Genomic DNA, 70171 nt, shown 5'->3' with positions numbered 1-70171 from the left:
AACGGAGGGTCTTGAAGGGCAACAAGCACTGGGGGGGAGAGCAAAGCAACCAAGGCATTAAAGAGAGAAAGAAACACATTCCAGCTACCCATGCAGTTGTGTTGAACGAGGGAGAAACAGCTAATGCTCTGCGGAGGAGTAGTAGAAACCAGGGAAGGAGGGGGGGTATCAGATGTCCCAAGACCTCACTATTTATACCAACACCTTATCCAATCCTAACCTTGTATAACTCATACCTTCACGTCACCATCTCTTATGACTCACAACCTTGAGTCATGTGAAATCTTCACTTGACCCGTATGAGTCAACTGCGTAATATACCTAAACCAATCATAAACCTCATAATAAGTCATATGCACTTAAAAAGCATCACATGCACAAAATTCAGGACTCATAATTATGAGTCATGCATGAAAATCATATTATATGACTCACAACTGTGAGTCATCACATAACAATAAACCCTTTTGACTCACAAGCAGGAGTCATGTGAAAACCCTTTGTTACTCCCTATCAATTTGCCTTGTCACAATCAGGTTTGTGATAGGGAGAGAGAATATAGAAAGCAAAAAAAGCATAGACTTTTCATAACAGTAAAATTCAAAAAACTCCATTATCCGTCTTTTAATAAACAATTCCCTAATATTTTGCCATTAAACATGTTCCTAAAACCTGTTGGAAGGGGAAAAGTCGAGACAAAACTGCGACACCTAGCTGGCGAAAGATTTTATGCAGGAGTGAAAAAAAAAGCCATTCTCCAAATAAAAGCCTCCTGTAACAAAACCGAAATGTGCACCTCTTCCAGTAGAAATGCTGTATAAATCATATTGTATTGGCTATAAGATCCATGTACTTTCATACTGGGCTACAGTGAGCATTCCAATTGGGCCAACATAGCTTTAAAGACAACCCCAACCAAAACTGCCAACCAATTTAAAGTATCAGTAAGAAATCTACACCTGTAGAAGAGGGAGGAAGGGGAAGGAAAGTTTACAAACCAGTCAAGCGAGCAGAGTCAAGTAAGGGGAAGAGGGTGGCCAAGAAAGTGGGAGAGGCTTGAGAGAGAACTCTATGATTGGTTTTGACATCGACTAGCTTCGGGGACTATAATTTGCCAGGAATGGTTCTGCCATATTAGCAAAGAGCTATATCAGGTATTATATACTAAAGAACCATATACCTGTTTCTCATTTTCAAATTAGTAGTTCCACTGTTTCCTGAGCTGTTACCAGATTTGTTTATAATTCATCATGAATAAAGCCAGCAAGCTGCCAAGTGACTTCAATACTACAATACTAGTCTGGATGCACTTTAATAGGAGAAACTGACAGCTTCATCCAGATAATAAGATGGGACTCAGAAATCAGCCTACTACCATTGGCTGTTACAGATTAAGTAATACTGCCAACATGGATCAGACACTATTACCATTTGAGTATTTAGAAGGGAGGACTTACTACCAAAAGGGAGAGAAGACAATTTGGATGCAAAGCTTACAATCTGGCTGGGATAAGAGTCAGGAGATGATCCAGCTTACTGAATTTGCAGATGGAATCCCAGGAGTCAAACAACTAATCTTCTTTCGGGAACTTAGAGTTGGGAGGGGAATACTTGCCAAAAGGAGGATCTATGATCCTCGTGTAGTGGTAAAATTTAATACTCAAGTATATGCATACTCTTCTAACATTGTTGAATAGTTAGGTAAGCAATTCGTCCCTATACTAGAAAATCAGCCAACTCTTCTTGCCCTAAATCTCTTCGGAGCTCACAAGACTGTCATGAATGTAGCTTGGCATGGAAAAGATTTTCACATGATGCATAATTATGAGTCATAGGTATGTTATTGTTTCGCGCATATGACTCATTCGAGTCATATGACTTGTTTATTCTGTTATGATTGGTTTATGAGTTTTTGTACATGACCATGCTACGAGGTCATGGGTTAAGAGCATGTGACCACTTTGGTCATATGATTAGTTTGTTATAATTTGGTTTCACGCATCTGACCACTTTGGGTCACATGACTATGGGCGGGAAGAACACTATATATGGAGGCCGGTATGGCCAAGGAGGATAGGTTCTTCTAAGTACTTTTTTGACTTCTTGCACTCCATGTTGGAAGTGAGCATAACCAATACTTTACCTTATTTCACTCACAATAAATACTTTATCTACTGTTTCTTGTTTGTGTTTTTTGTTTCGGGTGGTTGGTTAGAAGTTAGTTGTTCTTGATTAGAAAGCACTTCAGTGTGAGATATCTGTGGCCTGGTCCCAGTAATCACTGAGTGTAGTTTGGGCAAGGATGGCATCTTCGACAGCCTCCACTTCCACTGATTCTCCTCCCTCCTTCGAGGATATCATCTTCTGTTCAGTTTGACTCCAACTCCTTTTCCTTGCCTGAGACAACACGTGCCGCCTTGTCTCTTACGCCCGCTACTGAGGCTGGCCGTGGCCTTATCCCTACAACTACATGGTAATATGATGTGCCTAAAGGGAACTTTAGTTTCCTACAGTTTCACCACTGTCACGGGTGTCAGAATGCGGTGAACCTGCAGTTTGATAATTTGGTTCGGCAGAGGGTCGCTGACGTGACCGTTGCCACGTTGAAAGAAGTGGAGGTTTTGGTGAAAGGTTTCCTAATTGGGAGAGGCTGTTCAGCCACATGTAGCTGGAACAAGGACACCACCACAGGACTCTTCATTCGGTTCAACTCCGATCACGGCTCGGAATATTCCACAGCCCCCACACCCTCCACCCCCTAAGACTCTCAGGTAATCGTCCCTGAATCCTCTGTGCCTCTCGCTAAAAGCAACTTGACTATGGCTACCGTTGAGGTGAGTTCATGGTCTGCTACCCCTCCCCTCAATAGGGCCATCCAAAGTAAGATGTCCAGTTTCCTTTGCCAGGCCCCTGTATGTAAGGCTGTCTCATCCACTCCCTCCTTTTTGGCTAGGATGTCGTCTGGCGAAAGGGCTCTCTACAAGACCCCAAAGTTCAAATTGGATAACCCCGAGGATGAAGACTATAACCCCCCTACTGCTAAGACACGATGCCATACATAGTCGGTGTCCCACACCAAACAATCCACTGCCCCTATTCTAGGCCTACAATTTTTAATGGCCATTAACATTAATGAAGGACGAAAAAAGCAGATCGTTCCTACCCTCCCTAGCCTGCCCCTTGACATACATCACAGGCACCTGGCCATTCCCCCCCATGCGGCGCTCCCATCGACCATTGAGGCTACACGGCCCTCCCCATCCCCACTAGTAAACGAAGACATCCTGCTCACCTCTGAAGTGTTGGCTCAGGATACTCCCATAGATTTGGAAAAAGAGTGTAACTCTGAAGCGACTGGACTGTGCGATAGTATCTACTCCCTCTCCAGCAATGGCATCGTCACCACCGGCTTTTAATAAAGAGTGGACCTTGCTGGAAGTACAGCTGTTAGCCTCCCAGGAAGCCTCACATGACACGCAAACATTGTTGGAAGTTCAACTTCCCGATACCCAGCGCAGGGAAGCTGATGCCACGTGGCTTAGGCTGACTTAATCATGGCGGGAGTATGCAAGATGTTGGATGCAGGTAGGACCCTCTCCAGGACCCCACTCGGGTAGTATAATTGGATCCATATTGGAAGGGCTGGAGGATATCCGCTCTGGCAACACTCAGCTCCGCCTCTCCTCGGAGTCCAGGTCGATTGAGGACGACAAAGTACATGATGTCCAGGCTTTGATGAATGATGGCGCCGCATTTGGTAATGAAGGACCAGAGGGCGGGATGAATTACTGGAGCTAGATATACCTGTTAGAATGGGCAGTGAAGGTGCGGAGAGACATTGTTGGCAAGCAAGGGAAAGAGATAAAGACCGTGCAAGGTAAGTTGTCCCCCCACCGCCAATCCTCTTCAGTAGGGTCCGGCAATACCTCGTCTGTTTTGTTAGAGACGATACCACCTCATTTTCCCTCTAAGGGAAAGGAAAATGCTATGGCGGTTCCTACTGCTAAGGCCTTCTTCATGGAGGTAGTGAAATGGATGGCATATGTGCCTAAGCCTCCCACCTCTCAGGAAAAATGGGCACCCTCTATCTACCCTACGTCAGCAACCTCCTCCTACCAATCTAGCAGTGGAAGCTCCTCTAGCAAAGGGGGGGTAACTCTACGTGTGGCTCGTGGGGGTGAAGGCAAATCCATGCACTGGAAAAAAGAGGGGGAGGAAAAAAGGATAGAGGGAAGGAAACGTGGTAGATACCTAAGGAGTACTGCTAGAAGAAGAAGAAAAGCTGTCAGAGAATCTAGTAGCGAGAAGGAGACGGCGACCTTGGCCAAGACTCAGGAGAAGAACGGTAACAAGCAGGAACCAGCTCCCATGACTGCTGCACATACTGCTCTATCAGCTCAATCGGGGCCTGCAGCCATGGCCAGCATCAAGGTAACCACAGCCCCAGTATAACAGGAGTATCGACGAGTTCCAAGAGGGCTTCCGGATCCACTCAACTCAGTACCAGCACTACCACAATTACCACCAACCTCAGATGCCCATGGGAGGCATATTACTATGTGGTTCGCTACCTGCAAAAAGGTAGCCCTACCAGAGGGTGTGGGCATTGAGGTACTTAGGAACTAGATCAACATGACCTTTTCCAACCAAGGTAAGATTCGGGGCAGTACTCCCTACATCTGTACTGGGCACATCCGGCCTGAGATTGGTTGTATCTTTGACCCTGTCAGGATATTCTGTTACTGAATTAGGAAACGGGCTCGTCAAGGCAAGGCTTGACCTACTTAGAGAGTTGTCACTCCCAGAGTTTGAGTTCCAGAGAAATCTGGAAAATGTAAAAAATTTTGTTTCTCGTATCTCACTTGCTAACATAGGACGAAGATCAATATGGAGGGTTGAGGGATGGACTGGAAGTAGAGCTTTTGATGGCCTCCGCACTGATTTAGAGCAATTCAACACTGGTGTAGTTACGGTTTCTCAGCTAGATAATATGGGATCCATCCACGCCATGAGACAGGCCAATGCTATGACATGTGGTCTCTGCTTCGTAGTCGAAAAGAACAAGGCCATCAGGGAAAGGCTGGCTGAGGGGTGAATCTGGTTAAGAGGAGGAGCCCGTAACGTCTACGTATTTGAAGAACATAGACCCCTGAAGGTTTGTGGTAAGTGTTTAGATACTAGCTACTTTGAAGCTACATGTGGCAGCCCATCCCAGTATCAGTTTTATTTTGGATTGCATTTCTCCCGAGAATATATGTGCAGCAAGCTTGGATGCCCTGGAGGCGTAGGACAGGCCTGTAGACACACTAGGAGACAATGCTGGCTCTGCAACCAGATAGACCATTTTACTAGGTACGAGCAGTGCCCAGGAGTCAGGTCATCACCCCCAGCTACATCATCCTCGCCTCCAAAGCAGGGAACTGTCCCATCAATAGAACCTGCCGAGAAACAAGAGCAGCAGGGAAGTCAGGCAAGGAGGGTGTGAAGAAGACACCGCAGTTGTAGAAGATCCCCAACACCATAGTTGGTTGAAATCAGCAGTGATGAGAAAGACAATGGTCCCCATCATAAGTCAGATAAGGCCAAGGGTAAGGAACCGGAACATCCCTCCCCCTCCCCCTCCCTGGTACATGGGATTTTGAAAACCACTGCCACCATCAAACTCAGCCAGGAAGATACCTTTTAGACCGCCCAGGACCAGGATAGTGGTGCTCCCTATGTCTCAGGTCCTTGTGGCTCGAGTGGATCAGTTGAGGCACCCTTTTAATGCTTATTACGACAATGATATTAAATGTAGTGAGGAGTAGTCAGAATCCGGCGCTGGCGTTTAATTTGTTTTCTTTTGTTGATTTGTTTTTTATTATTGAACCACCGGTTAACCTGGAGGGGCTACATGTACCTATAGATATTGATGGGTGGGATTTGTTTTCCTTTGTTAAGAAGTCAGGTGTTGAGGTATTTATTAAGTCCCATATTTGTAAAATTTTTGAAATAGTAGGGTACGGGGAAAGTATTGCCAAAGTTGGTTATTGGGAGAAAGGAGTAAAGAGAGTACTCATTAGAGTCTACTTTCGATGCGGGTATACTAAGAGTCAATTTGTCGGGTGTTTGGGCGAACTTAGGGAACCGGACATTGCATTTGGGGACTTTAATGCTAGACACCAGGATTGGGACCCCAATGCAGACCATAACAATATGGGCGGGCAATGGCTGAAGCAGTGGTTCACAGTATGGACTTGTGACATGAACATAGTCCCCCCAACAGTATCAAGGTTCCGGGACGTGTCCAGAATCGACCTTTGCCTGCACCTGTCACGAATATGACTTGGCAAGGAAAAGGTTTTTACATGACATATGGTTATATATTACAGGAATGTTACTGTTTCATAAATAGGACGCATTCGAGTCATATGATTTAGTATGTTAAGGTTTTGTTATGTTTTGCACATGGCTCAAATATGAGTCATGGGACGTGCGCTGGGCGAGTATGCCTTGCAAGTGTGCCTTGCAGGTATGCCTTGCGCATATGATTTATGCTTAGCATATGACCTCATTAGGAGGTCATGGGTTTCACACATATGACTCATTCGAGTCATATGACTTGTTTATTGTATTATGATTGGTTTATGAGTTTTAGCATATGACCTCGCTATGAGGTCATGGGTTTTAAGCATGTGACCACTTTGATCATATGACTAGTTTGTTATGATGTGGTTTCGCACATGTGACCACTTTGGGTCACATGACTATGGGTGGAAAGAAAACTATATAAGGAGGCTGATGCAGCCGAGGAGGATAGGTTCTTCTTGCATTGTTCTAAGTACTTTTCCGCCTTCTTTCACCCCGTGTCGGATGTGAAGGTTCGGTCTCGATCCAATCAGAGACCTTGATTTCTATCTCACGATAGACTTCAAGTCTTTAACTTTGAACACCTTTTGTAGGCTTCGTTGTTATACCCCCTCCTATATTTGCTGGAAGTTCTTTCTTCCTTTTACTCATCTTTTTAGTTATTTATTACAGTTGCCTCCTCACGGTTGCAATGGCTAAGTGAACCTCCACCTCCTCTGCCACGTCCACTCTACATTCGTCAGTGGTTTTGTCTCATGACATTGAGAAGAACTTCGCCCTGGAGCACGAAGTCTCTGGCCTTTGGCATCACCTCTCCGTCCTTTCTCAGCGATTTCATCGCGCTGGGAAAGAGATATCTGCCTTGTCATCTACCCTGGAAAATGAACGTACTATCAATTGTGGTTATCTCACAATGTTGGTAGCTGAAGCTCCTACGGTTATCCCCTCTTTGCCTGTCCCATCAGTCGCTTCGGTTACTATTATGGTCATAGTTGGAGGGGGTGGACTAGAATTTGAGAGTTCTCAGGGTCCGGCGGAGGAGCTCCCTCAGGGGAATGTTGTGCTGCCAGTTATCCCAGCCCCTTCTGCAGCTACGATTGTAGGTAGTGGTGTGGGTTGACCGGTTCCTAATTTGTCGGGACTGGTTGAGGCGCTTGCTCCTGCTGTAGGTGGGGTGGATCGTAGTGTAGTGACACCAGCTGCGGTGTTATCACCTCCTTCGGGGGGGAAGGTACCTGAGTCCTCTGTGGCTGAGCCCGTGGCTAGTCAGGGTAACGCCTCTAGTAGCATCCCTCCTTTGGTGGTTGGTAGTGATGAGAGTAGCCCGTTCACTCCTGTTACTAGACCTGCACCTGGGGGTGGGAAGAGGAAGAAAAACAAGAAGTGTCAGGTCAAACAAGACCAGACCTCAGCTGTGCCACTTGTCCCCAACTCAGAAGGGTCATCGCCTTCACCGGTTCGCCGCCTGCGGAGTGAGCTGAAGAGTTAGCAGAGGAGCTGAATACCTGGGCCTGTTCGGTCAAGTGCCGGCGGTATGGGGACTATCTCATTCTGGCTGCTTCCATGGAGGTTTTTGGGCTGCGCTACCGATGTGGTGCCCCCTAGATTCTCTACGATAGTTCGTACCCCCTTGGCTCGGAAGCTCTCGCCCTGTAAATTGGCTTTCCTTCAGATTTACATGCTTGGGTATAGGGTGTTTCTTTTATTTAGAAATAGAGGTGGGTACCAGGGTAGTCAGTGGGATGTCTCAGGATCATTGAGTGGGAATGCTCGGGTGGGTTTCTATTATGGAGGAGGTTTTTGCGGGGTCACATTCAGGTGGCGGTAGTGGAACTTTTGTATTTTGTACAGGTAACTTGGCTGGCAGGTAGGCTGGGCTGAGGAGGAATTTTCATTACCGTTGATCACTTTGTATTTAGTATTCATGTTGGGGCATCACATGGGCATGTTTGAGGTACGGATTTGGAGGTTTAGTTAGTTAGTAGTTAGTGGTATCCAGGATGTGACAACCTGGGGACCTGGCCCTAGAGCTCGTCATATGCCAGTATTGGTAGTACAAGTTTAAATAAAATTAAATTGAATTCTAAGTACTTTTCCTTCTTCTTTCACCCCGTGTCAGACGTGAAGGTTCAGTGTCGATCCAATCAGAGCCCTTGATTTCTATCTCATGATAGGCTTCAAGTATTTAACTTCCAACACCTTTTGGGCACTTCATTGTTATTCCTTCTTCTATATTTGCTGGAAGTACTCTTTTCATTTGACTTATCTTTTGGGTTGTTCACTCCAGTCGCCTCCTCATGATTGCAATGACTAAGTGAGCCTCCGCCCCCTCCACCACGTCCGCTCTATATTCGTTGGTGGTTTTGTCTCATGCTGTCGAGAAAAACCTCGTCCTAAAGGCTGAAGTCTATCGTCTTCGGCATCACATCTCTGTTTTTTCTCAGTGATTTCATCACACTAGGAAAGAGATATCTACCTTGTCAGCTGTCCTCGAGAATGAACATACTATTAATTGTGGTTATCTTACAATCTTGGCAGCTGAAGTTCTTACAGTTATCCCCTCTTCGCCTGTCCCCTCGGTCGCTTCGGTTACTACGTTGGTCTTAGTTGGTGGGGGTGGGCTAGTCCATGAGAGTTCTCAGGGTCCAGAGGAGGAACTCCCTCGGGGAAATATTACACCGCCAGTTATCCTGACCCCTCCTGCAGCTGTAGGTATGGGTGGTAGTGTGGGTGGACCGGTTCCTAATTTGTTGGGGCCGGTTGAGGCGCTTACTCCTGGTGTGGGTGGGGTGGATCCTGGTATAGTGACACTTGCGGTGGTGGTATCACCCCCTTCAAGGGGGCAGGTGCCCGAGTCCTCTATGGTTGAGCCCGTGGCTGGTTAGGGTAACACCTCTGGTGGCATCCCTCCTGTGGCAGTGAGTGGTGATGAGGGTGGCCCACTCACTCCGGTTACTAGACCTGCACCTGGGGGTGGGAAGAGGAAGAAAAACAAGAAGCGCTGGGTCAAACAAGACCAAACCTCACCTGTACCACTTGTCCCTGGCTCAGAAGGATCATCGCCTTCACCAGTTTGCTATCTCTAGCTGGCTACTACAGAGTCTGCGGTGGGTTCACCGCCTACAGAGGGAGCTGGGGAGTTGGAGGAGGAGCTGAATACCTGTGCATGTTCGGTCAAGTGCCCTCGGTGTGGAGACTATCTTGTTCTAGCTGCTTCTGTCGAGGTTTTTGGGCTGCACTACCGGTATGGTGCTACTTTGATTCTCTATGACGGTTCATACCCCCTTGGCTAGGGAGCCCTCGCCCTGCAAGTCGGCTTTCCCTTAGGTCTACGCACTTAGTTATTGGGTGTTTCTTTTGATTGGAAATGGGAATAGGTGTCGGGGTGGTTGGTGGGGTGTCCCAGCATCATTGAGTGGAGGTGCTCATGTAGGCTTCTATTGTAGAGTAGGTTTTTGCGGGGTCACATTCAGATGGTGGTAGTGGAATCTTTGTATTTTGTACAGGTAACTTGGCTGACGGGTAGGCTGAGCTGAGAAGAACTTTTCTTTAACTTTAATAGCTTTGTATTTAGTGTTCATGTTAGGACATGGCATGGACATGTATAAGGTACGGGGTTGGAGGTTTAGTTAGTTCATAGTTAGTTGTATTTGGGATGCGACAACCTAGGGGCCCAGCCCTGGGGCTCGTCGGATGCAAGTATTGGCGGTACGAGTTTAAATAAAATTAGATTGAATTCTAAGTACTTTTTCTACTTATTACTTTAACCAATATAAAACATCTTTACAATCTTTATTGTTATTGCAAAATTTATTGTTACTCCAAGGAAAGCTCTTCACAAAGGGGAGTTAGAGAAAGCTTACCATTGACGTTCCCAATAGAAGACAAAGGTCTTGTACTATCAGTAATGTAGGCAGAGGCCTAGTGCTATCATAGGACTAAGGAAAGAAACAGAAGAAGAAGAGAAGTATTGTTCCCCATCGCTAAAAGCTAACTATCTGAGGTGGGATCGATACATTACAAAGCGTTACCTAGTATAACCTCAAACGATACAAGATGGGTTCATTCAACCCAGATATAGAAGGAGATATCGACATCGACGATCAAAATCTTAATCTTGGGGGATTTAGCAATGCCTTAGCTTATGTTTCAGTAGAGCCCTCGAGGGCAGCAAGTCCAGCAACACTAGAAAACGGATCACTCATCGATAGTTCTCTCGCAGGAACCCCAAGACCCAAGAGGATGTCAGGATCGGCAGTGCCAGTACCACCAGCCCTGGCCACTCTACTACCAGGAACCAGTATACTTGGAATGACAGAACCCCAGTTTCAGGCATTTCTAACCGCAACACGAAATGCAGGACAAGGAAATGTCCAACGACCAAAAGCAAAAGAACCTGATATGTACAAAGGAGCCGAAGACAAACTACGAATATTCCTAGCACAGTGTGAAGGATATTTCGCAGTCAAGGAATATGGAGAACACCACGATGAGATCAAGATTCCCTATGTGGAATCCCTACTGAGAGGACCTGCGGGACAATGGATTATGCCCTTCTAGGATAGAAGAAAGCAGAGGGGCTGAGTCACATACGAGAAATTCAAGGCGATACTCTTCCAACTATACAGAGATCCCAACGCTTAGGAGACTGCAAGACAAAAGTTAGAGAAACTCTAACAAGGAAAACAAACCTTTTCGGCATACTGGAACGAATGCTGACTATTGGAATACGAGGCAGAGTTTGACAATGCTACCCTCTACATTATCCTCCTAAGAAACTGTAGTGAGAGACTCGGTGAAGCATGGAGAATCTCTGACTCGCAATATACAACAGCAGAACGATTTGCAAGATGGGCGATCAATAAGGAAAGCAAACTAAACATGGTTCGAAACAACTCGGAAAACCCTATAGCACACAGGGTGGCCCAATCATCGAAGAACGTAGATGGAACCTTCAAACCACAAGAAGCTCAAAGTGAAAGCCAAGCCTTACCACCAAGTAAACCAATAGAGTTGGACAAATCAAGAACAGGAACCACCCTGAACTTGTCCAAGGAAGAATACACCTGAAGAATGATTGGAAAACTCTGCTTGAGGTACGGAAAAGCAGAATATCAGATACAAGAATACAGAAGCCGACCAGACAGCGCATACCAAGGGATCAAAGCTGCTGGAAACAATCGCTTCTAAGCTCAAAAGAGAAGCATCATCTACCAAATTATTGTAGAAGATTTACTGGCGGAAAGCAATGAGGGTCCCCAGTAAACGGTAGTCTGAGAGACCCAAAATGCGGACCTGGAAAACCCATCAAGTTAGCAAACTACTACACAGCATTACACACGTAACAGGGAGCAGAAGAGGGAGATCATGAGATGATCAAGACGAAGATATACAATGAAAAGCATAAAGGAACAACCATATATGCAATACTCGACTCAGGGGCCACCGAAGATTTCATCGCCAAGGGTATCGGCGATAAATACAGCCTCAACGCCAAGGAAACAATGAAAGCGAGACAAGTTTACTTAGCAGATGGGAAGCCAAGCGCAATGCGCCCCATAACCCATATGGCGGAAGTACCTATGAATATTGATAGCTATAAAGATATGGCGACCTTCCAGGTAGTGGATCTTAAGAACTATGAGATAGTCCTTGAAATGCCATGCTTACGAAAATACAATCTGATGATCGACTAGAACGAGAATAAAATGACCTTTACTAGCGAACTATGTGCAATACAAGGTCTCAACAGTTCACCAGTAGTCTACTCGATACCAATACAAGAAGCGGAAAAAGAAACATTGCATACAAAGTTTGCGGAGATGCGACAAGACAAGAGAGTCTGGATATAAAAACTGGACCAAGGGGCAAAAGTGCCTACCAAAGGGTCCAAAAAGGCCGTAGGACATGACCTGTATGCCAACAAGAGGACCAAGATACCTGCCAATAGGCAGGCAATAATAGGGACCAGAATAGCCATTGGACTACCAGATGGTACCTATGGACAGATAGCACCCCGTAGTGGTCTAGCAGTCAAACATCAACTCATAACCAATGCAGGGGTAATCGATGCCGACTATACAGATAAAATCAAGATAGTACAGGCCAACCTGGCCTAAGAAGACTATGAAGTGCAAAAAGGCAATCGAATCGCACAATTGATCATTGAAAAGATCAATGACCAAGGTCTACACGAAGTAGACCAACTGAAAGAAACTATAAGTAGAAACTAGGGGTTTGGAAGTACAGACCAAATCCAGCACAAGACAATCAGAAAAGCCAAGATCAAAGAGATCATGGCACAAGCCTTCAGAAGGTACTATCGAAGAGGAGACACTACAGGGATTCTCAAATGGAAATACGAAGACGAAAAAGTGGTCCTAGTAAAGATCAATATCAGCACAGAACTAGCAATCCAAGATAAGAAATATCAGAGCAAAAGGGGATGCAAAGAATTGATTCCAAAAGAATATCATCAATTCATGAATCTATTCCAAGAAGAGGAAGCCACTAGGCTACCACCCAGAAGACCAGGAATCTACCACGAGATTCAGTTAGACAAGAACGAAAAAACAGGAAAACTAAAGGAAATTTCCTACAAAAAGCTATACCCATTAGGAGAGGTAGAACTTGAAGAACCAAGAAAGTATATTGAACAAAATCTGAACCGAGAATAGATAAGAGACTCTTTATATCAGGAGGATCTCCTATGCTATTCGTCAAAAAGAAAGACGGAAAGATGAGACTCTGTGTTGACTACAGAGCTCTCAATTCGGTTACCAAGAAAAATTGGGACCCGCTACCCTTGATTGGAGAAGCATTAGACAGATTACGCTCAGCAAAATACTTCACCAAATTGGACATCAAAGACGCATATTACAATATACAGATCATAGCGGGAGAAGAATGGAAAACTACATTCGACTCAAGATATGGAATGTTCGAATACCTGGTTATGCTCTTTGGGTTAACCAAAACACCGACTTCATTCCAACAATGGATCAACATGGTACTAAACAAGTACCTTGACATATGTCACATAGTATACCTCGACAACATACTTATCTATTCAGAAAATATGCAACAATATCAGAGAGATATCAGCAATATCATGGCTGCAATACAGGGATCAGGAATGAAGATCAAACCAACAAAGTGCAACTTCCAAAACGAAGAAACCGAATACCTCAGGTTCATCATCAATTGAAGCCGAGTCAAGGTCAACGCCATCAAAACAGTAGCAATATGGGATTGGGCAAAAGCTAACAACAAAATGGATGTTCAATGCTTCATGGGATTTTGCAATTTTTATTGAAGGTTCATAGAAGGATTTAGCAAACTCGCAAAACCACTCTATAACCTAACTAAGAAAGACAAGAAATGGAAATGGGGAGAAATAGAATAAAAGGCATATGATGCAATCAGAATGCATCAGACATCAGTACCAATACTGGTCTATTTTAACTCAAATCGAAGGACGATGATTGAAACAGATGCCTCAAAGTATATATGCTCAGGTATACTGTCACAACAATGCAAAGACGGAAAATGAAGGCCAGTATCTTATCGCTCGAAAACTATGACTCCTGCAGAATGCAACTATGATATTGCAAACAAAGAACTATTAGCAATAGATCAGGCATTAAAGGAGTAGAGGAGATACGTCCTGAATAACAATCATCCAGTCTGAGTTCTCACTGATCACAAGAATCTGGTCCTGTTCATGATCACAAAGGAATTGAACGATCGTCAGATAAGATGGATGGAGCAACTCAGTAAATACAACTTCAAGATCAAATATCAACAAGGAAAAGAAAGCGGAAAACTGGATGCTCTCACATAAATCGCAAGCGACAAACTGCAAACTAAAGAAGACGAAAGGATCAAACAAAAAATAAGAACGCTATTACTAAAAGCTTACTTCGAAGTAATAGAGGTTATCGAATTTACCTCAGAAGAGGAAAAACGGATCAAGAAAGCAAACAAAGAAGACAAAACAATTCAAGCAATAAGGAAAGCATTACAGGAAGGAAAAAAGGAAATGAAAGGGATTGCCCTAGGGTTATGCCAATGGCAAGATGAAAACATGTGGTATGATGGAAAACAATAGATTCCAGAGGAAGAAAAGATAAGGACAAGCATCATGCGACAACATCACAATATTCCAATGTCGGGACATGGAGGAATGGCTAAAACCACAGAGTTCATCACGAGGTCATTCTATTGGCCAGGACTACGTGAAGATGTTAAGAGATATGTAAAAAGCTGCGACATATGCCAAAGGACCGAAACTACTAAACACATACCCTACAGATTACTGAAGTCAAACGAAGTTCCCGAATGACCTTGGAAAACAATTACTATGGATTTCATTACGGATTTACCTCCATCAGAAAAATGCAATAGTATCCTGATTGTGATGGATCGCCTGACCAAAATGAGTCATTTTATTCCAGTCAGAAAGGATATAGATACAAGGGATTTTATACAAATATTCTTTCCAGAAGTCTTCCAACTATATGGTCTCCCGAAGAATATCATTACAGATCAAGGAACATTATTCACATCGGAACTATGGAAAGAAGTAACAGGAGAGATGGGAATACAAAACTGGCAAAGCACCCCCATTCACCTGCAAACAGATAGGCAAATGGAATGGGTAAACGCAATACTGGAACAATATCTATGGGCCTACATCAATTATCAACAAGACGATTGGTATAAGCTGTTATCAATAGCAGAATTTACATAAAACAACAAAAGAGAAGAAACAATAGGGACCACACTATTCTTTGTAAATTATAGACAACATCCACGAAGTCAGGTCACGTATCATACAATTAATGGCATAATACCGGATAAAACAGACGTGGGAAAACTACACGAGACATTACAATACGAAATAAGTCAAGCACAGCAACAGCAAAAAGAATAATACGATAAGCACCACAGACCTGACACGAATATACAACTGGGAGATATGGTGTGACTATTACTATGCAATATCCATATAATGCAAGCATCAAAGAAATTAGACTACAAGAAAATCGGACAATTCTGGATACTGGAAAGAGTGGGCAACTGAGCTTATAAGCTTGACCTTCCCCCCTCAATGTGAATACAAAACACATTTCACATCTTCCTCTTCGAATTATATAACGACAATAAGTTTTCCTCACAAGCAATTCTTCCTGCTTCTCCGATCAAACTCGACGGAGAACCAGAATACAAACTAGACAAGATAATCGATTTCCGCTTCTTCCACAACCACCTCCAATACCAAGACAAGTGGACCGGTTATTCGCCTGAACACGATAAAACTTGGTACTACACATACAACTTCGAAAACACACAAGATGCCCTGTTAACCTTCCACCAACGATATCCAGACAAGCCCGGTCAAAGTAACGATCACATTCAACCAAGATAAAGGCGAGAGAAAGCCTCCCGTACCATTGCAACCACATCAGGACTGGGGTGATAGCCCCTGCCAAACCACACCAACTAGCCCCAAATACTCATTCATGGGACCAACTAACGAGGAACTCAAGGAGAGGAAAAAACACGCACAGAGTAACGCCATGTCATGAACGGTATGCTACGATGATGGATACCAAACATACTGTAGCGACAAAGAAGGCTTGGGATGATTCCCGAGAGAATACAAAAAGCGTGGTCCGCGCCCGGATCACGCTCTAAGGTACTGGCAACAGTGGTTTAAAAATGGGTACAGGATGTACAGGGCAAGAAAGGTCTTAGCGGGATACTACGTGCAGAAGGACAAAAGTAAGAAAGAGTTGAAAGAAGATGCCAGAATGGCTTGGGCCATGAGGACATGGCCCAGGAAGGGAGGAGCCCCAAACCCCTCTGCGGATACAGAACCGCATGTCAGGAGCCTACATAGGTAAATCTGAGGACTCCGAGAACAACTTGGCCAGGCCAAAGCCACAATTTCAACAAACAACAAAAAGATTGTGTAGTTAAGACAGCTGAATGATAGCCAGAGGCACATAATTGAGATGGCGAACCTGACCTTAAAATCAGTAAGGGTCAGATGGCGGACAGCAGATGAAAGGTTCCATAAGATGAGAAGGAACATGCGTTCAGTCAGACGGGACCTATTAAAGCTAGGAGAAAAAGCCTAATAGGACTCAGGCTTAGGGTAGAGGAGCTAATGTCATGAATATGACTTGGCAAGGTAAAGGTTTTCATGTGACACATAGTTATGTATCACAGGGATGTTATTATTTCACACATATGACGCATTCGAGTCATATGATGTGTTATGTTATGGTTTTGTTATGTTTCGCATATGGCTCAAATATGAGTCATAGGACGTGTGCCTGGCAAGTATGTCTTGCAAGTATACCTTATGGGTATGCCTTGCATATATGATTTATGTTTAACACATGACCTCATTATGAGGTCATGGGTTTCGCGCATATGACTCATTCGAGTCAAATGACTTGATTATTGCATTATGATTGGTTTATGAGTTTTAGCACATGACCTCGCTATGAGGTCATGGGTTTTAAGCATGTGACCACTTTGGTCATATGACTAGTTTGTTATGATTTGGTTTCGCACATGTGACTACTTTGGATCACATGACTACGGGCAGGACGAACACTATATAAGGAGGCCAATGCGGCCAAGGAGGATAGGTTCTTCATGCTTTGTTCTAAGTACCTTTCCTACATATTACTTTAACGAATATAAAATGCCTTCACGATTTTTATTGTTATTGCAATGTTTATTGTTACGCCAAGGAAAGTTCTTCACGAAGGAGAGTTAGAGAAAGCTTATGATAGGCATTCCCAATAGAAGACAAAGGTCATGTACTATCGGTAATGTAGGCAGAGGCCTAGTACTATCATAGGACTAAGGAAAGAAACAGAAGAAGAAGAGAGGTATCGTTCCCCATCGCTAAGAACTAACTATCAAAGGAGGGATCGTTACAGCACCGGTCACCATATGTCAGACATCGATACTTGAATGCTACTGGCTGTGAGCATAGTGCTCAAGCCCTTAAGTTGGCGGTTGACCTTCCTGACAACATCATGCACTGGAGGCCGGCCTAGAAGAAGCTGGTCTGGGAAAAGGTTGGGAAACAGTTGGACGCTCTGCAAGAGGTGGAAGATGGGAGATTGTGGGAAGGAGTGAGAGGTGTGGTGGACGCGCTCCGATGGGCCTCAGTTGGCAGAGGTCAGTGCAAGTGGTGAACACCGGAGTTGGAAAGGATGAGGTTAGATGTGGCCCAACTACATCGATACTCCAAAAGCAGGATGCAGTGGACGGAGGACTACAAATTAGCCCGATATGTTTACCGGGCATGCTTGCTGAGGACTAGATTCGAGCACATCAGAGAAAAGATAGCCAAGAGCTCAAACCCAGATATTTTTAAGTTGGAACGAAAGCTGGAAGCTAAGAGAACCCTTCCCTCTATGGCCCACCAAGATGGGTCATATGCTACTCCACATTCAGACATTAGCAACCTGCTTGCACAACAGTTATCCCCTGTTGACCCCACCCCTTGGGAGGATTCCGAGATCAATATAGACAGTGCTCCAGAAATGGAAATTGCCCTTGCAAGATCTCCTATGAACACTGGCCCAGGACAGGATGATATTGGCTATCCCTTCCTACGGTTTTGGAAACAAAGAGATAAAGCAACATTGAGACGCCTGGTGGACTATGGGTTATGGGACGATATTCCAGACTGGTACAAGGCTGAGGTAGTGCTCATACCCAAGCTGTACAAATCCAGGTAGGATGTCGTGAAGTCTTGGAGAATGATATATCTGCTGCCGACACCGGCAAAAGTCGCAGAATGCGTGGTCCTGTTGAGACTGGCTGCCTGCCTTGATCTGGGAGAAATACAGTTCGGGTCTCGTCAGAAGTGTGGGGTTCATGATACTATGGCATTAATCTTTGAATTCTTGCAGTACAATGAGGGATACAGAAGACTAATCCTGTCCATGGACGTAGAAGGAGGGTCTGACAACACTGATGTTAATCTCCTGTCAGACTTTCTGGTGGCCAAGGGGTGCCCCGTATACCTTTGCCAATGGATCCGGCAGTGGGCTTCCTGTCGGTCAGTTCAGTTTCACTTCAACAGTTGCATCTCTCAGCCATACCATATCAGTAAAGGGGTACCTCAGGGCTCGCCACTTTCCCCATTCCTTTTCGATGGGTACGTAGCAGATATATTCAGGCCGCGCATGCAATACTTTCCTGGTGTATGTCAGCTGGTGATTTCGTACATCAATGATGGGGTTATCATAGTAGCGGCGGAGTCAAGTAAGGCCGCCCAATACTATGCGGGAGAGATATTTACAGACTGTGACCGCATAATCAGAGCCAGGGGAATGGGGTTTAGCACCCTGAAGACTCTGTGGATTGGGTTTAGAGATAGGACAAGGGAAGGAATAGAACTATTAGGAGAAATAGTGTTGCCTTCGGAGGACTTACAGGTTCTTGGATATAGGTTCAATGTATTTCTTAACTTTTCCTCTCATGTAAAGTATTGGTTGGAAAGGGGGTTGGGTGTTAGGAGAAGGATTTTAGCGTTGGAGAGGAGGTTTGGAAGCATTGGTAGATTAGGAGCATGGGAGACTTACCGCTTGGTACAGGCAGCCTACCTTCTGACTGTCTACTACAGACTTGAATTCATAACTGACCACTCGTCATATGTGAAGCAAATTCAGGTTCATGTCAATGACTGCCTCCAGTCGGTGTTTTGAATGCCTACGAGATTGGCAAACAATATACTGCTAGCCGAGTTCGGAATGCCACCTGTTACTATTCAGGGAAGGTACCAACAACGGAGGAGTTACAGCCTGTTCATCAATTACCGATATTGGGACCAGCATCCCTGGTTTGGGGAAATACAGTTGGAATGGAAAGAGGAAGGCATGGTGGCACATCACCAGACTTCAGATAGGGAGTTCATCTGCCGACCAACAGTTTCAATTGGGAAATGCAAGGCATTGATGGCTGCATGCCATTGGGTACTGTACACGGACTTCTGTACATCTGCGGATGAAGTAATATACACGGATGGGTCCAAGTACTCTGAGAGAGCTGGTGTAGCCTGGGCAGTATTTGAGAGGAGGGTCCTGACCTGTGCTGATGGGTGCTCAGTTCTACCATCTTGGAGTATTGTGTAATGTGAGCTGTTTGCTATTATGTATGCCCTGCGGCATGCACAGGGTATAGCCAAGAGATGCCGAGTCTATGTGTTCTTGGACTGTATGCTGGCCCTCATCATGGTTGACAACATGTTTTCGGATGGTGACTCAGCTGAGTTGTGAGAGGTAATGGTACCCCTGTTGAATGCATTCTCACAAGTTAGTTTCAGTTGGGTCTCCGGTCACGTAGGCATTGATGGCAATGAAATAGTTGACCTGAAGGCTAAGACCTGTGTCGGACACCCCTTGTACCTCCTGCTTTGGGAAGAGGTGAGCTTCGGGATTGATCACATGATCCTGGCTCAGAAGCTCCGGAATGAGGAATGGGGGAACTGACACGAGAGAGAAGGATACGGGTACTATGTCCAGGAAACAAAGGCACCCTGACACCTCCGGGGCCTGACCCAAATGGACTCCTATATTTTATTAAGGATCCAGAGTGGGACAAGGATGATCAGCCATGACAGCTGTGATGGAAGGTAGGACAGACGCCACTAGACTAAGTGCCCCAGCTATGCAAGAGGACAACCTGCTAATGAAGACCTGTATAAGGACTCAGCAGTCTCAAGGTGGAAATGTTGGTAGATGGGTCATCAGTGGTTAGGCTTGGAAATCCCTCGTCATGTTAAGGTCACGAATAGGGAGTTAGTTATGACAGGTAACCCTTTTCATAGCACACCGATAGTGGAGAGAGACAGTAGCGCAGTGTTGATAAGAGATCCTACGACTTACACCCGGTGCAACAAGAAACACAACGGTAGTGGTTGCATCTTGTCAGGTGAGGTGACATTACCAAAGAAGTGGTTCTTTTTACCAGACCAGCAATGGTGTGAGTGTCCCTGTTGTGGTACAGCCATTTCCGCCATGGCTACCAAGAAACGTGCCACCTTCGCGGAGTACTTCAAAAAATGGCCTAAATGTTTACGAATATGTCACGATCGATTTTGGCATTCTCAGCACCAGCAGTGGGACAAGCTGAACTTGGCAACACGGATATTGGTGGTTTTGAGGTGGGCTAAGGTGAATAGATTGCTGAAGGAACCCTGCTGACCCTTTTGTGGACTGCTGTTGGCGGGAGGTTATTTGGATCTTGAGTTGCATTATAAGAAAATGGAGGGAGGTTGGGATAGACTGTATGTTTCCTTTGTTGAGTATGTAAGACAAATTGTATTGGAGGCGGATAGGGGTGAGAGCATGAGATGGTGGCTGGGTAGCAGGATAGGAAGACGAGTTAATCCAGGGCCTCGTTAGTTGATGCGAGCGCCCATGAGTCCACATAGGTAGTGATTTTTTGGATTTATATTTGGGAGAAGCGGTTGCAGGACGGAATAAGTCTGCGGTAGTGTATTTTAGATAGTTTATTTTTATGGGGTATGGGGAAGACTGGTCGTATACCAGTGTTGGCGGTACTAGTATAAATAAAATTAGATTGAATTCTAAGTACTTTTCCTACTTATTACTTTAACGAATATAAAATACCTTTACGATCTTTATCATTATCATGATGCTTTATTGTTACGCCAAGGAAGGCTCTTCACAAAGAAGAGTTAGAGAAAGCTTATGATAGGCATTCCTAATAGAAGACAAAGGTCTTGTACTATCGGTAACATAGGCAGAGAAGTAATGCTATTGTAAGACAAAGAAAAGAGAAGAAGAGAATGAGAGAAGTATCGTTCCCCATCGCCAAGAACTAACTATCCGGAGAAGGATCGTTACTAAGACAGAGAAAGTGCTCAATACATTTTATGCTAATAATATAACTGTTAGCATTATTTCTGGAGGGTGTACATCACTTGTGTTGCCACTAGACGTTTTGATCAACTATCCATTCAAAGATATTTTAAAAGTAAATTCCCACTTAACTTCAAAAAAAAAAACCCCCTCCAGCCACTTAGCTAACTCATAATAGAAGATTTTGGAGAAAGAATTAGATGTAGTCAAAGAGGCAGATGAGCAGATATTGTTAGCAGGCAGTAAGCTAACAGGGAGCATGGTGGGAATAAGGAGAGTACTTACCACATGGATAGTAGGGGAGGCATAGGAGTGCTTCTCGAATGAGTGCCAGGAGGTGGTAAGGAAAGTGTTTCGGCTTATCAGTTTGTCGCTACCTAGAGATAGTAGTTGTGATCAGAAACTATCTGTAAAGGGGATAGATAAGACATACTTGGTGGAGGAGTTAAAAAGGTTGTGGGTAAGGAGGAGGAAATTGTACTGAAAGTAGTGACTCAGAGGACAAAGAAGTACTTGACGAAGGAGAAAATAATCTCAATGTATCCAATGAAGAAAGTTAGCAAAATGTGAAACTGATATTGCACAATAAACCCTAGCAAGACATAGTTTAATTTGACCTCTTAACGCAAGTAACAATTATTCAAGTTCTTAATGTACCTTATTTTTGTTCTAGCTATTAAACTCTACTAAGTAACTCTCTCATATCATACGTATTGGTACTTATAAGTAAAGTAGAGTGCCAGTCAAGTGTAACATGAGTACTTTTTCAGAAATAATCATCCAAGTTTGATATCCTTCTACTCCACCAAAAAAAGAATTTTTTTCTTTTTAAGAGCGAAAACTGTTAGGTGGAGACAACCTGATAAACTTTAGTATTGTCTAGGCCAACCAAAATTCGTTTCTGTAGACGGAGATTGTCTAGAAAGGCTCGGACTTCACTCGTTTCGTTTATGACTACTAAGAGTGAAGTAAAATAGGTAAAGTAGAATTGAAATGTCAAGACAATATTATATTGTTAAGGTCTCTTCTCACTTGCTTGATAATGTTTAAAGCTTGTGAGGTACTTCGATATTTATATTCTGTATCTGAGTGTTCATAGACTACATCTATTTATTATACAACTATGTACCTCTCTGATTATAACTCACTACATCAGGTATTCTTAAATGATGGAACACTAGGAGACACTGAAAATTACCACACTCTCTTCGTCAATTACAATATAACTAACTGCAAACCATACTGTTCCCAGTAGTAATTATCCAATCATTAGAGTCTTTAGACTTATGGCCTAGTTCTCAAGTTGAACTGAGTTGGCCCTAATTGTCTTCGTCATTGATGAAATAGTCAGTTTCATCTGTGGGTTGTATCCGCGAAGGTAGTCGTAATTGTAATCTTTTTAGGTCGCTTGACTTCAAACCTTTAGAACTTCTTACTTAATGAATTGATATCTTCCAGAAAACTTCCTACTACTTCGCAGGAAGCTATTCTACCAGATTGGTAAATAATCCCTCGGTCAGCAACCCTTAGTTGCTCTGGGTGACAGGGTTGCAATTGCTGTTATAGTATTGGAAGTCATCCCCGCAGCTACAACATGTTCCGAAACCTAGTTGAAACACTCTGTGAAGTCCATTGGCTTCTATGGTATTGCCCCTCAGAGTTCTAGAATCTTCTGATTATTGTAGGGTAGATGCGAATGTATTGGTTTCTCATTAAGATCCTTTATCATTCAATACCATCTCTTCACGCAAATAGGTCCTGTTACTTATGGCCCATACCTAAGATATTACGTCTTTAAAGCCTAGTAGCTTTGTGAGTAGTTGATGGATTTACTCTTTTCTACTTCCCAGACTAAGCTGAAGGTCCCCTCTCACATATGCTGTGAACAGGATCCGGACAGATAGATGGCGGCAACATCTATGGTGTTATTCTGACACCTTCAATTCTGTGGCATTATAGTCACAGGATGCAACTGAGACTGATATATATGATAACGTGCGGGCCCATTAAGGGGGCTGGAGGGGGTGTGGGAGACTAGGGATTCTGATTCCAAGTGGAGTTATCCTACTTAGAATAATTCCTAGGTATTGGATCCCAGTATTCCTAACAAAAACATATACTCTTTGAGGTACTCTATCACAGGTCGCTCTTAAACCTGTGAAAGCTTTTCTGGTTGGAGACGGGTAAGAGTTTGAAGTTGGAGCAATTTGTATGGAAGACTAAATGAATGTTACAGAAAACAGAAGGGCATGAGAGGCTGAGATCGTAAAGTAAATCATGAGATATCACTCAAATCTGCTATCCGCATAGTAAATCCCCAGAAAATACCTAGAAAAATTAATCTGCCTGTAGTAAAGAAATATCCTACCTCTCTCTACATCCTTTTCCTTTACCTTACGGTGGCTTTTATATACATGATGTTGAAAGTCTTTTGTATCATAGATGTATCCATCACGATAGGCATCTATAGTATGAAGGCATTTTGCATAAAACCTCCAGATAGTTCAAATAGGAACATTAGCTAGTGCCTGAGGCACATTTTGTCATAGACCTTCCATCTTATAATCGCAATTTTCTCTTACCTCAGACTTCACATATCTCCAAAAATATTCTATAAAATTTAATTCACTATAAAAGCAGGGATAAAAGAGAACAATATGCTCCCGGAACTCAAGTTCTTCCTACAGCTTGCCTTTTTGCTCAAGAAAGTCCCTTTGTTGACTTAGAATGTGTTGACAGCAACAGTCTACCACTTCTGGCCTACAAATCTTCTTGCCTTTAGGATTCTTACAAACAGCTCTGAGCTTAGGGCGATAGAGTCTACTTTCTATGAGAATTTGTTTCATGCCTTTGGGAAGTCCTCTTGGAACTAGAGTACTATAAGTATCAGAAAAGGTCATTGGTTGTGGCCGGCCTTTACAGTGAATAAAGCCTTCTCTCATGACCAGCTGTTGTCCACCAGACTTAAAGTTCATCCCATTTGCCACTAGTGCATCATCTGTATAGGCCAAATGGTTGGTAGCATTGTCAAATCGCCAAACACCTTGACAATAAGGGTACGCCGCTTCAAAAATTGGTAGTGCAATCTCCAAAGTATAGCATACCATCTTGTCACCATCTCAGTCGTTGTCCTTTCTATACTCCAAGTACTCAGTAGCTTGACGGCAGGGTAGCTGTCGAAACTCTATTGCTTCATCAGTAATTGTATCAGAAAGGCAGAGACATCCAACCGGGTTTAGAAATTCAGATACCATAATCCCTCTTCCTCGGTTTTTTGGGCATAAAGGTTGCTTGTTTTCCCCCAACCACATGAATCGGCGCCCATCGTTGACATAGAAAGTTGATTCATTGTAAGTAATTAGAATTTTTCTTTTTGGCCGCGTAGGAGTACTGAAGGAACAATATTGGCCTCCTCTATCCACTGGCGAGATGAGTTCAATAGCTCCTGATACCAGGGCAGAAAAACAGTTGAACGGTATTCAACTACATCTGTATGCTTGTATCCATTGATGTATACTCCTTTCTTTGCTTCCCGGTATTTAAGTCCTATCTTTCTGAGCCATCACCATCCAGTCCATGCTCCAATTCCTTTTTTCTCTTTGCCTCCCAGTTCCCTCTCTGCTACCTCTATATCATCCTCCAATGCATCCACAAAGTCCTTCTATGCCTCAATAACTTCTATATAAGTAGTTATTGCCTTTGCAAGCCCCGAAGCTGAAATTCCTTCCCCTGCTTCTGACATATACTCTCTAACGGCAAGCTCAACTCCCTCATCATTTAGCCAACTAACAAAAAAAATTTTGCCCTGCATACCTTCGGGTATCCGCCGTTCAGAGATCCACATCCTTTCCCAGGTGACAATTTGGTTAGCTACCCATCGTCCTCGGTTAAAAGCATTTGCTACTGCAAGAGACAGGTCTTTGCGTGAAACACCTGGCCATTTTCGTTGAAGGTAAAAAAAGTGGAGAACAGCAAGATGGCAGGTATAGTCCTGCCCAATTGGTTTGAACTTAGACTCTAATAAATGTTTTAGACTTTGAACTGCACTATCAACTGTCCACTCACGAATTTCCTTCAAAGTCAATGGCGGTGAGTTTGAGGCAGATCGTATTTGAGTAGTGCTAATGGTTCTGAAAGCGAGCCAGGAATCAAGAGTGGATGAAGAGGCAGCGGCAACTACAAGCTCTTGCTCCTGTGTTCGTAGTCACCATTCTGTTAGTCTTGAGAAAGTTGCCCCCCGCTGGTATTGAAAGTGCTGATGCTTTTCTACCTCGTCCCAAATTCTTTTATTTTGCATCATTTCCTCTAATATACTTTCCTTTACTTCCATTTCTCCCTCATCCTCTTCATCAGCCCTCACTACACTGAACTGCCAGTAGTCCCTCCCGCACCAATAACACAAGACTCACTCCCAAGATGTCTACCTTCCTCCTCTTCACCCTGACTTTCCTCCCTCTCAGCCTCGTCTTGCTCATACATTTCCTCTGTGTCTTCAAAAAACCCGGCATGTAGCATAGACAGTTCCGCTGTCCACTCACTTCCTAAGCCACCTAGAGCAGCTTCTGCATCTTTACGGGCAGCATCCTCTCGCCTCCTCTTCTCTCTACTGGCCTCCGCTGCTGCTCTTGTAGCAGCCCGCTTGCATGTTGGTCTCGGCATGTTCAGGTTTATCTCTTGAGATTTCTTCAATAGAGAGTGGATTTTCTTGAGTTTGGCGGACTTTTTCTTCCGTCGGAGTGGCTTTTTCGGTGTTGATAGTCTATATAATTTTACTCTTCAAAGGATATCGCACTCTTCTCTACCCCGCAAAGTGCCAAGAAACATGATTATTAATCACAAAACCGAATGTTACAATACCCAGGTTACTCTTGACCGGCACTATACCTGCCTAACCCCAAGCTCCAACCCCCCTGTCCTGTGAAGTTAACCCAAACACACATTACCAACTAGCGTACAATACGCCAAAATGACGACTCGCTCGAACCCTTCCCTGCCGCCTTCCCCCGGGTTCCGCTACTCGAGTACTACTGTATTATAGTACACCCAACAGCTTTGAACACAAGTACCGTATGATACCTTAACCAGGAACTTAGCAAGGATTCTCCACATTTCGAATAATTCGCCGTCACAAGCACGAGTGCCGGGAGAGGGGAAGACCGGGAATTTTACTTGTGCGATGGCGTTCATGGAGAGTATTGTGAAGTTTTAGCTGCGATTTTATGATACCAGCACACATTTGGACACCGGTAATAGCCCATCGAGTATGGCAGATTGGACGGGTATCATAGATGAAGGGGCAGGGGAGATCTGTACAGTACCACGTTGGGAGGGAGGAAAAAAAGGAAAGGAGAGGTCGCATCAACACAGCGGCAGTCGAAAGAAGGAAAGGGGGGTGGGGAGGCTGGGTTGCTAATAGCACAATCCACACAATTCAATCCGGAAGTTATCTCTCCATCCACTACACACACCCACCCAGTCAAAATGCACGCAGCACACACACACCAAAGAACGAGAGAGAAAAAGAGACATTCTCCGCCGCCAAAAGCGTGACGCGCAACCATTCAGCTTCTACCCTCCCTTTCTGCCTTCAGTTTCCGCACGCACGCAGCCGAACCAAGGGGGGGAAGAAAGGAAGGGGGAGAGGGTTTTAAAGAAAGAGAATGACGATGAACACTCAGTTCATCTCCTCCCATCCTCACCTTCAAAAATGACATCCAGATTCTCAGCTTCGAGTGCTGCTACTGCGGCAACAGCAGCAGCAGCGCAGAGTCCGCTTGTTTATCGGTCCACGGCTGAAGGCGGAGGAGTGCTAGGAGGTGGCGGTGGGGGCGGGAATGGTATGCGCTCTCCACGAAACAACATGAACGGTGGAGCTTCAAGTGCTGGTACCCCGCGAAAGTGGCCTGCAGGCTCCCCACCGATGAATGCACCGCCAGAGTCACCGTTGCAGAGTACAAGTCGGAGGAATTCGCTGCTGCCAGAGAATCTCCAGGACGCTACAAAAGTGCTCGTTCCATTACCGACGGACGCGGACTCATCGCCCTGGCATAACGTCCCGCTCGCGTTTGCACTCTTACCTGCCCTTGGAGGTATACTCTTTACTGATGGAAGTTACTTTTTCACGGATGTTATTCTTATCTTCCTGGTGGCGGTGTTTTTGCATTGGCTGGTTAAATTTCCGTGGTTTGTTCTACTTGGGTCCACTCTGGGACGGGGAGAGAGGCTGCTAACTGAAAGCACGATGATAGGGAGTGGTATGGCAGCTCTCAAGCCTTACGGTACGAGCGAGATGCGTTTGAAGCCCTGGCGACGCCGGTGGAGTTCTTGAAGGATGGCGATGCACCGGATGCGACGCGGTCCGCACATGAAGAAAGGTTGAGGGCGGCTGCTGCTAGGGAATTGCGGATGAACGAGGTGTTAGCTCTTCTGGCTTGCTTTGTCGGTCCATGTGTAGGGGGTTCGTTACTGCATGCTATCAGGTCGCAGTTGTCTAGGCCTAGCGAGGGGCTTGTGTCAAATTTCAATCTCACGATATTTGTTCTTGCAGCGGAGCTCAGGCCTGCGGCTCAAGTGGTCAAGTTGATTCGGAATAGGAGTTTATATCTTCATTCGGTTGTGCATCACCCACCGATGACTAGGATAGATGCTTTGACAGCGAGGTTGGAAGAACTGAGTGCTGAAGTTCGAGATCTCACATTGATGACGACCAAGGCTGTAGATAGAGGTTCTCATTTGGATGCTTTGACGAGTTGAGCCTCCTGCTGATCGCACATGTCTGCCCTAGGGGAATGGATTGCTAATTCGGGCTCGTAGGAGCGGTGCGCCGTTACGAAAAACGAGAGACGGTTCACTCTGCCCAAACGGAGAATCGAATCCTTGAGATAGACAACCGTCTAAACGATGTTCTTACCCTTACTGCTGCTGCTTCTGCTAGGCAAAACCACACCACCTTCTCGATGATCCTGTTCGAGTGGGCCTGTGCTGCGATCGTCATCCCGTTCTCGCTGACCTGGAAACTTATCAGCCTGCCGGCCAAAGCTGTGGAAACTTTAGCGGGTTTCGGTAAAAACCAGAAATTGCTGAAGAGTGGGCGTCGTCAGCAGCCAAGATTGAAGGGTAGATCGAAAATGGGTAAATCTAAAGATGCGGGGGGTTGAGACAGATGTTTGCCGGCTTGGTAGGGAAGGCTTAATCATGGATTTTATGGCCTATATGGGTAATGAAGGAAACATCTGTCGCACGTGCTAATGAAGGAGATGTTATCAAGATCGTTAGCGGGGGACCGTTATTTATCCTGGGGCGTTTGTTTGCTTTTTCCCACTGTTCCTCCTATTTCATTCTTTTCGTTTCCATCACCACCTCCACTCACTAGGGTCACGAGAAAAATTGAGATGCGTAGCACAGCGCACTAGCATAGGGGCTGTTTAACGTCATAATATGAGATGATAATATTATTATCATGATGGGAGATTTATACTTCAAATAACCATTTGACCCCAAACCTAAAGTCGGTAAGAGGCACACTCGATTCAATGCAGGGTGAAAAGAGACAAGAGATGAATGACACTCATCTGCGAGGAACGATGCAACTGACCTCGAACGCTGGCTCGTATTGGGGAAAATCTCGGAGAAAAGTGCAGATTTGTAGGACCCCAGAATTCGGTCAGCCAATCCCGCAGACTAACTTAATCGATAACGTAAGAAGTGAAGCCAAGATCATAACACTGCGGGTTAGAGGATTGGGGGAGTTTTTTTTTTCTGAGGATTTTTTTCCTTCCGCAAGGATAAACCTACCTGCAAAGGAGGGGCAATCGTCAGTCATGAGCAAAATATTTTTTCCGGCCGGAGGAAGCGATATCATGCCCCTTGGGGGAATTACTGGTGCTGGTATGATACTGTGCTAGGACATACTCGAGTATGATACTATTAAGGAGGGAGGAAGAACTAAGGTGTAAAAAAGGGAACGAAGAGGATGAGAAAGGAGAGGATTCCTTTCGAGATTCAGAACCACTGCTATCCAGGGCTTAGAGACCCGACGGTGGAGAGCCGGAGGGTTGACCCATTGCCCGCTTGTTTGTCATAAACCGGGGAAACAACCATTATACAGTGCTCGTATGGAGCGAGAAAGAAACAATAACCTCGGTAGACAGTCGGAAAATGGAGGGTGGGGGGATAGAGGAGCTCTGGGCCCGCCAAACTGTCCCATACTGTACTCGAGTACGAGTAGAACCTCAAATAATCGAACCGCATGCTACCAGTATGTCGTTCGAGCTGTCCTATCCGGTAAGGTCTGGTATTATTATTATTTTGTCCTCATGTCCTTCAGAGGGGCTAAAGGACCCACCTTTCGCCGTGCTTTTCGCACCTTTTCCAGAGAAGGAAATTTTGGACTACCTACCATAGCACACGGTTCAATCATTTGGGCTTCCTTCCGTAAGTTAACCAACATAAAAAGAATGGGAGGGAAAAAATATTATTCGAACTCCCTTTTCTTCTTCTCACGTCTCCTCCTTTCTCAAATGTTTATAGAGTCTTCTCAGTCATTGACCGAGAGAACGAAATAAGAGAGTACCAGTTCCAAAAATTTACTCTGCCCTAGTGATCTTTCCCCCTTTCGATTCTGGTGGTTGCTTGTCAAGTTCTGCCCTGTCGAGCCTTGTCCCCTTCTTCGCCCCTCGCGCGCCTCCCCGCGCACTGCATCAAATTTTAAGCTTGTCGTCGACTCATAATTTCTCGACCCTCGCCCTTCCACCCGTCCGCTCCTTCTTCGCCCTTTTCTCCCTCTTCCCCATCTACCAATCTTCACAGACGCTAATAATCTACTCTTACGCCTTTTGTCTCAAGGCTAATTAACCTTTAACTAATATGTCTACCGCATTGCCCGTTAATGGTAATCACGAGCGTAGTGCTCCATCAACCGACTTTACTGTCAAGACTGGCCTTGCTCGTATGCTCAAAGGAGGTGTCATCATGGACGTTGTTAATGCAGAGCAGGTATGATTCGATGCCTGATAATATCTTTTCTTTGCAAATATTAACAGTTGACTAGGCGAGAATTGCTGAGGAAGCTGGTGCCTGCGCTGTTATGGCACTCGAACGTGTCCCCGCTGATATTAGAGTCCAAGGTGGTGTTGCCAGAATGTCCGACCCCAAGCTTATAAAGGAGATTATGGAGGCTGTCACCATTCCTGTCATGGCAAAGGCGAGAATTGGTCACTTTGTTGAGTGCCAGGTATGTTTTGGGGGCAGAGAGTTTCCAACACTCAAGGGCTGTTTTACTCATTTAACATCTAGATTCTGGAGGCTTTGGGTGTGGATTACATTGACGAATCTGAAGTTTTGACACCCGCCGATAATACCCACCATGTTGTTAAGCATGGCTTCAAGGTTCCCTTCGTCTGTGGGTGCAGGAACCTTGGCGAGGCCCTTCGTAGAATCAGCGAAGGCGCTGCTATGAGTGAGGATCTCTAAACCTTCAAATCTATTGGCTGAATGACTGACGGTCTTCAGTCCGTACCAAGGGTGAAGCAGGAACTGGCGATGTTGTTGAGGCAGTTAAGCACATGCGCACCGTCACTGCCGAGATTCGCAGAGCTGTTCTGATGTCCGACGATGAACTTTATGTTTACGCGAAGGAAATCGGTGCGCCATTCGATCTCCTCAAGGAAACTGCTAAACTCGGCCGTCTTCCCGTGGTTAACTTTGCTGCTGGAGGTGTCGCCACCCCTGCTGACGCCGCACTTATGATGCAATTGGGATGCGACGGTGTCTTTGTCGGCAGCGGAATTTTCAAGAGCGGAAACGCGGCTGTTAGAGCGCGGGCAATTGTTCAAGCTGTCACTCATTACAACGATCCTAAGGTTTTAGCTGAAGTTAGCTGTGACCTGGGTGAAGCAATGGTTGGCCTCAATGTCGACACTTTACCCGAATCTCAGAAGCTCGCGAAGAGGGGGTGGTAATGATGTTTTTTTCTTCGGGAAAAGGCGTAAAATGAATTTCTGATTTTTTCTGCTATGGTATTCTTTGAACTGATTTCATGTTCTAGTAAGATTTGGTGCCGGATGGGGGGTTAGCAAATGATTCCTAGATTATATAACAAGATTTCCTTCTCTATCTGTCAACTAGCAATGGTTTTCATGCTTGGTTCCGTGTTTGTTTATTGATTTTTTTACAAAAAAAAAGAGTACTTGACTACTTGCTATTCTTATTTACACTTCAAATTTTATTTATTTATTCTAATTATTGCGATAAATTGCTGCTGTGAGATTAAAATATGAAATCCGTATGACCCGTTCCAGTGCGTGGTTAAGAGCTTGGTACGAGTATGATATGATACAAGCCCCTCACATTGAAAGGAGATGGGACAGAGGGGAGAAATGTCAAGGAAAAAATTCCACCCCACCAAGCCCCACCTTCATATCCCGGCTACAGTAAGCCTTTCGAAAAAGAAATCCTGGAGCTGCATCAAACCGTTTCCAGTATCACTTCCGCCCCTAATCTCGCAACAATGCCTCCGAGCAACCCATCACATCTCAAAATGACCCCCTTAATCGCAACAACAAAAACAGAACTGACCTCTATCGAGCCCGAAGAACTTGACACCTCCAGCCCAGAACCCGAAGACCTAACCCAATACACCTTCACACTAACCCCAGACCTCCTATCAACAATCCGCCCAACTCACTCCTCCCTAAAAAACTCACTCCGCACGCAGACCCGCAGCCTAAGAAACCGCCTCACATCAATCACCGCAGACTCACAATTTGTCCTCAGCGTTGCGGCCGCATACGCCCTCCCGCTTATACCCAACGCCCGGGCGGGTGACTGGTACGTCCCGCCAGAGCACAGGGGAAGCAATACGAGTGCGTATTTCAAGAGCACCGACGGACACCCGGGGCAATGGGGTTTCAGTCTGCGGAGGCTGAACTTGCATATTTTGGAGCGCGTGGGGAGGTGCGGTGGCGTTGTCCTCGTGGACTCGACGAGACGGGGGAAGAGGTTCCCTGATGCGCTGAGTAGGACGGTGCCAATTTGGATCGCGGTCGTGAATTGGTGTTTGTTTGGTCGGGAGTTTGGTGGATTGTATGTCTCCGAAAAGATGGTTTCAGGGAGTGAGAGAGTACAGATCGAGCGGTTGGTGCCGGGGTTTGTGGAGAGATTTTTGGTAGAATTCTAATCTGAATATGATTGTAGATGGTCGGACTGATGGTTTGTGGAGTAACAGGAATTAGGTGTGAATTTGTCGACGTACAAACAAACTATCATAAAGCCCCTCCGCCCGATATGGGTATCCCCAGAGTCTACGCTCCCCGTATCACCTCCCGAATTCAAAGATTTTACCCCTATCATCCTCCTAACCGCATCGAAAATGACACGCGGGGAGGGTATGGAAGGAGAGTACATCCAAGGTGCCGGAGACGACCATGAGGGATGGGCTACTGTACTTACACCCCCTCATCCCTTAGGACTATCGCTGATAGCAAGCAGGAATCAGGCCTAACACCAGCTTTGTTCTGGCACCACCACACAAAAATAATGTCCACACCAGAACAAGACCTCCTAGAAGCAATCAAGAACATTCCACCACTATTAGATAACACGTTGGGTGATTCGAAAATCACCAGAATCGGCCGGACAAACATATCCATCGCCCCAACATCAGCTATACCAACCCTCCCTTTAACACCTACCTTCGACCACATAATCTGCACGTCACCTTCCCCCCTCCCCCCTACAGAGGGGATCACGCCCATGCCATCCCACCACCCCATCCCAAATAACTCCCCCGGCGCAAAACTCTTGATAAAACTCCTGCCGGAAATTACCTCCTCCATCGTTAATCCTGCAGGGAATATACTTATCACTTGCGATAGCGGGGAGCACGTATCGGCTTGCGTTGCGCTGGTGTTGTTGTGTATGTATTATGATGATGACGGGGAGTTTAGGAAGCTCGGGGAGGGGAAGGGGGTGGTTGATAAGACATACATCCGGAGGAGGCTGGCTTGGGTTACCATGGCTAGGGATGAGGTTAATCCTGCTAGGACGTTTCTGAATGGGGTTAATGCCTTCTTGATGGGCAGGGGGCGATAGACATTGCTGAGCACGATAATGTATCATAATATGATACCATATGATATTATGATGTACAGTATAAGATCCATAGGGTTAGGGTCAGGATCAGGATTTATGGTATACGGGAGTGGGTCGGTTCGCCTAGTTTGCCCTCGGTCTAATAGAGCAAATGATTGGCCTAACGATACGGAGGAATTAGAGCTAGCCCCCGTTTTCGGGAATTTATTAAGCATATTCCAATTCCTCCACCTCCTTTCCCTACAATCAGTTAAGCAGCGCCATCCTCTTCTCCCTCAGGATGTAATGCCAAAATCGGCGTAGCAGTCGTATCACCATCAAACACCAAAAAATTCTGCAACGGCTGCTCCCTCTTCCCGAGAACATTAATGACATCCTGCGCCAGGATCCCGCCCAGAACCGCCGCAACGGGGGCCACCTCCGACGTAGCGTTTTCCACAAATGGCGCGATAAAACACGACTTGACGATATCGTTCGGTAAGCCCATATCACGGTTAGCCTCCATGATCAATCTTGTCATCTCGGTAAAGTCCTCGCGTTTGGCTTCTGGCAAGCGATTGTGAGCTTGCTGGAATTTCCAGAGAGCTTTCACACCCGGGAGGACATTCGGGACCATGCGGCGGCGGCGGGGACGCCAGGTTGAGTCTACCTTGCTTGAGATGACGGAGCGGAGGGGGGAGTAGAGTTCTTGTTTTGTGACGAATTCGACTGTTTTCCCAGATTCCTTCTTCTCGCTGACGGCTATTACAGAGCGGGTTTTGGTTTCTTGTTTGAGTTCGGTTCTCATGTTGGATTTTTCGCGCTCGCTGGGATACACGGATACACATTAGCTTATGGTGCGGGGTTTGGGTGGGGGTATATACATGATGAAGTCGTGCCTTATCAGATCTGCAAAGATATACCCGTACATCCCGTATGATGCCGCGGCGTAGAAAGGACGATTACACTCACGGGTAATATCATTCACGTGTATCTTAGACTAAACGTTAGAATATACCAACTGGGGGGTCAAAGGAGGATAGAATACCAAACAGTCAAGGTCCAATTCCGTCGCAATAACAATGTCAAACTTGCCATAGAATTCAGCATCTTTACCCCTAGGGTCCGAAGTATCTATGTTAACCGCTACACGCGGATTCAATCGCTGCAACGCCGGTGCTGCCGCTTCCGCTCTCTACCCCTCAATCAGCTAATTCCCAGATGTTTTGGAAAGGGAACAGCAAACATTCAAGCCAACACTCTCCTCACTTATGAAGAACTGCGAGCCCAGATCCTCCCCGGTAACAATTCCGGGGTCTAGGACCGTTAAAGAGCCAATTCCAGCAAGAACCAGGTTTTTCGAAACTTCATTGGAGAGGGCTTTTATGGTTATTACTAAGATGTGGGCATTGCGCATTCTAAGCTGTTTGTCAGGTCTAACCGGAGGGGAAAAAAGGAGGTGAGAAGATATACCTAGCCTGAGCTTCCATTCCCCATAGTCGGATCTGGCGATCATAGAGAGCTACTTCGTCTGTTGTTCGTTAGTACAAACTGTGACTCCTGGATTGATTGATGGAGGGATCCAACCTGCGGAGATGGTTTGAGCTTCTGCGACAGATGCGACTGTGACCTCCGACGCAGAGCCGGCATCCGGGATGGAAAGGTTGTTGTCTGTGATTGAAGGGGCCATAACAATATTAGGTAGAGGGTGTTTCTGAGCACCGGTGGGTGGGCTTGGGGGTGATTAGGCTGGTGGTTTTCTAGAATTGGATTTGTTATTGCGCAGGGGTAAAGTAGTTACCGGTACTGTCCCTGCCCAGACGCAAGGTTTGGATCCAGATCATGGCTTGGCGGTGCGGGAGCAGCCAAACCTAACCCACAACAAATTGTTAGCCTTTGTCATAATACGATACAATAGGTATTGCTAATTAGTAGGAGAAAGGCTCTGCTCGAGATGGTAACCACTTGAAGATAGATGAAGTAATTGAGCAATTTTATTCTAAAACAGAAATAAAGAAAGTTTATTATGCGCTGGGCATCCAGACTCGAGAATCGGATAGTCGTCAGAGTCGATTACTACTGGCCTCAGGGCGAAGGGTACTGTACTTCCACCGTGATATTTTAGACTTAAGTATGTGCCCCAGAGCATAGACACGGGAATTGCCTTCCAATCCAGCCTTCATATCGGGTTTTCGCGAGCCCTGCTACTGACTTTGGGTCGACCAGGTGCTCAGAATACACCCTACAATGTCACAAGAGTCCTGGCCAATTATCGACCGTATCATATCTAGATTATCCGGATAACGACCTATGCAGAAGGAAAGGGATCCGGCAGGAGACCCTTCTATGATATCTCTATGTTCGAAAGCTAATGGTTCAGTAACAAAGTATGAGCTTCTACTCCAGTAAAACAAACATCCAGAACATCCCCAGGAAACAAATTGAGGAAAGGTGTGGCTATTCTGATATTAGATGGTGGCTGTGGGAAGAGAGAAAGGTGTTCGAGGTGTTCGAGGTGGAGGCCTCTATTACCTATCCACTGAGAGAAATATTTCAAAAATACCATGGAGCGGAAGGCAGTATCCGAGCCTAAGATGTCATTAGATTAGTGAACTCTTCCAAGCACAGCGCCATACCACCATACCGGTATTATAGATTGAGACTTAGTTCAAGCTTTTAGGTCTACTCACCAATTCGTGGGGTGTCTATGCAGAAAAATACCAAGAACTATGATACGGATAGTGCTGTTACACCCAAATTTCAAAAATATTGGCACTTATATTTCCCGATAATATCATTGAACCATTCCCATAAACCCCTTGACACAAGGATACCAAAAAATTGTACTCTTTCTATGCATGATATCACTCTCCCGCCAAAAAAAAAAAGCCCTCCCAATACCCACCCTCCTTCATTCGGCAAGGCCTAAGACTCTAAAGTTTTAAGATAGGCCACCTCAGGCCAAAGTACAGTGACACGAAACAAGTCATCGTTGTGTTTCGTTTCACTATCCTGGTTTACTCTTGGCTTGATAAGGTTGTTGGGGTTAAAGTACGAGTGATAGTATGTGAGGATGTAACTCGCGGTCACGTAGCTTCCTCTTTGCGGCTACACCACTGTATCAAAAACAGGTACTGTCATTATCTAGGTTTCAATGAGCATGATAACCCGAATGTTCACCGCTCGAGTATGATATCATACACAATTGAAACGCCGCCTTTATAGGGAAAAAACCCTACACCCGAGAGGACTGCTATCTGTATCTTGACTGTGAATGCCCGCCCCTGAGCGTTGCGTGACTCGACTCGATATCACTCATAACCCTGTCAGAGTTTAGGCGCTCTGTTATCACGTGCTCTCCGCTATTCTTGTGAGAAAAAGAAAAGAACAACCACCCAAACCAATCCTCACCGTCAGCCTCTTTGGGAATTTCTTCCCCCACCACCTCTTTAGGACCCTGTGTTCTCCATCTTTATTCTATCATTCCCCACTATCTCCTTCTCCAGATCCCTCTCTTCTTTATCTTCGAAACTAACCGCTTTGCCGTCCCTTAAAAACTGCGTAAGCACGGACCAGTTCGGAATTCATTACATTCCTCTACACCAGAACCTTCGCCGGAAAATTCCGAAAACAATAAAAATGACGAGTGCTTCAACGGAGGCGCTAGAGTTGAAAGCCAAGGGGAATGCTGCGATAGCTAGTAGAGATTGGAAGGTAACTATCTGAACAGTTTACTCTGTTTCCTTTCCTTAGTTTGGTGGAGAGCGAACGGAGCTGGGGAGATTTGTTCAGGCTGATGATGGCGATCGCAGACTGCGGTTGACTTCTACACTCAAGCCATAGAGCTCGATCCGAACCAAGCGTTATTCTACTCCAATAGGGCCCAAGTATATAGTCTTACCTTCTTATCGGGAAAGCTTGTTGTTCGGGGACTTATCGGCGACATAACTCTACCCTAGGCACATATAAGGATGGAAGCGTACGGATCCGCCATCGAGGACGCAGCAAAGGCGATTGAGATAGATCCGGCATCCGTTAAGGTCTGTGGAAACTGTTTTTGAGCTTAAGAACAAGAGATGCGGGCGAGGCTATAGTGTGGTTTTTGATTGCTGACGGTTGTTTGGTTTCGAAGGCCTACTACCGAAGGGCAATCTCCAACGTGGCACTCTTGAAGTACAAGGAGGCTCTTAAGGACTTCAGGACTGTTTGCAAAAAAGGTTCTATACTGCGATCTCTGGGGACCTGTTCTGGGAAACTCCGGTGATTCCTTCGGTCTTTTTCGATGGGGGGCTAATATTCTCGGGGGCGGATTGCTTCGGCGGTATTGTGCTTAGCTCCAAACGACAAAGATGCCCGACTAAAAATGAACGAATGCGAGAAGCTTATTCGGAAGATTGATTTCCTGAAGGCTATCGAGCAGAGTGATCCACCATCTGCTGCTGAGGGTCTAGATCTGGATTCTATAGGTGTGTTAGAGCCCGCCCGTGCTTCCCCACCCCGGAAGAGGAAACGCAAAAACCTTAGGTTGAAGGTTCTAAATTTTTTGAGCGTTTAGTGGTTGAGAATGAGTACGACGGCGTTCGCCTCGAAAAGGAGATGACACAGGAGTTCATCGACGATATGATCGAGAGGTTTAAGAACGGCAAGACAATTCATAAGAAATACGCATACCAGATTATCCTCAAGGCGAAGGAGATATTCTACGCCGAGCCAACCATGCCAGAAGTCACTATCCCAGACGGCAATAAGATGACAATTTGCGGGGACACCCATGGTATTTTGGCTCTTCAACATCACCCGAATCATGCTGATGAGTGACAGGTCAATATTTCGATCTGTTGGAGATCTTCCGTCGCAATGGATTCCCGGCAGAGACGCACGCATATTTATTTAACGGTGACTTTGTTGATCGGGGATCTTGGTCCACTGAGATTGCTTTCCTTTTGTTCTCCTATAAATGGCTCTTCCCCAACAACTTCTACATAAATCGTGGCAATCATGAGACGGATGACATGAACAGGGTTTACGGATTTGAGGGAGAGTGTAAAGCCAAGTACAATGAGCGCATGTTCAAATTGTTCTCGGAAGCATTCAGCGCTCTGCCTTTAGCTACGCTAGTTGGCTCCAAGTACCTGGTTCTTCATGGAGGGTTGTTCTCCGACGATAAGGTTAATCTAGATGACATCCGAAAGTTGAACCGTCACTTGAAGAAGCAACCTGGACAGGAAGGACTGTATGCTCCCTTTCTATTCGGGTTTGAGGATTTCGGTTACTAATCGGCTACCTTTAGAATGATGGAGATGCTGTGGACCGATCCACAGCCTGACCCTGGCCGCAGACCTAGCAAGCGTGGTGTTGGTCAGCAATTTGGTCCGGACGTTACGAAGTCTTTCTGCGAGCGCAATGGGTTAGAAGCCATTATCAGAAGTCACGAGGTCCGGATGGGAGGCTACGAGGTGGAGCACGATGGACGGTGTATCACCGGTACGGAACCTCTCCCGCCCCAAGCTTAACTGACTAGATACGTTCTAACAATCGCAGTCTTCTCTGCACCAAACTACGTCGATACCTCCGGAAATAAGGGTGCCTACATCAACGTAGGATCGGATTACAAACTGGAACACAATGTCTTTGACGCCGTCGAACATCCCCCGATCAAGGCCATGGCGTACGCGCAAAACTCACTCATGTCAATGTAAAAAGTAGTTACATGCATTCCACTGTTTTCTAAGTATGCTATCTATTTATTACATGGATGGGAGTAGAAGTTTTTATCATTGACTTTATCTCGCTACAACTCAAAAAAATAAAATATAAAAAAAATCCTATCCTTCTTCGACACGACAGATTTCGGAATCTCGGTTTGGGCGTTCTTGTGTTGCGAGAGCTTGATTTTCATTTTCATATTCGCGTTTACCAGTGGTTTCACATTTCCCCCTCTTTCTCTCTCTCTTTGCATCCCCTTCCTTTCTTGTGTTGTTTTTGTTCCAACGAAGTTAGCGCATTTCTTTCTTTTGGGCAGCTCACTTGCTTACCTGCTATGTATAGCAGGATGGAAATTGAGATGAGATGGGTGGGATGAGACAGGAAATTGAATGTATGGGTGCGTAGACCAAGCACTCGATAGAAATTCACGGTAATGTACAGCTCAGTGACATATCCAACCGTTGGCCGTCCATTTGCACCAAAAATGATATCTCCCATAGGTATACAACCAGGAGTTATTTATTCAATTTAATTTGGTGAGAATTCACGAACTGGTTTACACCGAACTTGAATGATTACTCATGCTGATATTTTTATTTTATTTTTATTACCATTCTGGCGCTGTTTTGCTCTGTTGAGACGAGGTACCATACAACACGACCTACGACCAACGACGATTCGCACCCCCCCCCGAATTTATGTACCGTACAGTATGATACCTTCAGAATAGAGCGGGAGGAGTGGGGGGGGGATCGTACAGTACTGCACAGCCCGATTCAGCAGCCTATCCAGCAAAGTTACAAAGCAACACACTCACAGCACCCCGAACCACACGATCGCCAAATGACCAAACACGTATGATATGTATCTTGGTTTCGGAAGGGGGGGAAACATCGGCTCCATCCATCCAGACACCGTCAAAATACCTACCGGAGCCGATCCGATCCGGCCCGGTCCAGTCCATCCAAACAGAGTGCATTTTTTCAGGTGTGTCACGCCATTGCTAGAGGAGGAGGAGGGAGTATCGTAATGGGAAGTCAAAGTTTGTCGAGTGAGAAGCGATGAATTTAGTTGACTACATCACCACCCCCCTCCCCCGCTAAGTTTGGGGGTAGAATTTGTGAAAGATATGGTATACCGGTGATAGATATGTTGTGCTCTGATGCGTAGCGGTTGAGGTGGGCACTGATTATGATCTGAAATGCCGGGTTGGATTGACGGTAGTATATAGCGGGTATATAAAAATTAAAACTGGACTGGTCAATGTCAATGGGTTGTGCTGCTATATTGTTTGTTTTTGTGGGTTAGTGATGGAGGTTTGTACGTTGTGAGTTTACGAGTATGATATCTGCAACCCCCCTAACCGGATACATATTTGAGTTCGGGATATCTACTTAGTGCTGGGAATTTGGGGGGGGGGGACTTTTTGACTATCAAGTTAGTATCTACGATCCAATCACTACTGTACGGAGAGCTATGATACCGTACCTACCTACCTAGCATCAATCCAGAAAACAGCAACACAATCACTAAGCTTCATACCAACCACCACAGTGCACAAAACCTCTGCGAAAATAGGATTAACAAATTGCAATTTCGTAAAAGCGTAAAGTGTTACAAAACGTGCATACTAACATTAAGACCCCGTCCTCATCCCACCCCGTCTCATTCCATTCCATCCAAATCGAACTCCTCGCGAAAGTGAACAAAAATCGGCACAACCTAGTACCGATATCTAGTACTATAATCCTTTGGGCTAACCACCAATCCACGACCCTTTCTCGCACCTTTGTAAATCGTTTCGATCTGGGGGGGGGGGGGGAAACCATCAGCATCTATCTCCACCATCCCCTCCCCTCACTTGGTTACTCACAATGTCAATCAACTCTTGCTTATCCTCCAGTACCCAATTCATCTTGTTGTTGTTCCCGGTACCAAAGTCGCACATCATATGCTTGTTGCGGAAGAAGAACATGATGGTGAGCGGGTCGTAGAGTTCGTACATCTTGTTGAAGTCGGGCACCTCGTCGATGTCGCAAAGGTAGACGACAGCAAAGTTCTTGACCTTGTCCGCGATGCGGTAGAGGATCTCGTCCTGGCGCATGCAGTCCGGGTCCCAGTCGCGCCCGAAGCGGATCACGACGAGTCGGTCGTCCTCTGACATTATGGCTTGGTCCACGTGCCAGCCGGTTTTGAGGTGCGGGAGGACGACGGAGCCCATATTTCGGTTGAGTGTTTATTTTCTTTTCGTGTGCTGGGGGTGAGTTGTGTGCTTGTGGGGCTTGGTGGAAAAGTTGGGGAGGAAAGAAGGAAAGAGGAAGTCGTGGTGCCCCAAGAAACTCACTGTCGGAAGGAGGGTAACCTTCGTGTAGTACTGAGGCTTGATATGACACAAGTACCGGTATCATACCTTAGGGTCCCGCCACTCCAAAACCTGCTACGAGTAGTCTATTCGAGTATTGTCATAAATTTCGGAACTGCTCAAACTAACGACGTATGATACCGGTACTATACGCGACCTAGGCTAACTATGCTTATTCTAAAGTCACAAAGACACTACAGTGATGGAAGATGATACCGTACTATACTTTAACCCTCCTACAAACGCTCCGCAGTTTTCCTTCAGGCCATCCCTAGTGTTTTTGTATAGCTACGAGTACTGTACTCGTAGGGTATACTCGAGTACCTATCATCTCATATAAATGTCCCAAGAGATTGTAAGTAGCTTCGCCCATCCATATAAGCCACACACGATGCCACGGCATCATACTCCAATTTCATAACTCGCGAGTGATCCAAGTATATGAGAGGAATTAAATTACCATTCACAGCCAAAATAATACACCTACTCTTAACCACCGCCAAACCGGGACACCTACCATAAACCAGTAGCACCAAACCAAGTCACCTGCGGGAAACCCCCCGACTTTTAATTTTTAATTTTTTTGGTGATAGGCGTTCTATCATTAGCAAGACCTTAACCACCCAGCCATTATCCCATCCCAAGAGAAAAGAGAAAAAGAAAAAAGAGAGAAGACAGAGGGAAAACATAATAACATAACTCAACCCTCACAAAAGAGCCCTCACACGTGAGAAACAGGTGCTCTTATTTTGTCTTTCTATATTAGAAGAAAAAGATATATCCCTCCCAGTGGTAATCCAGCAAGCAAACCGCCCGTAAACTCCGTGGACATGACAAGATCCCTAGCAAGAACAAAAGAAAAACAACCCGAGAAAAACAGATGGCGAACGCACGCCGCTGCCGCTGCCACTCCATAGTTGCACTTGAGTAGTGGTCACTGAATGATACACTCCCTCAAATCCTTATCTTTACTCCCCTTCCTCCTCACCGCCTCCTTGCCTTTGCCCTTATCCTTGCCTTTGCCTTTCTCCTTCTCCTTTTCTCTCCCTTCCTTTGACCCCTTCTTCTCCATAGCCTTAAACACAGCCTCTCTCAATCCCTGTTCTTTCCCCTTACTCTTCACACTATCCCTCTCATCCCCATCTACCACCACTGCCGCTTCTCCCAACGACGACGACGACTCAGACTCCCTTCTCTCCCCCTTAGTCCCACCTTCGCCCAACCAAGCCGGCGTTCCGATTCTCGCCCATTCCGAACTTTTACGGCCCTTTTCTTTGTCCTGGCTTCTGGCCCTGGTCATTAGGACCGATGCCCAGCTCGAGCGTTTATCCGACACTTCGCTTTTCGAGCGACGGCTGGAGGAGCGGGCCACGGGGGCGCCGTCTTTGGAGCCCGGGCGGTTGTTGGAACGGGAGGTCGGTCGGAGACCTGCTTCTGGATCTAGGAGGGATCTGTAGGGCACTGTTGGGACGGGCGTTGTCGGGGAGGACCTTGTTGGGGATGGTTGGGAGGTTTTGCTCTCGACGATGTATGGTGGAGGTGGTGATGAGCTGTGTTCTAGCCTGTCGTGCTTCTCGTAAACCGGTGGGTCATTGAATGTTGGTGGCTCGTCGCCATTAAACTCGGCGGAACTCCCGTTGACTTCCAAGTCTGGCGCGCAAGAGCCCTCGGATGCGCCAGATATCATTGACCATCTTTTTTCCTGAGGGTAGTCCATTGTTGAGGCTACGCTAGGTGTTGTAGCGCTAGTGTCATCCTCTATAGGCTGAACCTGGTAAAATAGTAGATAAGGGCTCTCTTCCTCGAATGCCCTTTCGGGTTCTATCTCGGAGACCCTGTTCGCGTATGCTAAATCGTCAAAACGCAGCCACTTATTATCCTCTCCTCTTATCAGGGCAATGTAATGGCCGCTATGAACTGAATTCCCACGATGGCACACGGCCGATTGGAGTACTAATTTGAAGTTCCCGTATAGCGGGCCATCATCGTCTCCGCCCATCTCATCGTCAGCCACAAAGGTAGGCAACGCAATTTGCAATGGGATGTCCACTCGCCGATGGTCCCTTCGCGCCCCACCGGTCGTATTCCAAGAATACCGTTTCAGGCATAGCCCCAACACAGGTCGCTTTGCCGAAAAGTGCTCTGCAAAGGTCTTTGGTGCGGGGGTAGGTAAGGTATCGGTGTAGAAAGGTAAGACACTAAAGAAGCACCAGGCGGGCAGCAGCATCTCCCTCCGTAAGGTGGTAGACTTCTTAAGTTTGCCATCCTCGCTCTCAATTTCGCCCTCAACTTTAACCGTCCTCACAAGCAAAGGTTTTCCCGCCGCTAAAGGCCCAAGGACAGAAGGAGCGGAAGCGAGGGGAGGAGGTTGTGAGGATATCGGGGTAGCTGCAGGTGTATTCGGTGAACTACCTAAGTCCACAGTCTCGATATGAAGTGCCGAACCCTTCTCCACATCGTGTGAATGCACCGTATCAGCGGTTGCTCTACGCTCTAGTTGACGCCTAACGTCCACACGTCCGTTAAAATATTCTACACACGAATAAGCTCATGTACTCACTGGCCCAACCAGCCGTTCTAGAGGTATTCAAACCTTCAAGACAGGCCTCTAGAGGTATCGGATCTCTAGGATCAGCACCTTCATCGGGCAGAGCTACATTCAAGAGCCTCTCAGATATGAACTTGTGGTCATCCTCAACTATCTCCTTGCCCCCGTGGGCAATATCAACTTTTACCGTCAACAAGGGCAGCTGAAGTGTATCGGTGATGAAAGTAAAAACCTCCGAAGGGTCTTGCTGCTGAGGTGACGAAGCTTCCTCCCAACCACACTCCGCAATGGAGTGCTGTATCTGGCTGATCTAAAAAAACGAGGGGGAGAGAAGAGTTATATAGGTTTCTCAATTAACACCAAGAGAGGGGACCCCTACTATATCCGTGGTAACCAAATGTCCCGAGCGCAGCAGGTTCACAAACAGTCGCAAGAGCGCTGCGAGCTTTCTTCGCTTCTCGTCATCTTCGTCAAACACATTATATAGCATAGCCTGCAGGAAACCCGGTTCAGCCAACGTGACAACCAAAAGCCCATTCCCCTCCAGCAAACAAAAGGGGAGGCATGGGGAGGGGAAGGAAAAAGGGCTTCCACCTCAAAAGCGTCCAGCCTGGCAAACATGGCAAACAGCAGCGTATCCAGATAACAAGTGACCCCGCCATGATTCTCCGCGCCCAGAATCTTCACGTCGTCCCTGACCCTAGAGACGATGCCGTCGTTGGAGTCCTCAATCATTACGAGCAATTGCAGCGCCCTTTCGACATTCCCGTTCGCGTAGCGACCCCGTAGCACCCGCTGGACCGTCCGGTCCTCAACCTTGATGCCCACTTTCGCCAGCTCATTCGCAATCTCCGTCACCTGCATAGACACTCTTGGTAAGCTCGAGTGAACCCCCCAAGCGGCTGCGAGGATGCTCTGGTAATTCCAGAACATTTCAACTACTACATTTGTACCGGTAGAATCGCCTGGCTTAGGCAATGACTTTCTCGGTTTTTCTTCGCCCCCGTAGAGGTCGCCGCAGAAGAGACGAGGCTGTATCCAGGGAGGGTTCGGCATAGCTCCGTTAGTTTTTGATGGAAAAAAACTCTCGATCTACTATCGCCCCCATAGCAAGGAAGAAGTATTGAATGTGAGAGAAGAATTAGGGCCGGAGTAGCAGGGCGGAAGGGGGGGTGGGGGACAGAGAAAGAGGACGAAGAAGCAGCGAGGGCCAGGTAATCTAGGGGCATGACCACCCCGGAGAGACAGAAAACAATACGCCGCGGCCGGAATGCACATACCTTATCTGGCTTATCCCTCTTGAGCGGACTCGGGCGCTTCTCCCGTTTGCTCATCAAACGAGAAAGCGACATAGCAAGCGAAAGAGCGGTGGTTCCACTGCAGTGTGATGTCGAAGTGATCGACCTGAGGGATGTTCAAGGAACCAAAGTATCTGCCGACAAAAAAACCACCGGCACGATACTGTATAATAATAGCGTATAGACGGTACAGTATTGTCTTTTTCCTCTGCGGTGAGGGAAAGTTTGGGGAGGGGGAGGGGAGCTCTACACGGACCGGGCTGAAGCGGTGATAGAAATAGGCTTAAGTTAAGGAGGGGTGGAGAAAAAAGAAATGTATGATAAGGAGGTAGAATACCGTAGGGTTAGGAGGAAGGGTCCATCCACACCAAATATTAGTGATACTGCATCTATCGGTAGGGGAATATGGCAAGCTTGATCGATTGGTTGTATACCGGTTCGGTGATACCAGGATAATTTAAATTATTGAAATCGACGGTCAATTGGTGTTCAGAACGCCCAATAACCTGGTATGATATAATACGGTAGCGTGCCAAACAAATAAACCATACTACGAAAAATATCATCCATAATATAATACAATGCCGATGATCTTATACTCCAATAGGTCCACCACTATGGTCATGACTTAATTAACAGTAACGAAGTATGATATTCTGAAATAGCAGCCAAAGTGAGCCTCTGTCACTCGTGACGACGCCCGTCCTGTATGATACTGTGCTGTAGGGTGGCATCACCAGACAGTTGACCAGTCCACGGCGCCTAAATATGCAGCGCCTATGATCCCATTAAATGCATGTTAGAACACTACCCCCAAATGATTTGGGTACGTGTGCTAGTACAGCAGACATACACTCATACACTCTAGCTGGGCAGGAGGTCAGGGACCCCGTAGCAACTGCCCAAAGAAAGAATCACATCTCACCCCCCCAAAAAATAGATTCCATAAGTATGATAAGCCTCTTCATAAGCCATTTCACTGATGTGACCTCTAGCTAGACTAGGTCAAAAATATTACTGCCGTAATGGAGGCCATAGAAACCAGGCCTCCTTCCATGCCTAACCCGTACCTAAAACTCCCAACAAGGCTTCCTCAGACACCATATCCATCGCTAGAACCGCCCAGATTATTTAGAGAGAAAAAGAATGAGATGAGACCCAAAGCGTTTAGGTAATTGCCGGCGATGCAGAGATAACGAGAAAAGCAGAAAATGGTATATCAGAGAAAAGAAAGAAAGGAAAAAAGAAGAAAAAAAATCCCCGGACAACCCATCGGATATCTCTCCCGAAATAATGCATGCAAGATGAATAAAAAAAAAGTGAGTGGAAAAGAAAGAAAGAAAAAAAGAACAAGAAAAAAGTTAAGATCCACACGAAAGGCAGAGCCGACTAGGACCCCCTACGGGGAAAAAATGTAAACAAGAAAGTATAAAAATCGAACCTTTTTTAAAAATAAAAATAAAAATAAAATCAGACACCAAATACAACCCAGCCATCATCATAACAGGTCATCACTCCATGTCGAAAAAGCCAACCCTGCCTCATTCCCCTATCGGACCTTGTCCAACCATCGGATTCAAAAAGGGGTTAAGCAATAATTCGTCAGCCGTGGGCCTCTTGACATGATCCAACTCGAAGGTGCGAGAAAGGAACTGCTTTGCTTCCGCCGAACACTTTGAAGGGATGGCTGGCGCAGATCCTCCGGTGCCAATCTTGAAGATCGCCTGTAGCTGAGAGCAATCGGGATAAGGATGAGTTCCAGTGAACATCTCGACAATAAGGCACCCAAGCGACCAGATATCAGCCTTGAGAGTATAAGAGGTCTGCTTAACAACTTCTGGAGCCATCCAGAAAACCGACCCCTGCAAAGAAGGCCTATGGCTCGACGAGGTAAGAAGGCCAGCCTCGACTTTCTTGGAAATACCGAAATCTGAGATTTTGATACCACCTTTGTTGTCAACCAGAACATTGGCACCCTTGATATCGCGATGAATAATGTCTTTGTTGTGGAGATAAGCGAGACCAGTAAGGATCTGGCGGACAAAGTTGCGGATAAGGGGCTCCTTCTGTGGACCATAGGTGTTAAGTAGAGCTGCAACAGATCCACCAGGAACGTATTCAAGGAAAATATTGAGTGAATCATCCTCGTCGCTGGATCCAAGGTACTGGACAATGTTGGGATGTTGGAGATCCTTGAGAAGCTCAATCTCCCTTTGCAAGGCCTCTACCATGCTCCTCTTCCTAGCATCTTCCTTGCCACCGGATGCCATCTCGACTTGCTTGACAGCCATAAGCTCTCCAGTCAAGGCATTCAATGCCAGAAAAACGCTTCCAAAGGACCCAGCTCCAATTAGTGCTCCCTTCATCCACCTCAAACCGCCCCAGCTATCTTCCTGGTATTCCTCCTCACCATCCTCCTCCTCTTCTTCCGACTCCCCTGCACTCAAGAATTGGCCAAGCATACTGGCCGCATGGGGGTCGACTTCAGTTGCTGGAGTAGAGGCGTTGCTATGGGTGTCCAAATAGCTCTCCATGGTACTCCCAGTATCGGTATCTGTGACAATAACGTTGACGGAATCTCTAATAGAATCCTCTTTAGCGCTATCAAAAGACATATAACTCTTCCGCTCAGAGCCCATAGGCGATGACTCTCCATCCTCCGGGACTGCCCCAAGTGAATCCCGATTTTCCGAAAAGGATGTTGAAGGCAAGAACGACTTTCGGATCGACAGTGGTCTCGGGACCCTGCTGGGAACATTTGACATGATCGGACTAGCAGCATTCAACCAAGCATCCCCAACGCTTGGAACGGGTGGGGCATCACTCAGACTTGACGCATAACTCCTGGTAGTAGCAACGCTGAAACGATTGTTGTATCTGCTCATCCTGGCGGAGCGCCTCATTGAGTTGCGAACAGTCCTCTCCAAAACCTTGTGCTCATGATCTGGGAAGTATTCCGCCAGATTTGAACTGATCAATTCACTAGGCGGGCGCTGCCCAAAGAAGGCGGTGATTTTCTTTGATGCCTTGCGACTAGGTCCCGAATCTCGACTCCTAGGTGAGGCTGGATCTGTCGCGGTAGGAGAAGCCGGGGACAGCTGACTTGAAGTGCTCATTGGAGATGAGGGGATATCACGAAGATCCGACCCAAACGGGGCCTTGACCTTGGAGTTGTTTGCGTTCCCGTAGACGGCCTCCGCCGAAGAATTCTTTTGCGCCATATCCTGCTGCTCCCTCGCAATTTGCTGAGCGACACGAAATTCGGAGGATAAAGGCAGGGGTGGAGCCACCTTTTTCCCTAATATAAGCCTGGTGCGCTCCGGCCGATTGACATCATGGGCTATCCGAAGCAGTTCAGTATCGCTAAGGCATCTGGCTGCATCTTTCCCGTTTTCATCCACAATACTATAAATACCCCAACTTGGCCAATGGTCATTAATACCAAACTTCTTGATAATCTTACGCATCAGTGTCTCCGGAGTGTTACAATCACTAATGTTAATAACACGATATTGACCACCATCACCAATAACCTTGATCGCATCCTGTTGAGCTAAAATTAGGACTGACCAGGTGGGACGGGTTTTTCCACAAACTCACCTGTCTAACATTATCCTGACCCATAATTCCCTTGTCCAGACTTGGAGATTGTCTGTGAGTTGGCTTCATATGGTGAGGGGAATTGGCGACCGCTTGGGGAGGTTTGCTGTAGTCATGGGGAGTCCTGGGTGTTTTTGTCGGGTGAGAAGAAGAACCAGAAGCCGGAGTCGGGGGGCCAAAGTTTGAACGGCCAGATTCTAGCGGTGGACTGATAACGTTGCGAGCACTCCCGTTCCGCGGATAAGATCGGGGGTATTCCGAGTCGCTAGGACTATCGGGACGACTATATGAGCTGCTATTGAGGGTGGAAGATATGTCATTTTGAAGAGCTCGTGAATACCGTTTATTACTCTGAGAGGGAGACGGGTGATACGGCGACTGCGTCGGGGTACGGTATGGTGGCATTCCGTTCATATTATCAAGAGCAGCCAAGGTATCCTGAAGAGTTTGTAAGCACGTTTTCGACGCATCCACCCAAATTCTTGGAAACTCACCCTATTGCGCTTTTTGCCATTCCCATACGCCTTTGTTCTCAGGGCTTTTATCGCAACAAATATTCGCACACGATCCCCGACCTTTTTTATCCCTAATTCCTTGAGAACCGAATGATCACACTCCAACAAAGCCTCTCCTGTTGATATTATTACCTAGAGCCAAATCTTCCGTTAGCCGCCACGGCACATCATTAGGTTCGTGTCCTCGGATGAAACATACTCGAAAAATCACCCTCATATTTGGAGCAACCAATATCCCGCAGCCAACCGCCAACTTTTCGCTCATCCCAAGATCTACAAGAGCGTTAATAGTGCAACAGATACGATTACAAAGTTGATCTTACCGAATATCATCTAATACACCTGTACCGTCAGAAAATTCAGAATTTGTTGGGGAAGCTTGAGAAAGAGCCGAACTCGTAGGAGGTGTAGCATGGAGGTGTGAACTACTGTGAACATACTGACTTTTCGGCGCGAGTAGAGCCATGGTTGTTGATGACCAGCAGCAGCAGCAGCGAGGGTAAACAAAAAAAAAAAAAAAGGGTGGAAGAGCAATGTATATATCGATGAATCTACTCGGCCACGACAAAGCAGGTTGCTCTCCTCACAAGCGAGGTTTCGAGATATAAACAGATTCAACTGCAAAAGGTCAAAGGGAGGAGACTCGAGACGAAGATCTGATGCGTGGAACGTGTAGGGGAACGAATATACCAGTAGTTGAGCAGGCTACTCGTCCAAGAGGGCCTACAACCAGAATTATAGTAGAGGGGGGGGTTGGATCCGGTAAAAGGCGTTTCTTAACGCCTTTTCGTTTTAGTCGAGGGTAGTCGTTGCAGTGACTAAATCGGGCACCAAACAAAGCGTAGCCCTGCAGCAAAAAGAGCACCAGCGACACGACTGCAAGAGCTGAGGGGGGCGCACGAAGAGAATAAAGTAGGAATTAGGGGAAAAGCGGAGAAGAGAAACGACTCGCAGAGCCAAAATAGGGTGAGGTAGAAAGGGAGGGGTGAGGGTGAAGGGGAGAGGATGGAGGAAGAGGGGGGTGGTGTTTTGGAGATTATGAGAAGGGAGGGGTGGGAGAGAAAGCAAACCAAAAGGAAGAGAGAGAGAGGAGCAAGCAAGCAAGCAAGCAAATAGAATGGCGAGAAAGAGGGTGAGCGGAGCAAGCCAGAGAACAATTGGGAGTCCAGGGTTAGAACCAGTTCCTCCGCCGCGAACCAATCGTTCAGAATCCCTTAAGGGACGAGGGTGGTTGTTAGGTGGGTGGGAGGACGGGGGGGGGGTTTGAACGACAGCCCGGCGGTTACGGGCGGACTGGGGGGGTGGTGGTGGTGGTGGTGAGAGGGAGGGGTATGAATTTGAAGGGAAATACCAAGAAGAGCGAGAAGCACCAGGAAAGAGACACAACGAAAAGGAACTTGGAGGGAGGGGGGGAGGAGTTGGTTGTTGAGAAGATTAGACCTGGACGTGTTTCACCATGTCTGGGATTCACTGTTGCGAGTAACGAGTCGCAACGAAGGAATCTTCTTCCCGACCGTTCTCATTCAGTGCCCAGCTGCCTATACTCGAGTAAGGTTAAGCAGGAAGGATGCAAGTGTGAGTGAGTGAGTATGATACATAGTTGTATGCTGTATGTAGCACAATGCATATCCATCCACACAAACCCCTGAAGCTCTCCCCTCTTGCAGCCCGTAAGAGTTCAACAAACGCTTTGGAGGCGCTAGGACTTTCCAATTCACTCTCTCCTACCGCAATTTGGTGCGGCTCTCACGGAAAAAATAAATAATCCATAACTTTTGGCCACGAATGGCAAGGATTATTACCTTTCGCGCCAAAAGAACATAATATTATGATCCCTTTTGCACCTTTGTTATTTCATTTTTATTCTTTTCCTTTTTTCCTTTTTCCTCTCCGCCTCTCCTCCCTTTGTGATGGTGGCTCGTGGGGTTGGGTATGATAGGAGGAGTAGGAGTATGATACTCGAGTACGGTAGAGAATCAAATAACAGGTCCTTTATGCAAGATTGGTTCGAGGGCATATGCCCCCTCCAACGACCTTTCAGCTACCATCTCCACTGCATCAGAATCAGCTCCAGCTCTGTCGAAAACCGGACCCCTCATCATCACCACCCATCATCACCTTCAATGGATCATCATGTGTATCTACTCGGTTTACAGTACGGCGGGATGCCATTGCATCCATGCAGTTAGCCATTGCCATACCCTACCGTATCACGCAGTTTTTGACCTCTCCATACAGATGACGTTCGATGCCTGATCTCTTCGCGTCAAACATCGCACACACATGGATCCAGTGGTTGAGGTTCACGTTCACCCTCACCCACACCTCCTCACCTTCCCTACATAAACATACTTGTTCAAAAGTACGAATACTACTCGTACTCGAGTACCGGTATCTGACACCTGTTGGGATGACTTGAGACTCGACTGGACACTTTTAACCTTTTCTTTCTCTCTTCTAAACAGGACAACAGAATTGCGATAGCTGTATTTTTATGTTTGAAATAACTCTCCATTCTTCATTATTTATCATCCTCATCCTCATCATCGTCATCATCATCATCATCATCTATTTATTTATCTATCTATTTTACCTTCTCAACCCCTCCTGATACGAGCAGGAACGTGTGTGCCCGTTCCCTCGGGACCTGACAGACTCTCCGACAGCAACACGGGAGCGACAAATGTCACCACCACAAACCATATATGATTCCTTTTTAGCGAGCATCAAGCATCATATCGTACAAGAAGTACTCAGGGCTGACAGTTCGCTCCCTTCGTTTCACCCCCACTCATCCACCGTGCAGCGCCCGATGCGTTTCAGGAAACATTTCTTTTCAAGATTTTTCCTCCCATTCTTTTCCCGTTCGCTTTCGCTCCTGACGCCCGATTACTGTGATGCCAGCCCTCTCTCTCCATCGTCACTTTCGGAAGAGTAAGAACGCTAAGTGCGCAGTCAAGTCTTGTTGCCACCCGAAAGCCTTGGTAATCTCCGTGAGTAGTGAACAGTACCAGAACAGTACCGGGACAGTACCGGTAGATAGATGATGACTAGTTGCTTGTGACGAGGCGTCATTTTCCTTCTTCCCTTCCTTCCCCACGAAAGCAGAGCAAGAAGGAAATTCACCGAAATACCAGATATTGAACGGCTTCACCGCGACTGACTCCAAAAATCCCTTTGAGATGGAGAAAGCCTCGGTGCACATTTTTAATATCATAATTGTGCGCGGTGCCGTACGTGCTATGGGCAATAAGTACCCGAGCACGCGAATCAAGTAAATGTGCTCGAGTGCAGTGCTCGGAGTACAGTACTCGTACTCGTACTGTAGTCAAATTGTCCGTGCGCATCAGAGCGACCATAAGTTACCGTACCGGTACTCGCACAGTATTCAAGTGCAAGACTCGAGGTCGAATGTTTCGGGTGCTTGCTGTCAGCACTGTAACAAGTAAAAAAAAACAAAAGATTATTATTGAAAGAATTTTTTTTTTTACCCATTTGTCATTTGTGTGTTCTCTCGCCCGTGTGTGACACAATACAAAAACTTGCACGATATCTACCGGAGTCTAACCGCCCCCGTGTTGACCACCCCCCCCCGTTAATCCCTCTATCTATCTGAAAACTCCCCTAATGCTGATGACGAGAATCATGATAATGATAATGACAAGTTATAGAACAGTTGCTGATATTGATCGGCGGTAAGTTTTTAGCACCCCGTCTCCATTTTCCTTTCTCGGGAAGGGAAACCCTGCTCCATATCTTCGCTCCGACGGTTCTGTACGAGTGACTACTGTGCTAGGAGTACTGTACTCGAGTACAGTACCCATGTTTATTGACTTGGATACTGTAAGAGCAATTTGCCCCGCCGGGACGTCAAAATTTCCTATTTTGATGGAGGGGGAGACTGGAGAAAATACCGGCAAAGCAATAAGACAACAACTCGTTACAATACTGTACGAGTACTGTACGAGTACTAAGTACAGTAGTCTGCTCGGAGGGGAAATCCCAAGGTCCCCTGTCCCTAAGACGAGTTGCTCTTGTCCAGGTTAATACGGTACGGCACCACCGGTACTACGCCGCATGCACTTGTATCTGGCAATAAGGTATCTGAAAATGCGGGTTCTCGTTACACAACCGGGCAAACAGCGAAAGAAAGAAAGAAAAAACCCCTATCTCATCTTCGGATAACTCTTTTCCATTTCCCCTACGGAATTTCGGCATTTTCAGATAACTTTCTGCCAGATATAGGTATCATACTGAAAAGGTACAGAGCAAATGTACTCGTACAGTACTCGCACTGTACTGTACTCGTGTACAGCACATTGTGCTCTACCGTACTTTGTGGATCTGCTCTGCTCTACCGAATGCCGGATTAGTCCGTCTACAATAGCCTGGGGAGGGATCTCATCTAGCCGTGTGTGATATGGTACGGTATCAGAGTTTTTAAAAGGAGCAAAAGAAAGGAATTCGCTTGAATTGTATGATATAGACTACCTCACAACAAGCAAATACCCAGTCCACCCCCCCTTCCCCCCCTCCCCCAACGCCTTCCGTTCCTGTTACGGTGGACGACACGCGGAAGAAATTGAAAAAGAAAAGAGAGAGAGACCATCAAAGCCCTCTCTACCTGTTAGAGAAGGAGCCAGGACCCAGGATCCGGGTGTTTTGCGCCCGAAGTTCATATGAAGGGCCGAAGGCCCGAGGTACAACAAATTCTCCCCCTTCCGGTGGACTCTCATGGACTAAATAGTCTACAGTTATGATACAATACCGGTACTGTACTGTACCAGTACACATGGGCAGAACACGTTATAATAGGCATGCGTGAGAGCGGTAAATAGCTTTGTCGGGAACGCGTTCCGAGCATGATACAGCACGAGTACCTTGGCCAGGGGTGAAACTTCCATTGAACAAAGGAAAACTATAAATCTCGCAATGGAGTTCAGGTTAAAGAGTCCTCCTTCGCTCACTCAACCCATTACAGGTAGCTCGCTAGGGACCCGCACGTCACTTTATGCCCAAGCATAAGTACAAACAAGTGAAAGGCCCTGGAATCATAATATTGTATCAGACTGGAATCCAGACCACTTCTTTGTTTGTTCGTCTCATTCTAGCGCACTTCTCAGGAACTTACCCAAAATTCCCCGACCACCCAATCACTGTAATTTCCACAGAGTCCATAATTGTGAATGCGGAATGAAAACAGCGCCTCGGTAGTCGGCACGCATATCATGAGTAACGCCCGAGGCCATTGCTATCAAGCATAAGCATAAGCATACAAGCAGGTACAGTACAGTACATACTCTTCTCCAAACGATGCAGTACCAATGCCATACATACAATACGCATGAAAAACAACGCATGAAAAATGCACCGCGCAAGTAGCAAGTAAGTACTCGAGTTATGCTTCGAAGGTTCCCGGTATCCGTAGCAGACGAAGGAATTGAGCCGGAAAACCGGATTCTATCATAGTACCATACATGTCATCATCCATCTCAGATTCAAATCTGCCCCTACGGTTACCGGTACTGTATCGTGCAGCGCCGTTTATGCGGTCAACAGGCAGAAGAAGAACCCTTCCCTTCCCTTCCCTTCGCCGTGGTATCATATCGTTATCATCATGCGGGTCGGGAGGGGAGGGGGCTTTTGCCTCGCATCCGCTTCTTATTAGACTCTCACTCGAAATGGTGCGGCGGGAAGTTATTTACGGGTTGTGTCCCCTCTGTCCCTTTATTACTGTACTGTACTGGTATGGTACTGGTATTGTGCGGTACTGTACTCGAAGCGTACTGTATGTGTAAATAAATAAATAAGGTGTGGGTTGTTGATTTGGCACCACGCATCAATTTTGGTGGGAGGGGGCTTACCGTACCTGTGTGGTTATTCTAATTACCCTATAATACAGGTATGGAGTTCCATACGGTAATCGGGTCGGGAGTACCACTGATAGTCTAATGGTAAATTACTCGTGCTGCGCTGCGGAGCAAGATGGGGTCTGAGATCTAACTAACCTTACGAGTAGGCTACAGTAGACCTCACGTATCCTTCTCAGCCTAGTTCACACACTTGGCAGCATAAGTATCATACTTGGACCAGTACGAGTACCGGTATTTACGATAACGTTAGGATGGGTAGACTTCGAGTCCATGTACTCGGGGGTGTCCTTAAAAATCGGAAACTAAGGGTGGAAAAAAACAGGGATCGGAGAGATCGCAAGATAAGGTTGTCTGGAAAAATCACAGTGTTGCCAAACATCTTGGAGAGCAGCTACGTTGCACTGAGTGATAGCATATGATTACCAGTCGGGTTTTAATACACAAAAGAGGGTATGAAACAGCTGTTACTATGAAGTGAGGATAAAGATACTGATAAAATAAGCAGGATGAGGGGAAAGCATAGGGGAAAATAATACTCAAAGAAGAGTCCAAGTAAAAGTAGGCCTATAATAATACTACGAGAATAAAATTGAAGCAAAGAATACCATAAAGACTTGGGTAAAAATGAAAGAGAAAAAAGTTTGCCTCAATAGTGAAAGGGGGATATGTGAACGGGTACTTCAATTTTTAGCTACCGATCACTCACACTCCACATTTGCTTTTTGAAAGGATCGAAAACGGAGTATGCCCACCATGAGACTCGCGGAGTGCTGATATTCGACTTTCCATAGAAGAGGTAAGATTCTCAATCTCTGCAGGGGAGATATCAGCCCACTGTTGGAGAATGGCTTGGTGAAGCTCAAGGGTGGTAAGGTGGTCTTGGATGAAGTTGCATTTTGCGGTGCTTAAGTAAGCACCATACACCTTCAATTGGGCTCATGTTAGAAAAGCTGGCAGGCTAAGGTAAAAGGTAGTTCACTAGTCTAAGCTCTTGCATTACTGCTTGAGTGAGACGAAATCGGTGAGCAGAAGCGTTATCCTGTTGGAAGTATATGTAACCAGAATTTGTTTGTCCGGTAGAATGCAAAAACTGCCACCATGGATGCAGATTTGGCCATATGATATGGTCAATATAGGTAGAACCTGTCATGAATGTGGCTTGGCGAGGAAAAGGTTTTCACGTGATACATGGTTATGAGTCAAAGGTATGTTATTGTTTTACACATATGACTTATTTGAGTCATATGATTTGTTATGTGTAGGATTTGTGATGCTTTCGTACATGGCTCAAATATGAGTCATGGGACGTGCGCCTGATGAGTATGCCTTGCGAGTGTGCCTTGCAGGTATGCCTTGCACATATGATTTATGTTTAGCACATGACCTCGTTATGAGGTTATGGGTTTCACACATATGACTCAGTCGAGTCATATGATTTGTTTATTGTATTATAATTGGTTTATGAGTTTTTGCACATGACCTCGCTATGAGGTCATGGGTTTTAAGCATGTGACCATCTTGGTCACATAACTAGTTTGTTATGATTTGGTTTCGCACATGTGACCATTTTGGGTCACATGGCTATGGGTGGGAAGAACACTATATAAGGAGGCCAATGTGGCCAAGGAGGATAGGTTCTTCACGCTTTGTTCTAAGTACTTTTTCTACAGTGCCTGGTCAGAAGTGTTCATGATTTGAGACATGTTTAATTGCGGTTGCGCCATGGGATAGTGGGGTGGGGTTGACAACGGCGCTCGTACTCACACACGTGTGAGTGTACGATCAACCCTCAACTACCACCTCTCAACAATCAATGGTTAATGATCAATGATCTGCTATGTATATTTTAGAGTAAAATAATAATAAATAAGGCTAGCTAATACTTTGTATAACCTCTCCTTGCTTTCAATACTGTAGCTACTCTACTAGACATTGATTTCCACAACTTTTCAAACAACTCCTCAAGAATTGTCTTCCAAACCAAAGGTAATACTTGTGTAAGCCTCTTCTTAACAGCTTCTTTTCCTTCTAAAATATCTCCAATCCTTGGATACTGCTGGTGTAATAGCTTTTTAAGCTCAGCCCATACATGCTCAATAGGATTTGAATTAGGGGAGTAAGGGGGGTATTCTACCAATTCAATAGAATTCCTTTCAAACCATTCCATAATACTACAAGCCTTGTGAACAGAAGCATTGTCTTGCTGAAAAAGAATATTTTCAAGTTGCATACCAAAGGAAATCATTTGATGAATTACAGGAAAAAGATGTCTTCTTAATAGTCTAACATACCTGATCTTGCTGATATTTTGGGTAATAGGAACTAAGGACCTTTTCTCTTACCCCAAAAGTACCCCTATTCCATAAGCAAAATACCCTTATTCTTTTCCTTTGAGTGAATACAGTCTGCAAGTCACTGCTCCCCAGGTTCTCTGAAAACCCACTGCTGCCTTGGATCCCTAGATTTCTCCACACTGCACTCATCTATATGCAGATGACTCTCTCAAAATTCTCAGCTATCCAATTCCTAGGAGCTGTAGCCCATCATAGTCTCTTAGCTGTATGGACAGCTTTGAGCTTGGATCTTGACTTGGCTAGCTATTTCTTGATATTGGCATTTCTGAGTACTCTATCCACTATAAATTTGTTAGAGAATCAAATTCTATCACTCAGACTCAGATGGGTACCAACCAGTAGAAAGAGAAATAAGTAGTGCATATTTATCTCTGAAATCTGATCTGGTCATTTTCTGGTTGGATTTGGCAGCCTGGATGATTATATGATGCTATTGCGGGCTGAGAACGTGTGTGCGACAGGGATGAGGAATATTATCCAAGGATAAATGTGCACATGTACGAGTAAGGAAGCTTTTAATAGTTGACTATGGTTGGCCAATAATTTCAGCAACGAGAGTAATATTCTAGAGGTAGTGGAAAAATCCGATAATTATGCCTTTTTCCATATTGGTCATTTCAGTTTGCGTGGTCTTTGGGTTTCATTTTTTTAGTTTTGATTTATATGTAGATCGGTTAACTATTAGAAATTGAGAGGAAATTAAAAGGAAAGAATTATTTGAATAGAGGATAACAGTGTCATGTTGTAAATATTGTATAGGGCAGGTATCATATGGTCGCGCAATTACCAAGGTGGCATTTAGCGAGGTGGCTGTTAGGCGGAGACAACTTGATAGACTCCAAGATTGTCTAGGCCAATTGAGATTCGTTTTTGTAGACGGAGATTGTCTAGGAAGGCTCGGACTTGGCTCATTTTGTTTATGACTACTAGGAGTGAAGTAGAATCGGTAAAGTAGGGTAGAATCGTAAAAATAATATTATATTATTAAGGTCTCTTCTCTGTTGCTTGATGATGTCTAAAGCTTGGGAGGCACTTCAATATTTATATTCTGTGTCTCAGTATTTGCGGACTACATCTATCTATCATACAACTATGTACTTCTTCAATCGTAATTTGCAAAGTCGAGTTTTCTTCCAAGGTACGAACACCTGTGGACCCTGAAAACCATTACACCCTCTTCAGTAATTACGAGATTTCTTCTTAGGAAATGTACTGTCTCCAATAGTAATATACCGATTAGCAGAGTCTTTAGATTATGGCCTAGTTCTTAAGTCGAACTAAGTTGGCTTCAATTGTGTTCGCCATTGATAAAAGGATCAGTTTTATCCACAACTATATCTGCAAAGATGGTTGTTATTACAACCATTGTAGGTCGTCTGATTCCGATCCTTTGTAACTCCATACCCAACCGATAGATTTTCTGTAGATGCCTTCCTATTAACTTGCAGGAAGCTATTCCACCAGATTGGTAATTAATCCCTCGGTCAGCAACCCTTGGTTGCTCTCAGGGTAGTAGGTTTCAGTAATCATTATAGTATTGAGAATCACCCCATGACTATGACGTATTCCAAAACCCAGTTGCAACACTCCGTGAAGTTCATTGGCTTCTTTGGTAGTGTCTTTTGGAGTTCTAGACTCTTCTGATAGATGTAAATATATTGGTCTCTAGTAGTGATCCTTTACCATTTGATACCATCTCTTGGTGCGAAATCGTCCTGTTACTTACAGCTGATGCCAATGGTATCATGTCTTTGGAGCCTGGTAACTCTCTGAGTAGTTGACAGAGTTACTTTGTTCCACTTCCCAGACCTAGCCGAAGGTCCCCTCTCATATATCCTACGAACATATTGCGGTCAGACAGACGGCGGCGACGTATATGGTGTTATTCTAACACCTTCAATTCTGAGGTAATATAGTCACAGGACGCAACTGAGATTGATATATATGATGACGTGTGAGCCCCGTAAGGGAGCCGGAGGGGAGTGTTAGAGACCAGAGATTCCAATTCCCAGTGGGGTTACCCTACTTAGGGTCATTCCTAGGTATCGGGTTCTGATATTCCTAATAGTGGCATTTTTGGTGAGGTTGCTTAGTAAGATGATCACGAACACTTCTGACGAGGCAATGTACTTATTACTTTAACGAATATAAAACCCCTTACGATCATTATCTTTATTGCAACATTATCGTTACACTAAGGAAAGTTTGTCAGGAAGAAGAGTTAGAGAAAGCTTACAATAGGCGTTCTGAATAGAAGACAAAGGTCTTATACTATTGATAACATAAGTATAGGCCTAGTACTATCATAAGACGAAGAAAGAAAAAGAAGGAGAAGAGAAGTATCATTTCCCATCGCCAAGAACTAAGTATCCAAGGAGGGATCGTTACATTACAAAGTGTCACCTAGTGCGACACTAAACGATATAAGACGGCATTTTTCAATTCAGACAGGGAAGAAGATATCGATATCGACGATCAGAACCTTAACCTAGGGGGATTTAGCGATGCCCTAGATCACGTTTCAGCAGAACTCTTGAGGGCAGCAAGCCCAGTAACTCCAGAAAAAGGATCAACAGTAGATAGCTCACCTTCACGAACTCCACAATCAGAGAGAATATCGGGATCCGCAGTACCTGGGCTACCAGCTCCAGCCACTCCCACACTAAGCACTAGCATACTTGGAATGACTGAGAATTAGTTTCAGATATGTCTAGTAGCAATACGATAAGAAAACATCTAACGACTGAAAGTAAAAGAACTCAACACATACGAAGGAGCTGAAGATAAGCTACGAATATTCCTGGCACAATGCGAAGGCGATTTTGCTGTTAAGGGATATGGAGAACACCACGATGAGATCAAGATTCCATATGTGGAATCTCTACTAAGAGAACTCGCGGGACAATGAATCATGCCCTTCCAAGATTGAAGGAAGCAAAGGGAATAGGTCACATAGGAAGAGTTCAAGGTGACACTCTTTGAACAATGCGAGGATCCCAATGCCGAAGAGACAGTAAGACGAAAGCTGGAAAAATTCCAACGAGGAAAACAAACCTTTTTGGCATACTGGAACGAATGCGGACTATTAGAATATGAGGCTGAGTTTGATGATACTACACTCTACATTATCCTCCTAAGAGACTGTAGTGAGAGATTCCGAGAAGAGTAGGAAATCTCTGACACGCAATATGCTACAGCAGAATGATTTGCAAGATGGGCTATCGATAAGGAAAGCAAGCTAAACATGGTTCGAAACAACTCAGAGAATACTATAGCATACAAAGTGGCCCAATCATCCAGGAACGTAGACGGAACCTTCAAACCGCAAGCAGCTCCAGGTGAAAGTCTAGCATTACTACCAGGCGAGCCAATGGAGTTGGATAAATCAAGGGCAGGACCTGCTCTGAACGTGTTTAAGGAAGAATAGGCCAGAAGAATGAACGGAAAACTCTGTTTAAGGTGCGGAAAAGCAGGATGTCGGATACGAGAATGCAGAAGCTGACCCAACAGTGGATACCAAGGCACCAGAGCTGCTGGAAATAAGTACTTCGAAACTCAAAAGAGGAGCAATATTTGCGAAATAATCGCAGAAGATACACTGGCGGAAAACGACGAGAGTTCACAGGAAATGGTAGTCAGTGAGACTCAAGATGTGGACCTAGAAAACCCATCAAAGTAGCGAACTACTACATGGCACTGCACATGTAAAGAGGAGAAGAGGACGGAGATCATGTGATGATGAAGACAAAGATATACAACGAAAAAGAGGAAGAAACAACAATATATACAATGTTTAACTTCATGGCTACCAAAGATTTTATCTATAAGGAAATCTGCGACAGATACTGTGTCACGAACGTGGCTTAGCGAGGAAAGGGTTTTCACGTGATGCATAGTTATGAGTCACAGGTACGTTATTGTTTCACACATGTGACTCATTTGGATCATATGATTTGTTATGTGTGGAATTTGTGATGCTTTCGCACATGACTTAAATATGAGTCATGGGACGTACACAGGGCGAGTGTGCCTTGCGAGTGAACCTTGCAAGTATGCCATGCAGGTAAGCCTTATGCATATGATTTATGTTTTACACATATGACTCGATTGAGTCATATGATTGGTTTATTGCGTTATGATTGGTTTATGAGTTTTTCGCACATGACCTCGCTATGAGGTCATGGGGTTTGAACATGTGACCATGTTGGTCACATGATTAGTTTGTTATGATTTTGGTTCGCACATGTGACCACTTTAGGTCAGATGATTATGGGCGGAAGAACACTATATAAGGAGGCCGATGCGGCCAAGGAAGATAGGTTCTTCACGCTTTGTTCTAAGTACTTTTCCTACTTATTACTTTAAAGAAATATAAAACACCTTGACGATCTTTATCTTTACTCCAACGTTATTGTTACGCCAAGGAAGGTTCTTCACAAAGACGAGTTAGAGAAAGCTTACAATAGGCATTCCCGATAGAAGACAAAGGTCTTGTACTATCGGTAATGTAGGCAGAGTCCTAGAGCTATTATAAGAAAAAGGAAGAGAGAGACAGAAACAAGAAGTATCGTTCCCTATCGCCAAGAACTAACGATCCAGAGAGGGATCGTTACATTACAAAGCGTCACCTAGTACAACGCCAAACGATACAAGACGGCATCCTTCAACCCAGACAGGGAGGGAGATATTGACATCGACGATCAAAATCTTAATCTAGGAGGATTCAGCGACGCCCTAGATCACGTCTCAGCAGAACCCTCAAGAGCAGCAAGCCCAGTAACCCCAGAGAAAGGATCACTAGTCGATAGCTCTCCGGCTGGAACTCCATGACCCAAGAGAATATCAGGATCCGCAGTACCTGGGCCACCAGCCCCAGCCATTCCGGTACCAGGAACTAGTATACTTGGGATGACTGAAAATCAGTTTCAGGCATTTCTCCCAGCAACAAGAAACACCGGACAAGGCAACATCCAACGACCAAAAGCAAAGGAGCCCAACACATATGAAGGAGCCGAAGGTGAGCTATGAATATTCTTAGCGCAATGCGAGAGATATTTTGCCGTTAAGGGATACGGAGATCGCCATGATGAAATTAAGATTCCATATGTGGAATCTCTACTCAGAGGACTCGCGGGACAATAGATCATGCCCTTCCAAGATAGAAGGAAGCATCGAGAATGGGTCACATACAAGGAGGTCAAGGCAACACTCTTCTAGCAATTCGGAGATCCAAATGCCAAAGAAACCGCAAGATAAAAGCAGGAAAAACTCCAACAAGGAAAACAAACATTCTCGGCATACTGGAACGAATGCAGGCTATTGGAATACGAGGCTGAATTTGATGATTCTACTCTCTATATCATCCTCCTGAGAAACTGCAGCGAGAGACTCCGAGATACAAGAGGAATCTCGGACTTGCGCTATACCACAGCAGAACGATTTGCAAGATGGGCGATTGATAAGGAAAGCAAACTCAACATGGTTCAAAGCAACTCGGAAAACACTATCGCACATAGGGTGGTCCAATCATCCAGGAATGTGGATGGGACCTTCAAACCACAAGTAGCTTGTGGAGAAAGTCGAGCATGACCACCAGGCGAGCACATGGAATTAGACAAGTCAAGAGCAGGACCTGCTTTGAACCTGTTTAAGGAAGAATACGTCAGAAGAATGAACGGGAAACTCTGCCTGAGATGCGGAAAAGCAGGACATCGGATACGAGAATGCAGAAGCCGACCTGACAGCGGATACCAAGGGACCAGAGCTGCTGGAAATAATCATTTCCAACGTCAAAAAAGGAGCAACATTCGCGAAATGATCGCAGAAGATTCACCGATGGAAAACGACAAGGGTTCCCAGTAAACGGTGGTCTGGAAGACCCAAGATGTGGACCTGGAAAACCCATCAAGATAGCGAACTACTACACGGCACTACACACGCAAAGAGGAGAGGGAGATGGAGATCATGTGATGATCAAAACAAAGATATACAACAAAGAAAATGAAGAAACAACAATATATGCAATGCTCGACTCTGGAGCTACCAAAGACTTCATCGACAAAGAAATCTGCGACAAATACGGCCTTCACACCAAACAAGCAAGGAAAGCAAGACAAGTCTACCTAGCGGATGGAAAGCTAAGCACTATGGGTCCCATAACCCATACGACGACAGTACCTATGGACATTGACAGCCATAGAGAAACGGCAACCTTCCAGGTGGCAAATCTTAAAAACCATGAGATAGTCCTAGGTATGCCATGGTTAGGAAAGCACAATCCGACGATCAATTGGAACGAGAATAAAATGACCTTCACCAGCGAACTATGTGCGACACGATGTCTCAATAGTTCACCTGTGGCTTACTCGACAGCGATATGAGAAGCGGAAGAAGAAACTTTGCATGCAAAGTTTAACGAGATACGGCAAGATAAGAAAGTCCGGATACGAAGACTGGACCAAGAGGCAAGAGTGCCTACCAAGGGTTCCAAAGGGGCAGTCGGACACGACCTGTATGCCAACAAAGAAATCAAGATACCTGCCAACAGACAAGCAATGATAAAGACAGGAATAGCCATCGGACTACCAGAAGGCACCTATGGACCGATAGCACCCCGCAGTGGTCTAGCAGTCAAACATCGACTCATGACCATGGCAGGAGTGATCGACGTCGGCTATACAGGAGAAGTCAAAGTGGTCCTAACCAACCTGGCTCAAGAGGACTACCAAGTCCAAAAGGGCGATCGTATCGCACAGTTGATAATCGAAAAAAATCAACAATGAGGATCTACACGCAGTAGATCAACTGGAAGGAACCACAAGAGGAGAAAAGGGATTTGGAAGCACAGACCAAAACCAGCCCGATACAACAACAAGAATTAAGATCAAGGAGATCACAGCATAAGCCTTTGGGAGGTACTATCGAAGAGGAGATACAACAGGAATTCTCAAATGGACATACGAAGACGAAAATGCAGTCCTAGCAAAAATCAATATCAGCACAGAGCTAGCAATCCAGGACAAGAAATACCAAAGCAAAAAGGGATGGAAAGAATTGGTTCCAAAAGAATACCATCAATTCACAAACCTATTCGAAGAAGAAGAAGCTACAGGGCTACCAGCTCGAAGACCAGGAATTGATCACGAAATTCAGCTGGACAAAGACGAAAAAACAGGAAAAACAAAGGAAATTCCCTACAAAAAGTTATACCCACTAGGAGAAGCAGAGCTCGAAGAACTTAGGAAGTACATCGAGCAAAACTTAAAGCGAGGATGGATCAGGGATTCATTCGCATCAGGGGGATCGCCAATACTATTCGTCAAGAAGAAAGACGGAAAGATGAGACTCTGCGTAGACTACAGAGCCCTCAATTCGGTTACCAAGAAGGATCGATATCCACTACCCTTGATTGGAGAAGCACTGGATAGACTACGGTCAGCAAAATACTTCACCAAACTTGATATCAAGGATGCATACCACAAGATACGCACCAAGGCAGGAGACGAATAGAAGACTACATTCGCCTCAAGATACGGAATGTTCGAATACTTGGTTATACCCTTCGGGCTAACTAATGCACCGGCTTCATTCCAGAGATGGATCAACAGGGTACACAATAAGTACCTCGATATATGCTGCATCGTATACTTGGACGATGTACTCATATACTCAGAAAACATATGACAACAGCATAAGGACATTAGCAATATCATGGCCGCAATACAAGGATCAGGAATGAAGATCAAACCAACAAAATGCCAATTCTATAAAGAAGAAACAGAATATCTTGGATTCATTATCAATCGCAATTGGGTCAAGGTCGACCCTGTCAAGACAGCAGCTATATGAGATTGGACAAAACCAAACAACAAAACAGATGTTCAATACTTTATGGGATTCTGCAACTTTTATCGAAGGTTCATAGAGGGGTTTAGCAGGCTTGCAAACCCACTCTATAACCTAACGAAAAAAGACAAGAAATAGGAATGGGGAGAAATGGAACAAAAAGCATATGATGCAATACGAACGCATCTAACATCGACACCCGTATTGGTCTATTTCAACCCAAACCGAAGGACAATGATCGAGATGGACGCCTCAAAACATGTATGCTCAGGTATACTATCGCAACAATGCGATGATGGAAAATGGAGGCCAGTGTCCTACCAATCCAAGACAATGACCCCCGCAGAGTGCAACTACGATGTTGCAAAAAATGAACTATTAGCAATAGTTCAAGCATTAAAAGAATGGAGAAGATACATTGTGAACAATGACCATTCAGTCCGAATTTTAACCGACCACAAGAACCTGGTGCCGTTCATGACTACGAAAAAACTGAATGACGGCAAGATAAGATGGATGGAACACCTCAGCAAATATAACTTCAAAATCGAATACCGACCAGGCAAAGAAAGTGGAAAGCCAGATGCTCTCACAAGGATTGCAAGCGACAAACCACAAACGAAAGAAGACGAAAGAATCAAACAAAAAACACGAATACTATTACCAAAAACCTACTACGAGGCAATGGAGGTTATCCAATTCACATCAACGGCGGAAAGAGGAATCGAGAATGCAAATGAGAAAGACAAAACAATTCAAACAATAAGAGAAGCCTGGGGGGAAGGAAAAAAAGAAATGAAAGGAATTGCTCCGGGTTAATGCCAATGGAAGGACGGAAATATGTGGTACGACGGAAAACAATGGGTCTCAGAAGAAGAGGAGATAAGGACAAACATCATACGACAACACCATGATATCCGAACGGCAGGACACAGGGGAACGGCTAAAACCACAGAATTCATCACAAGGTCATTCTATTGGCCAGGACAGTGCGAAGATGTCAAATAATATGTCAAAAACTGCGACATATGCCAAAGGACGAAAACGGCTAAACACGCACCATATGAATTACTAAAATCGAACAAAATTCCCGAACAACCATGGGAAACAATTACTATGGATTTCATCACGGACCTACCAGCAGCGGAAAATTGCGATAGCATCCTGGTCGTGGTGGATCGTCTGACCAAAATGAGTCATTTCATTCCGGTTAGAAAAGATATTAACACGAGGGATTTTATACAAACATTCTTCCGAGAGGTCTTCTGACTTCATGGCCTACCCAAGAATATCATCACCAATCGAGGAACACTATTCACATCGGGACTATGGAAAAAGGTAACTGGAGAAATGGGAATACAAAATAGAATGAGCACAGCGTTCCACCCACAAACTGATGGACACACAGAACGGGTAAATGTGATACTCGAACAATAATTAAGGGCTTACGTCAATTATCAATAAGATGATTGGTACAAGCTGTTATCAATGGCTGAATTCGCATACAACAATAGAAAACAAGTAACGATCGGCACAACACCATTCTTCGCGAATTACAGACCACATCCACAAAGTCAGACCACATATCATACGATTAATGATTTGATACCTGAGCAAACGGATATGGGAAAACTACACGAAACCTTATAATACGAGATGAGTCAAGCACAACAACGGCAAAAAGAACCATACGATAAGCACTAAAGACCGGATCCGAACATACAACCAGGAGATATTGTATGGCTAATACCACGCAATATCCATACGACACGGCCATCAAAGAAATTGGACTATAAGAAAATAGGACCCTTCAGGATATTGGAAAAAGTGGGCAACCGAGCTTATAAACTCGACCTTCCCCGCTCAATGCGAATACACAATACATTTCACATCTCACTCCTTGAATTACACAACAACAATAAGTTTTCTTCACAAACACTTATTCCTCTCCCTCTGATCGAACTCGACAGAGAACCAGAATACATGCTCGACGAAATAGTCGATTTCAGCTTCATCCACAGTCACCTCCAATACTGAGCCAAGTGGACAGGATATTCTCCTGAACACGATAAAACTTGGTACTTCGCACATAACTTCGAGAACACACAAGATGGCATCTCAACCTTCCACCAGCGATTCCCAAGCAAGCCCAATCCAGGTAACGATCACGTTCAACCAAGACAAAGGTGAGGGAAAGACTCGTACGCCGTTGCAGCAACACGAGGGCTGGGGCGATAGCCCTCACCAAACCACACCCACCAGCGCCAAATACTCATTCATGGGGCCAACCAACGAAGAACGAAAGGAAAGGGAAAGACAAGTACAGCATAACGCCATGTCATGGACGGTATGCTACGATGACGGTTGCCGAACACATTTTGGCGACAAACAAGGCTCGGGATAGTTCCCGAGGGAATGTCGAAAGCATGGCCCACGCCCAGACCACGTCCTGAAGCATTGGCAACAATGCTTTAGAAAGGAGTGCAGGATGCACAGGGCACAGAAAATATCTGCGGGATTCTACCCGCAGAAGGATGGAAGCAGAAAAGAGTTGGAAGGAGAGGATGCCAGAAAGGCATGGGCCGCGAGGATGCGGTCCAAGGTGGGAGGGGCCCAAAACTCCTCGGCAGACATGGAACCGGATGTCAGGAGCCTACTGAGGCAGATCCGAGGACTCCGAGAACAACTGGACCAAGCCGAGGCCACAATTTCAGCAAACGACAAAACAATCGCGGAGCTTAAACAGCTGAACGACAATCAGCGGCACACGATCGAGATGGCGAATCTGACTCTAGAATCGGTAAGGGTCAGATGGAGGATAGCCGATAAAAAGTTCAACAAGCTGAGAATGACCATGCGCTCAGCAGGACAGGAACTATTGAAACTGGGAGAAAATGCCTGATGGGACTCAGGCTGAGGAGGAGGGGAGCTAATGTCACGAACGTGGCTTAGCGAGGAAAGGGTTTTCACGTGACACATAGTTATGAGTCACAGGTACGTTATTGTTTCACACATATGACTCATTTGGGTTATATGATTTATTATGTGTGGAATTTGTAATGCTTTCGTATATGACTCAAATATGAGTCATGGGACATACACAGGGCGAGTGTGCCTTGCGAGTGAACCTTGCGAGTATGCCATGCAGGTAAGCCTTATGCATATGATTTATGTTTCACACATATTACTCGGTCGTGTCATATGATTGGTTTATTGCGTTATGATTGGTTTATGAGTTTTTCGCACATGACCTCGCTATGAGGTCATGGGGTTTGAACATGTGACCATGTTGGTCACATGATTAGTTTGTTATGATTTTGTTTCGCACATGTGACCACTTTAGGTCAGATGATTATGGGCGGAAGAACACTATATAAGGAGGCCGATGTCGCCGAGGAAGATAGGTTCTTCACACTTTGTTCTAAGTACTTTTCCTACTTATTACTTTATACAAATATAAAACACATTTACGATCTTTATCTTTACTGCAACGTTATTGTTACGCCAAGGAAGGTTCTTCATAAAGACGAGTTAGAGAAAGCTTATGATAGGCATTCCCGACAGAAGACAAAGGTCTTGTACTATCGGTAACGTAGGAAGAGTCCTACAGCTATCATAAGAAAAAGGAAGAGAGAGACAGAAACAAGAAGTATCGTTCCCCGTCGCCAAGAACTAACTATCCAGAGAGGGATCGTTACATACGGCCTCAATACCAAAGAAGTCAAGAAAGCGAGACAGGTCTACCTTGCAGATAGAAAGCTCAGTGCAATGGGTCCTATAATCCATACAGTGAAAGTACTAATAGACATTGACAGTGATCGGGAAACGGCAACCTTTCAAGTAGCAGACCTGAAGAATCATGAGAACGTCCTTGGGATGCCATGGTTGCGAAAACATAATCCGACAATCGATTGGACGAGAACAAGATGACCTTTACAAGCGAACTAAGTGCGATACGATATCTCAACAGTTCGCTTGTGGTCTACTCGACACTGGTACGAGAAGCGGAAGATGAAGGTTTGTATGCAAAGTTCGCTGAGATGCAGCAAGATAAGAGAGTCTGGATATAAAAACTGGACTAAGAGGCAAAAGTGCCTACCAAAGGTTCCAAAGGAACAGTAGGATATGACCTGTATGCCATCGAAGGAATCAAGATACCTGCCAATGGGCAGGTAAGGATAGCGACAGGAATAGTCATAAGACTACCAGAAGGCACCTATGGATGGATAGCACTCCGCAGTGGTGTAGCAGTCAAACATTGACTCATGACCATGGCAGGGGTGATCAACGTCGACCATACAGGTGAAATCAAAGTGGTTCTGGCCAACCTGGCTCAAGAGGACTACGAAGTCCAAAAATGTGATGGAATCGTACAGTTGATTATCGAAAAAATCAACAAAGAGGATCTGCACAAAGTAGATCAACTGGAAGAAACCACAAGAGAAAACATGAGATTTGGAAGTACAGACCAAAACTAGCGCGATACAATAGAAAGAATCGAGATCAAAGAAATCACAGCATAAGGCTTTTAACGGTACTATCGAAGAGGAGATACAACAGGAATTCTCAAATGGACATACGAAGACGAAAAAGTGGTCTTAGCAGAAATCAACATCACCACCGAACTAGCAATCCAAGACAAGAAACACCAAAATAAAAAGGGATGGAAAGAAATAATTCTAAAGGAATATTATCAATTTACAAACCTATTTTAAGACGAGGAAGCTATGGA

General features: G+C 45.4%; 9 protein-coding genes; 5 read left to right on the top strand and 4 right to left on the bottom strand.

Moving 5' to 3' along the window:
- The first annotated feature begins 26204 nt into the window (after positions 1 to 26204).
- Positions 26205 to 28752, top strand: GSTUM_00005273001 (uncharacterized protein). XM_002837267.2 has 3 exons: positions 26205 to 27452; positions 27518 to 28017; positions 28083 to 28752. Exons 1-3 carry the CDS (start codon positions 26977 to 26979, stop codon positions 28424 to 28426), a joined length of 1320 nt encoding a protein of 439 aa, XP_002837313.1. The 5' UTR covers positions 26205 to 26976; the 3' UTR covers positions 28427 to 28752.
- A 49-nt stretch (positions 28753 to 28801) lies between these two features.
- Positions 28802 to 29892, top strand: GSTUM_00005272001 (uncharacterized protein; the record flags this gene model as incomplete). XM_002837266.2 has 1 exon in its annotated part: positions 28802 to 29892. The coding sequence occupies one exon, from the start codon at positions 28802 to 28804 to the stop codon at positions 29171 to 29173; it is 372 nt and encodes a 123-aa protein (XP_002837312.1). The 3' UTR covers positions 29174 to 29892.
- Positions 29892 to 31382, top strand: GSTUM_00005271001 (uncharacterized protein). XM_002837265.2 has 4 exons: positions 29892 to 30263; positions 30319 to 30501; positions 30564 to 30726; positions 30780 to 31382. Exons 1-4 carry the CDS (start codon positions 30135 to 30137, stop codon positions 31226 to 31228), a joined length of 924 nt encoding a protein of 307 aa, XP_002837311.1. The 5' UTR covers positions 29892 to 30134; the 3' UTR covers positions 31229 to 31382.
- Positions 31383 to 31776: 394 nt separating this feature from the next.
- On the top strand, positions 31777 to 33583 carry GSTUM_00005269001 (uncharacterized protein; the record flags this gene model as incomplete). XM_002837264.2 has 3 exons in its annotated part: positions 31777 to 32433; positions 32494 to 32709; positions 32757 to 33583. 3 exons carry the CDS (start codon positions 31777 to 31779, stop codon positions 33357 to 33359), a joined length of 1476 nt encoding a protein of 491 aa, XP_002837310.1. The 3' UTR covers positions 33360 to 33583.
- A 26-nt stretch (positions 33584 to 33609) lies between these two features.
- Positions 33610 to 35124, bottom strand: GSTUM_00005268001 (uncharacterized protein; the record flags this gene model as incomplete). XM_002837263.2 has 6 exons in its annotated part: positions 34926 to 35124; positions 34812 to 34869; positions 34585 to 34756; positions 34387 to 34533; positions 34223 to 34332; positions 33610 to 34165 (listed from the first exon to the last, which is right to left on the bottom strand). Exons 1-6 carry the CDS (start codon positions 35026 to 35028, stop codon positions 33610 to 33612), a joined length of 1146 nt encoding a protein of 381 aa, XP_002837309.1. The 5' UTR covers positions 35029 to 35124.
- A 1684-nt stretch (positions 35125 to 36808) lies between these two features.
- Positions 36809 to 39448, top strand: GSTUM_00005266001 (uncharacterized protein). XM_002837262.2 has 9 exons: positions 36809 to 37052; positions 37151 to 37225; positions 37298 to 37378; positions 37471 to 37555; positions 37673 to 37804; positions 37894 to 38112; positions 38160 to 38571; positions 38629 to 38822; positions 38880 to 39448. Exons 1-9 carry the CDS (start codon positions 36978 to 36980, stop codon positions 39035 to 39037), a joined length of 1431 nt encoding a protein of 476 aa, XP_002837308.1. The 5' UTR covers positions 36809 to 36977; the 3' UTR covers positions 39038 to 39448.
- A 1161-nt stretch (positions 39449 to 40609) lies between these two features.
- Positions 40610 to 41327, bottom strand: GSTUM_00005264001 (uncharacterized protein). XM_002837261.2 has 3 exons: positions 40918 to 41327; positions 40680 to 40850; position 40610 (listed from the first exon to the last, which is right to left on the bottom strand). The coding sequence occupies exons 1-2, from the start codon at positions 41263 to 41265 to the stop codon at positions 40767 to 40769; spliced, it is 432 nt and encodes a 143-aa protein (XP_002837307.1). The 5' UTR covers positions 41266 to 41327; the 3' UTR covers position 40610; positions 40680 to 40766.
- Positions 41328 to 42340: 1013 nt separating this feature from the next.
- Positions 42341 to 45010, bottom strand: GSTUM_00005263001 (uncharacterized protein; the record flags this gene model as incomplete). Its single annotated transcript, XM_002837260.1, has 4 exons — positions 42341 to 43938; positions 44000 to 44264; positions 44334 to 44447; positions 44549 to 45010. 4 exons carry the CDS (start codon positions 45008 to 45010, stop codon positions 42341 to 42343), a joined length of 2439 nt encoding a protein of 812 aa, XP_002837306.1.
- Positions 45011 to 46213: 1203 nt separating this feature from the next.
- GSTUM_00005262001 (uncharacterized protein) lies at positions 46214 to 50686 on the bottom strand. XM_002837259.2 has 4 exons: positions 49534 to 50686; positions 49347 to 49499; positions 48873 to 49290; positions 46214 to 48817 (listed from the first exon to the last, which is right to left on the bottom strand). The coding sequence occupies exons 1-4, from the start codon at positions 49582 to 49584 to the stop codon at positions 46794 to 46796; spliced, it is 2646 nt and encodes an 881-aa protein (XP_002837305.1). The 5' UTR covers positions 49585 to 50686; the 3' UTR covers positions 46214 to 46793.
- Positions 50687 to 70171: the final 19485 nt, after the last annotated feature.

The sequence above is a fragment of the Tuber melanosporum genome (genome assembly GCF_000151645.1).
Source record: "Tuber melanosporum whole genome shotgun sequence assembly, scaffold_18, strain Mel28".
Classification (NCBI taxonomy): domain Eukaryota; kingdom Fungi; phylum Ascomycota; class Pezizomycetes; order Pezizales; family Tuberaceae; genus Tuber; species Tuber melanosporum.
Note: the sequence above shows the minus strand (reverse complement) of the source record. Positions and strands in the feature narration are given on the sequence as shown.

Bases quoted from the DNA above. Each gene is read 5' to 3' on its own strand.
- GSTUM_00005273001 (XM_002837267.2), top strand. From the start codon at position 26,977: ATGACATCCAGATTCTCAGCTTCGAGTGCTGCTACTGCGGCAACAGCA. The intron at 27,453-27,517 runs GTTTGTTCTACT...GCACGATGATAG, and splicing joins TGGCTGGTTAAATTTCCGTG to GGAGTGGTATGGCAGCTCTC. The intron at 28,018-28,082 runs GTTGAGCCTCCT...TCGGGCTCGTAG, and splicing joins TCATTTGGATGCTTTGACGA to GAGCGGTGCGCCGTTACGAA.
- GSTUM_00005266001 (XM_002837262.2), top strand. From the start codon at position 36,978: ATGACGAGTGCTTCAACGGAGGCGCTAGAGTTGAAAGCCAAGGGGAAT. The intron at 37,379-37,470 runs GTCTGTGGAAAC...TTGGTTTCGAAG, and splicing joins TAGATCCGGCATCCGTTAAG to GCCTACTACCGAAGGGCAAT. The intron at 37,556-37,672 runs GTTCTATACTGC...TATTGTGCTTAG, and splicing joins CAGGACTGTTTGCAAAAAAG to CTCCAAACGACAAAGATGCC.
- GSTUM_00005262001 (XM_002837259.2), bottom strand. From the start codon at position 49,584: ATGAGGGTGATTTTTCGAGTATGTTTCATCCGAGGACACGAACCTAAT. The intron at 49,291-49,346 runs GTGAGTTTCCAA...CAAACTCTTCAG, and splicing joins ATGGCAAAAAGCGCAATAGG to GATACCTTGGCTGCTCTTGA. The intron at 48,818-48,872 runs GTCAGGATAATG...CCACCTGGTCAG, and splicing joins TCTGGACAAGGGAATTATGG to TCCTAATTTTAGCTCAACAG.
- GSTUM_00005271001 (XM_002837265.2), top strand. From the start codon at position 30,135: ATGTCTACCGCATTGCCCGTTAATGGTAATCACGAGCGTAGTGCTCCA. The intron at 30,264-30,318 runs GTATGATTCGAT...ACAGTTGACTAG, and splicing joins ACGTTGTTAATGCAGAGCAG to GCGAGAATTGCTGAGGAAGC. The intron at 30,727-30,779 runs GTGAGGATCTCT...GACGGTCTTCAG, and splicing joins CAGCGAAGGCGCTGCTATGA to TCCGTACCAAGGGTGAAGCA.
- GSTUM_00005264001 (XM_002837261.2), bottom strand. From the start codon at position 41,265: ATGGGCTCCGTCGTCCTCCCGCACCTCAAAACCGGCTGGCACGTGGAC. The intron at 40,851-40,917 runs GTGAGTAACCAA...CCCCCCCCCCAG, and splicing joins AGCAAGAGTTGATTGACATT to ATCGAAACGATTTACAAAGG.